This window comes from Muscardinus avellanarius, assembly GCF_963383645.1.
Source record: "Muscardinus avellanarius genome assembly, chromosome: X".
NCBI classification, from domain to species: domain Eukaryota; kingdom Metazoa; phylum Chordata; class Mammalia; order Rodentia; family Gliridae; genus Muscardinus; species Muscardinus avellanarius.
The window spans coordinates 9,331,670-9,403,758 of NC_137792.1; the positions used below are offsets into that span (position 1 = coordinate 9,331,670).

Below are 72,089 nucleotides of genomic sequence, written 5' to 3' on the forward strand. Positions count from 1 at the left end.
TATTCTACATTTTCTAGCGACAGTCAGAATATGGTAAATCTCAATAATATTAACTTGGGTTCCATTCAGAAATTAATCAGGGCCTTGGAATTTGGATAATGCTATCATGCTACAAAATATCATTTTTTATTTCTGATTCTCAATGTCTCAACATTACTCACAACATATAGAAGGTAAAAGTCATTAAGCAACTTGAAAATTGAAAACTTGGAGGAACTCTCTAGTGAGTGTCTTTGCTCACTGTCACTGATTTTGGTAGTGGGTATTTTCTAAAGTTTTTTTTGCCTCTCATTGATAAACACTGGAGCATCCCTAAGATCAGTGAAGGAGCTGGAATGAATGAATGATCAATGAGCAGCTTGGTCATCTTTGGAACTGACTCAGAATCCTGTTTCAGCGTATTTCTTCAAGAAGTCCTTAGGCCTGGAGCTAGGCATGATGATGCCTGCCTGTAGTCCTAGTACTTGAGAGGCTGAGACAGGAGGGTCACAGCCAGCTTCAGCAACTTAATGAGGTCTTCTGCAATTTAGTGAGATCCTATTTCAAAATAAAAAATAAAATAGGACTGGGAGTGTAGCTCAGAAGTAGAATATCCCTGAGTTCAATCCTCAGTAACACACACACACACACACACACACACACACACACACACTCACTCACATTCCTTAGGCTGAAGTACCACACGTTGATATGAACCTAAAAATCATAGATTACTTCCATAAGCTATTTCTGGATAATCCATGATGTTTGAGGGCGCAGAGTATTCTGTAGACACCTTCAGCAATCAGGATCCATGCCTAAAAATAATATTCTTCTTGGAAAAATGAGAAACAGTGAGGAAGAAAAAAGCTCTTGTCTATTGTTCATTTTGGATTTCATTTCTGACACTCTTCTAAGGTAAAAGATGCTAAGAATAAAAGAGCAAAAATCTAGAGGCAACAAGGCCTGGGAAAAGGCAATGAATTAGGTCAGGCCTCAAGGTACCCATGAGTGGGTATTAGTTACTGACAATCAGGCACCCTGGACAGCTCCAGTGGGGCCACAGAACCTCTGATATTTCTGAAGAATCTGTGGACAAGCTGCTAACCAGCAGAGTAATGATTTAGGGATGGGGGTAGTGGCAGATGAGAAATTGCTTAGTTTTTGCTTAACCAAGAAGAGAGTAAAAAGAAAGGAGAGGAGAGAGAGAAGTGTGAGAATTCTAGGGCTTTAACTAGAGTATAGACCTACCTTTGTAAGTTATAGCTTGTGGTGAACATTTATATACTGTGTGAAGCACCTTGCAAGCATTATCCTCTTGAATCCTCACAGGCCCCCTATCATAAGGAATTACTAATTTCCATTCAATAGGAACATGAATGAAGACTTGGGTTAAGGAAAGAGTCCAAATCCAATGAACAAATAGAGATACCCATATTATAGCTCATGTATTTATCCTGATGCTCAATTCATTGAAGTAATGGTTTTGAGAGGCCGAGACAGAAGGATTGTGTTGAATGGCCAGCCTCGGCTACTTAAGCGAGGCCCTTTGCAACTAGTGAGACCCTGTTTCAAAATAAAGAATAAAAAATAGGGCTGGGGGTATAGCTCAGAGGTAGAATGCCCCTGGGTTCCATCCCCGGTATCACATAAAAAAGAAAGTGGCAAAAATGATACTATGTCAATTCTAAGTCTAGACCTTAGGAATTCCATTCATTCTGTCTTCTGTCTTCTGCCTAGCCATCAAGTAAACAAGCCCAAGATAAACCCTAGAAGGGTGATAGACCAGTGGATGAGAAATGAGACAATCAGGCTGAGGCCAGCCCATAGCCTTCCTGGACTCTGACTATAGATACACAAGTGGAGCTGGCTGATACCTAAAGAACTTCTCAGGTGATCCCAAGTAAAGTTGCCAATGCATGAAATCATGAACTAAATAAGTGGCTATTTGCTGTGAAGATTTCTTAGACAACTCAGAATGGATCCACCAAATGATCTAGCTATACCACTCCGGTTTCAAAATTATAACATGGCCGGGCGTGGTGGCGCACACTTGTAATCCCAACATTTGGGAAGCTGAGACAGGAGGATCATGGTTCGAGGACAGCCTCAGCTACTTAGGCCCTTTGCAACTCAGTGAGACCCTGTTTCAAATTAATGAATAAAATAAACAAGGCTCGGGGTATAAATTGAAGGTAGAATGTCCCTGGATTCCATTCCCAGTACTGACAAAAAAAAAAAAAAAAAAAAATATATATATATATATATATATATATATATATATATATATATATTTAGGGCTGGGGGTGTAGTTTGGAGGTAAAATGCCCCCGGCTTCAGTTGCGAGTAACACACACACACACACACACACACACACACACACATAATTAATGTATGTTCATGATTTCACCTACCCACATTTCAGTTGATGCCAAGCAGGATAGTAAATCACCTGCTAGCAAACCTGCCAAGAGATTCAAGCACAAAGTACCTAATTCTGTTTAGACACATATGTGTACACATGCACTGGTCTCAATAATAAGTAGGAGAAATAAGGAAAAAGAACTGTATAGAATCACTCCAATAATTATCCCTGACTAGACCAACACGGTGGGAGCACAGCAGCCATCACCTCTCGGCGTGTGCTCACAACCAATTTTGTGGTTCGGGATTCGTTATTTTTCAGATGCTCAGCAAGGTTGATAACTAGTCTGTCACGCTCAGTAAAATAACTGGGGTTTAACCTCGCACCGTATTTTCCAATGCAACCCCTGCCTCTTTCCATGGGGTATGATAAATGTTCCAAAGAACTAGTATGATTGTTGAGAAAGAGAATAATATGGTTTTCTAAAAATAGATGAAAATAGTAGAGTCCTTTCACTTTAAGGTTTGTTGACATCAATACATAGAAGATATTGTCCAGACAGCTCTGCCTCTCCTGAGAAAGTTAGGAGGAAATGGATTGAAGGCTTGCAGCAAGAGCTCATGCTTGGCCCTAAGGGATACTGCTTAGCAGATGGAAACACCGAAGCAGACGACTGAAGGGTCTTGTGTAATCTGTGTCTCTGGGGGGGTTTCATAAGATTGGTCTTTGGCAAGGAGGCCTTTATGTGTCCCTAGCTAAAGTGGACAACATGGATGGCCAGGGATTCAGTCAAATACTACTCTCAGCCAGGCGTGGTAGCACATGTCTGTAATTCCGGTACTTTAGAGGCTGAAAAAGGAGGATTGCAGGTTTGAGGCCAGCCTCAGCAACTGGGAAAGACAATAAGTGAGACTTTGTTTCAAATAACATAGGGATGGGGTATAGTTTGGAGGTAGGATAACCCTGAGTTCAATCCCCAGTAAACACACACACACACACACACACACACACACACACACACCCCAAATGCTACTCTGGGAATGAGCTCTGACTGCAGCCCAGCTGTGGCCTTTTCCTTAGACCCCACAACACACCATTTCCTCTGTAAGAGCCTCCAATTCATTAGGTACTGAAGCCAGAATCACCCCATTGCATCTCTAATGGACTGATGGACTGATAGGGAGAGGATCTTTTTACCTAATCTTCCCAGGACTCCATCACTCTTGGCCTTTTATCTGGTCAATTATAAATGCTTAGATCAAGGTGGAGGGTATATGGATGTTCATTATCCTAATCCTTCAACTTTTCTTCATGTATGACCATTTTTATAATAAAAATAATGGGGAGCTATAGGGACTGACAGTAGATTGTGTGGGACCTTATCACCATGTGGACACTTTGACTTCTGGCCTAGGAGAAATAACTAGGCATAGAAATTTTTGAATAAGGGAATGATATGGACCAATTTTTCATTTGAACAGGATACATCACCGGTTTCTTTGTCTAAGCATCTCTTGATACCAGGAGGATGAGAAGAAAAATTTTCCAGAGCCTCTGAAATGAGCTCTGCATTACTCAAAAGAAAACCAGAAAGGGCAAATGGCTTCAATGAAGTAAATACTAAAGCAAAAACATAAGACTTATTTTTAAAATATCCAGTTGTGAATGTGAAGCGTGCTCACGTTTCTAAGATCCCGATTCCTGTCTACACCGCTGCCCATGTGTTCTGAGTTTAGTTTGCACCCCGAATCTTCCTGGCAACTGCCCTGAACATTATTCACTCAGAGGGTGTCAGACAGCTCCATTCTAGCTCTTGTCCTCCATAGATCACACACCTGGCATGGCAAAGATGATACGTTCCAGTGATTCTGGGAAGAGGGATTGATGATCGAATACTTTCAAATAAAAATAATCTAAGAATAGGACTATAATCATTTAAAGAGAAACAAAAAGAAGCAGCCACTGTGGATCCTCCAACTCAGACTATGAACATTTGAAAATGTATGATTTGGACCAAGATATTGAAATCCATTTGGCCTCCATTTCTTCTTTTGTTAAGTGGAACTAGTAACATTTGCCTTATCCTCCCAAAGCGTTGTCGTGTGAATTGAATGTAATAATTAATGAGGAGGAGTTAAAAAAAGGAGTGAATAAAAATGAGATCTGTGAACAAAACACTTCTGTTATTTATAAAAAGTGATACCGAAACTGCTCAACTTGAATCTACAAAGTGAAGCAAAAGTATTTACTTAGGAAAGCTATTTTACTATATGGATACATATTCATATCCACAATGGTTACATCTTAGTAGAAGATAACCTCAGCGTCTAGAAAGATAAGAAGATCTGTCAAAGAGACAGCAATAGGTATTTATTTGAATTCTCAATAAATGGAAAAAAGATCATTGTTGAAGGAACTTTAAATAACCTGGCAAGAGACCAGTAGATTAGTGGAAAGGGATTGGAGGAGAGTTGGTGGGGGAGGAGAGTTTTGGGAAGGAAAAAGCTTAAATAAACTGTACCTGTATGTGATGGTACCACTGCCAATGTCACTAACACGTATGGGGAAGGACGAGAGGGGAGCAAGGTGGCTGCAGAGGGAAAATCACCAAGAGCTGTGTGCATGTATGCTTGTGTCGTATTGAGCTTCACTGTGATGTGATGCACGAATAGATGTATAAGTTTAAAAACTTATGAAAAAGACCATTGAAACTCTAGGAAAAATGCCACAAACGCTGATCTCTAGCCCCTCCTAACACCTTCAGTCCCTCCCCCACGCACCCTGAAGAACTCTGCTATAATCTTCAAGGAGGTTTCACAACTGACATTTTGTTTGCTCATCTATTGGAATGTGCTTGTCAAAGCACTACTTTCTGCAATCATTGCACCACTAACATGAACCTTGGTATTCTCCCATTATAGCTGCACAGATGCTAATCTAGCAAGCAAATATAAGATGTGATGAGGATGTAATGTAAGTCTCAATCACCCTTGGAATGATAGCAAAGTGCTTAGCATTAGCAGACTTCTGCTACTTTGGAGCCCGCAGATTTGAGTTCTGACACTCACGTTTTCTTTAGCTCTTAGCAAGTTAGAATTTGACTCAGCCATAAAGAACAACACAATTATGTCACATGTCACATGCAGGAAAATGGATGGAACCAGAAAGTTTTATGCTAAGTGAGATCAGTCAATTGCAGGAGGTCAAGGGTCAAATGTTTACTGGCCTATGTGGAAGCCAGAGAGAAAATAGGAAACAAAGGGACGTTAATGGAGGAGAGAGACCAGTAGAACAGTGGGAGGGGTTGGAGAGGGAGGTGGGGAGGGGAAAAGGAAGAACTGATGAAAGACGCAGATTACGCTGTGCCCATGTGTGAAGGTCTCACTACCAACCTAGCCCTTATGTATAGGGAGGGATTAGGATTGTGGTGGGACCTGAAGGGAAACACACCAAGACCTGCGTGCATGTTTATTTGTGTGACTTTGAACCTCACTATGATGTGTAATTACAATGCACCCATAAAAGTCTATAAAATATAACTAAAATAATAGCGTTTACAAGAAGATGGAAGGAACTGGAGGACATTATGTTAAGTGAGATCAGTCAAGCACAGAAAGAGAAGGGACATATGTTTTCTCTAATATGCCCAAGCTAGGGAGTAGTGGGAATACCAGAGGGACTCCAGATGATGGAGGGGAAATCTCAGCAAAGCTTGAATGGAAGGATAGGAGAGGAGGAAAGCTGAGGTTGTTTGATGGAGGAGCTACATACGAATATGTGTAATAGCATTAATACATGTTTAACCTGGACACTCTCTATTGGGAGAGGAGAAGGGAAATGGAGGGGGAAGGGAATGAAGCACAATCTAAATGTACACCACTTATAAAAAATAAAAATTAAAAATAAAAAAAAACAAAAAAGAGCAAGTTAGATCATCTGGAATCAACCCAAATGGAAGAGAAAAGGCTTATCATATGAGTGAATTTTCTAAGGCTAGGTTATGGCCCTATCCTCCCAGGGACCTTGGGTCCTTCGGAACTGCAAGCAGTGAAAAGATAGGATGGTGACTCAGCCCCACATACCTGGCAGAAGAGTCACAGGTGCCCGTGGTCAATGCAACAGAGTCCAAGTCACTGGCATTGGAATTTGACCAGGTGCAGCATTTTAGCATATTGACTAATAATTTTGTAAAACGCTTTGTCACCCCCATTAGATAAAATTTTTAAACTGGATTATTGGGAGCCAATTTATTCAATAAATATTAACCTGTTCAACAATAGTTAGACAGTAAAAACAAAATAGTAGTCATTTTAATATGTGATCATCATTACCTGATCAGGTAGAAGTTAATACTGGAACAATCCCCCCCACACACACACACACACACACTCTTTCCCTCTCTGCAGTTTTTTATTTACTACTAGCAGAGATCTCTAGTGCTTTGTTTAATTTCTTTGTGTTGAAAATTCAAATAGATACTTTCTCTGTATATTCTCCTACTATCTGCCTACCAGATCAATGTGTGGTTGTGTCTTTCCTGTTGGTGGGTTATCTTACTGCTGAGATTCAACATCATACATACAAATATATATTCATATGGTAAACTATTTCCTTTAAATGAGCCTCGTATTCCTTTCTATAGCCTAAGTTGAGTAGTCTCAATATTTATTTTCATAAACAAAATTTCTCTTTACAACACACATTCTGCTTATTAATTTTGCTGATTTTCATGATTTCATTCTAGCAATAACGCTCTGGGCATACAGAGCAAGTATTAGTTCGTTTGTAAAGACAATCTGCTTACACCAAATTGGGGACAAGCTTTTTCATTGCTTTCTTTGCTAGATGTTAGAATTATTGAGATAGTACAGGTAGTGTTGTATGGATATCACAGATTATTTTCTTCCCGTTGGCATCCAGGACAGCATCCTATCACCAAACACACGAATATTTTTGCATTTAATAATACAATGGTCTTGCCAGCGTGGGTCACATGCCTGTAATCCCAGTACTTGGGATGATAAGACAGAAGGATCACAGGTTGGAGGTCAAGCCTCAGCAACATAGACTTTATTTTTAAGAGAATTTGGGATTTTGAAGTTTCAGATCAGCATTTATGGGTGTGTATTCTTCAGACCCCTGTGTGGATTAACCAGTCATTTAATATGCACTGTTTGTTGTCCACTCTTTCTCTCTTACTCCAAAATGTCTCTGGATAGCAACAAGCTGTTGGTGGCCAGAAAATAGAACATAAATCTACGTACTTTTTTTCTATCAATTTTATTATGTGCAAGATGCAATTCTTTTTTTTTTTCTTTCACTGTTGGGAGCTCACCTACACTTTACACAATGTCTTTCCAGTTTCATGAAATGGTTTTTGCTAATGACTTGGAGGGAGAAATCAGCTATATTTCCACTTGTTTTACAATCTTTTGTTTCCGGTACATATCACCTTGCAATGTGTCCCATCGTGGCACATTACATGATCACGAAATTAAAAATGAGAAGTGTGGTTGATGATTGACTGTTCTCTAATTACCCTGAGTGTTTATCAAAGGCAGTAGGCAGGAGATAGAAGCTCCATTTTGCAGTAATATTGACTGTCAAGGTTACAGCACATCTCTACTAGCATAAAAAACTTCCCCACCACGGATGTTTAGTGGAGCACACCTTTACCAGAAGAAAACATCTCCTCCCCACTGAAGTAAACAGTGAAGAAAATGATCTAGTGATCACAGCGGACTCATCCCATGCCTTCAAAGTAAGAAACATACCTAGTATTGGTGTTTCTCGAGGATTTATTTTCATAATTGAAAACTTTTATATCTTTTTCTCAATACCTCTCCTATGAAACTTTAATACCGTAGGTCTACTGTTTATCTGTTAAAAGGCCACAAACCATTGTAATATCTCAAATTTTGTCTCTCCACCAAGAACAATTTAAGCCCCGTTGAGAATGCATGCCCTGGATTCTGCTTGCTAGTGCATGCTGAATACATCCAGATGTTTCACCCATTAAAGACTTCTATATGCAAAGCCACAATACTCCCCTGAGGTATGCAACTCAGGAGGATGTAAGATAGAAAATGGTTCTTCGGTAAGATATATCTTGCTGACCAAACTATCAAATTTCATTCCTATCCTAAAAATAATGAGGCCCTAATAATATTAAAGTTCATACATTTCCCAAGACGAAAATCTTGCATCCAGCTGGGTGCTGTGGTGCACACCTGTAATCTCAGTGCTTAAGAGATTTTGTACAAGAGAATCACAGGTCTGAGGTCAACCTCAGCAAATTAGTGAGACCTTGTTTAAAAATAAAAAAAATGAAAAAGGCTGAGGGTGGAGCTTGGAGGTAGAATGCCCCTGGGTTCAATCCCTGGTACCAAGAAACAAAACAAAAAAACAAAAAACAAAAAACAAAACAGGAAGGAGGGAGGGAGAAAGGAAGAAAGGGAAGGAGGGAAGGGAAAAAAATTAAATATCTTGCACCCTTACCTTCAAATTCCCCCACTTAAAAGCTTTGCTCCCAGAAGGGATACAACTATGAGCTATGACAGCTACCACCTGATTCATCTGTTCACTGGCACACGTTTATCAAGTCCTGACTATGTATACTTTCAGCTTCACGATGAAAGAGACACATTTGGGTTTTGTTCACCACTATGGAATAAAGGAAAGAAAGAATCAAGAAAGAAAGAGAAGGTAAGAGGGAAATATGGCACTATGCTAGGCGACTTTAACACTGATTTTAAGAATAGTATATTAAGTATGATAATACAGACATGCAAACAATTACTGGGATTACAGGCAGGTGTCACCATGCCTTGCAACTGTATACTTCAAAAAGCAAGAATAAAGGATCTGGAATGTTTATACCATAACATGGTCAACCTGGACACTCATTGTTGGAAAGGGGGGAAGGGGAAGTGGGGGGAGAGGATACCAAGCACAGTCTGAATGTATGCCATTTTTAATATGATCCACATAAAAATAAAAAATTAAAAATAAATAAATAAAAAGGACATTTTATCAAAAAAGATATGATAAATGTTTAAGGAGATAGCTATGTTTCTCCAAACATTACACAGTGTATACATATATTAAAACACCCATAAATATGTGCAATTTTTATGTTTTATTTACCATTTGAAAAGTAAATTTAAATTAAAAATCAAGTCCCAAAACTACAAGGTATATTCAAAGATACACATAAAACTCATTTCTAAGGCTATATAGATCAGATTAAACATAACTATAAAGATTAGACTCACTCTGTTTCATACTGTCAAAACAAATCTCAGATTAAAATCAGTCAAGTAATCAAAAAGAGGTGATTAGATTTCATTAAATTAGTATTTTATTAAATTAGCATAGATTGGATTTTTACAAATTGCTGAAATAGTCAACAAATAGAACTGCCCTATTCAAGACTGATATTCAGAAAATATACAGGCAATTGTTGATATAACAAGATTAAAAAATCCACCCTGTAAATCACCAGTCCCATATTTATCCATTCCATTTATAATAATTATGTTTTACTTTTGCTTACTTAGTCATATACAGAGTGATATGAACAATATCCAAAGAGGATATATTATCAATGATTGCTATATCATATATAGGTATTCTCCACCGGAAAAAATATTTTTCCTTAGGCCTTCAAAGAGTTAAAAATACATATAGTTTAGACTTTATTTCTAGAAATAATTAAATCAATAACAAAAAATACCCCATAACTACACGTATACTCTGTGTTGTCAAAAAAAAAAAACACGTTTAGGATATGTTGAATGGTCAACTACTTATGATTTGGGTGGTCTTTGAAAGTACAATCAATTACCTAACACTTTCAGACATGCAAAATTTCTTACAAAAGAAGAATGGGGAAATAAAATACATAATCTGCCATTGCCAATTTAGGATGCTTTGCAGTCCTGCGGAAACAAGTATTAAATTTCCCAAAGAAGCAGAACAGCAGCCCCTCAGAGAGGGGTGAGCCGCTCGTCTTCTGGCAGAAAAGCATCATTAGTGTGCCCTCCCTTCGAGTCCAAGGGATCACAGGGGATGCCGTTTTCAATTGTGACTGTATTTTCACACTTGTCTTCTGCATCATCTACTTCAGATGGTCCTTTGTTCTTCCTAAAAGCATATGAAAAAGAGTTATTGGGATCTTAAAGGAGAAAACATAGCTGGGTACAGTCTTCTGTTATAAACATGGAGGACAGAAAGGGGCATAAGAATGAGCCAGGCATGGTGAGGCATGTCTGTAATCCTAGTGATTGAGAGACTGAAACAGGAGGATCACAGGTTTGAAGACAGTCTCAGCAATTAGCAAAGCCCTGTTTCAAAAGAAAAAATAAAAAGAACTGGGAGTGTAGCTCAGTGATAGAGGACTCCTGTGTTCAGTATTCAGTATCACCAAAAAATATATAGAAAGAAAGAAAAGAAACCTGAGAAAGAGAAAATGATCAATGATGTATATTTCAAATAAATTTTGAAGGCTGTAAAGAGCTGGTAAGATGAAAGGGCATATTCAAGATAAGAATTCTACATGAATTTTATATATATATATATGTTATATATTAAATAAATATTATATATTAAATATATTATATATGTAGTTTTGAATGAGTTGTTTTATTACAACACTAAAATACATAAACATGTATATGATACAGACTTACACATATATATGAATAAATATGTGTGTATACATATGCACATATAAATTCACACAGACAAACTGCATGAATAGATGTGAGGAAAATTTATGGTATGTTGACAAGTTAAAAAAATAGTTTTAAGCCGGGTGTGGTGGCACATGCTTGTAATCCCAGTACTTGGGAGGCTGAGACAGAAGGATCAAACAAGTTCAAAGCCAGCCTCAGCTATTTAGTGAGGCTCTCAGCAACTTAGACTCTGTTTTCAAATAAAATATAAAATAAGTCTAGGAGTGTAACCTGGAGGTATAAATTCCCTGGGTTCCATTCCCAGTAACACACACAAAAAAATAGCTTTACTCTTAATATGGTGGCACATGCCTGTAATCCCAGTATTTGGGAGGCTGAGACAAGCAGATGGAAAGTTTGAGGACAGCCTCAGCAACTTAGCAAGACTCTCAGAAACCTAGCCAGAACCTGCTTCAAAACAAAAAATAAAAAAAGGCCTGGGGTTGTAGTTTGGAGGTAGATTGCCCTCTGGGTTCAATCCCCAGCACCACACACATACACACACACACACACACACACACAAATAGCTTTAGGGGAACTTAATAAAAACTGACCTTAAAAAGCAATAAATTTCTCTCTTAGGATTTGAGAAATAAATGGACTGCAAATGGTTTTTCAAAGTGAGATATCAGAGCCGGGCGTGGTGGTGCATGCTTGTAATCCCCACGCTTGGGAGGTGGAGACAGGAGGATCACGCAGGTTTGAAGCCAGCCCTGGCTTAAGATACCCTGTTTCCAAATAAAAAGTACAAAAAATAGGTCTGGGAGTGTAGCCTGGAGGTAGAAGGGCTTCCAGAAACCCCAGTACCACCAAAAAAAAAAAAAAAGTGAGATATCAGAAAGCAAATTCACATTACTTTGTAGAAAGTAAGTAATTGCTATAAATTGAAAGTACCACTGATTGGCTCTATCATTACAAAATACTTTTATTGATTTGTAAGTCAGTTTTTTTGAACTCAAAGCATTTTAATTACCTTACAATTCACAGCTTCAATTCCAAATCATTCCAAAAAATTCTACCTGACAGGATAAATTTTTGATTTCTCATACTCTGGCCTTCTGTAGACCCCGCTACCCCAACCTAAGTAGTAATCAGATCCTAAATGTTTCCTTGCAATATGAAAAGCTGCAGCCTTGAAATCAGAAGTTTTTCCGTGTGTGAGTGTGTGTGTGTGTGTGTGTGTGTGTGTGTGTGTGTGTGTGTGTGTGAAAGATGAAGAAGCAGCCAATTATGCTTGATATTATGGGATAAAGAAGAGAGATTGGTGCCTCTAAACTACAGAGGGACAGGGGGCTTCCCTGAGGCTTATTACAGCTTGAACATTGGGACACCAATCTAAGGTGGCACAATGAAGGCATAGTGTTAGGCCTCAGACTTGCCAAGGCTTTTCCTATACCAGAAATCTGTGGACCTCCAGAGAGGCAGATCTGAAGGGCTCTCCTGGCTAGGTTGTTGGGCACTGCTGCGTTGATCAGGGTGGAGTCTGTGAGACCTTAGGACCTGGATCAGTCTCTTACAGGTTAGAGCAGATGCCCCGATGATGATCAAGATGGAATTTCCTGTTAGTCCTACATGAGAGGCAATTTTCATGTGTTTTAAAGAATATAGTGGAGAAACCTGGTGTGGTGACACGCACCTCTAATCCCAGCTACTTGGGGGTCTGATACAGGGGGATTGCAGGTTTGAGGACTGATGCCTGAGCAACTTAGTGAGACTCTGTCTCAAAATAAAATTACAAAGACTGGGGATGTAGCTCAGTGGTAATGTACCTGTCTAGCATGCACTAAGCCCTGGGTTCTATCCTCATTATCTCAAAAGAAAAAAAAGAAAAAGAGCTGGGCATGGTGGCACATGCTTGTAATTCCAGTATTTGGGAGGCTGAGACAGGAGGAATGAGGTTCAAAGACAGCCTCACCTACTTAGTGAGGCCCTTTACAACTCAGTGAGACCCTGTTTCAAAATAAAGAATAAAAAACAGGGCTGGGAGTGTCGCTTGGAGATAAAATCTGGGTTCCATCCCCAGTGCTGCAAGAACAACAACAACAACAAAAGAATATAGTGGAGGAAAGAAAAATCTCTTTTTTGTGTGTGGTACTGAGGATTGAACCCAGAGGAATTCTAACTCTGAGCTACACCCCTTACTCTATTTTATTTTTTATTTTTAAACAAAGTTTCACTGAGTTGCAGAGGGCCTCACTAAGTTGCTGAGGCTATCCTGGAACCTGTGATCCTTATGTCTCAGGATCCCAAGTACTGGGATTACAAGCATGCATGACCATGCCTAGCCAATAAAGCTCTTACTTACAGAAGAATGCCTTAAGTATAGAAAGGATGATAGACATAGAAAGTCATCACTGAAATAATCATTGATTCTAATGGATACTAACCCATCGAGTAAGAAATGATTGAGAAATAGGATAACCACATGATCTCAAAATATTACCTCTATACGCAGTGTACTGATTTCAAAAAGATACTTAAAAATTTTGTCATGGGGGAAATCTGATGAATTCCACCAGCAATCTAACAAACTAACAAGTACCTACAGATATCATAAACAGAGATCTCATATATAGTTTTTTTCTGATATTCTTGGACCGCTCCCTCGATATTTTACCTGAATTTCATAAGAAGCTAACCAGAAAATCAAAGTCAATCAGTAAGTCAAACATGAGAAGGAGGGAAGGGGGAAAGTAATGGGGTGAGAACTGGATAAGGGCTAATTGAGTGATGTGTGCATGTATGCTTCTACCATCTTGTACTCCATTAAGATATGTGACTACCATGCACCAATAAAAAATATACAAAATCCAAACCTAAAGACATTTTTTTGGAAAATAACTGACTTGAATTCAGCCCAGAATAGGCACTCAATTCAGTGGATAGATGGAAAAATGAACATAGATCCATGGTTGTCTGGCTAGGTAACAAATTAATGGATGGATGGCCATATGGGTAGAGAGAGGATGGATGGACGTTCAGACAGATGGATGCATAGATGCATGTAAAAAATAATAAGCAAAAATTACCAAAATATTAGACCAATGTAGATATTCAATGGGGTCCACTACAAGAAACAGTAAAAGGAAGTAAGGGAGCCAGGGAAAAAGAGAGAGGAAGGGATGGAGAATATTTTGTGGTGCTGGAGATTGAATCCAGGAGCCTTCTACCTCTGAGCTACACTTCTAGCTCGTTTTTTTTCTTCTTCTTTTATTTTTTTATTTATTTTATTTTTTTATTTTTAATTTATTTTTATTGGTGCATTGTAATCATACATCACATTGGAATACAAGACTTGAGAGGATATACAAGCACACATCATCCAATTAGCCCTCATCCAGCCCCCATCCCATTCCCTCCCCCTCCCTCGATCCCATGCTTGTTTGGTGATTAACTTTGATACATATGTTTATGTACCTCCTGCTTTTTAAAGAGGCTCCATCCTCCCCTATTCCATACCCTCTGATTGGTCACCTTAATTGCTTCACTATAGGGCCCTTTCTATAGCTCGACCACTTCCTGTTGCCTGTTTCCTCCTAGTTATTGCTGATTAGGGGAAGCATTTGGTTTTAATTTTCTGTGATATTTTTTTTATTTTGAAACAGAGTCTTACTAGGTTGCTGAGAGTCAAAGTGCTAAAGCTGCCTTCAAACCTGTGATAGTTTTGTCTTCGCCTCCCATGCACTAGAATACAAACGTGTACCACCATGTATGCAGTATCATATTTTTAATGGACTGAGGAAAAATACTTTTCCTACCTTAGGAATTAAGAGTTAGTGTGAAGTTTGCCAGGCTTGATTGTTGGTTAATTAAATTATCTGAAATAGGTGAACTTCATGAGGGAAAGGAAATACATAAACATGTCATCACCTGAAAGTGTTTTGGCACTGTATACACCACCATCAAATGTTACAAGTGACACCATAGGCAATCTTTAAATTGAAATCATTGGGTTTTAAACATTAATTCATAAAACCTTTCGTCCAGTGTGGGGTGGAAATTGAGGGTTGTGGTCACAGAGACTTGGGAACAGATAGGCTGCTGTGTTGTTTTCCCATACTCAGGCTGAAGACAATTCACTGAACATTCCAAATATCAGCAGTCACTGATCAGCACAGGTTGGGACACTAGAATTCAATGTGAAGAGAGGGTCCTCCAGCCAAGTTAAGTCACCCACTGAAGCACTAGAACACTTTAGCCCTCTTAACTCTGGACAGGCCTAGAACCCCTTTCCATGTACTCCAGAAAGCAAAAACAATTGGTATCCTATAACTGTCAATCATTTTGCTTCCATTTATGGTGTCCAGCATTCATCAATGACTATGTTTGGATGCCTACTATGTGGCAGAGACACATGAAAGGACTCCATGAAAGGAAAAAGCTTCAAATTAACTCATCCTCCCTCTCATTGTTATTGTTATTATTATTATTATTATTATTACTACTACTATCATTATTATTGGAACTGGTGATTGAACCCAGGGACATTCTACCTCCAAGCTATACCGCCAGCTCCATTTTATTTTTACTTTGAAACAAGGTCTCGCTAAGTTGCTGAGGTTAGCCTCAAACCAGTGATCCCTTTGTCTCAGCCTCCAAAGGACTGGGATTACAGGTGTGCATCACCACATCTGGCTCCCTTTCCCCATTTTAAACACTTTAGAAAAGAGTTGTGTTTACAGGAGTGAAACATTAGTAAGAAATATATACTTACAAATGATCATGAAAAATGTCCAGCTCACAGCAGTCTCCCCAAATCACTTCATTGAAGTTAGCATGAATAATTCTTCATAACAATACATTTTAACTAGTCAAATCTTGCCCTGAACTTTATGTAAGTATGAAACCCATGTTACACATATTTTAGTGGATGGAGCATTGTGGAGTAGGTGGTGATGCAATGTTGGTCTCAGATATGATGGATTGGCACTATTTGCCAGTTTCTTAAGTGAAAGATGTTTTATGGAGTTAAGGAGAAAAATGGTAGAGAGCTGAGCACCTGTAAATCAATGTAAGGAATCTCACCTCCCCTTCCCGCAAAGGAAAAAGAGTCCATCAGGTATCACAGTGAATAAGGAAGAACTAAAAAGAAAGATGCACATAGGTGATGACTAGTTCCTCTTCTTTAGAAGAGGGATCATTTCCCAACAAAAAGATTCTGAGGGGCATCTCTGTGGAGATTTTTCGAACTGGGCTACGTCAGTAGCAAATTAGGTACTTTATTTTTGGTGACCTTAGATCTAGTTGTTTAGAATCTTGGCATCACTGGGCTTCAAAAACTGCACTGCCAGTAACTTGCTGGCTGGTAGGCATGATAAGCAGTTCAAAGGTTATCTAACAGTAATATAGCACTTGGTCACATTTCATAGTGTGCAGTGTAATAAACTGATTCACTGCCTGTGCATTGCTCTTACTAAGAATAATAAAACTTAACTGTCTTTCTGGATGATTCTGAGTTGATGTTCTGCTAAAAACATGACTTTCCTGAAAAATAAAACTGAGTGTTAATGACTTCCGCCGTTCCTGCCATGTCAGTTGGTTCCGGAAGAGGATGTAGAAATGGTGACTAAACTACCTCCAGGAGCCTTCAGAGTGGATGTCGCTCATGAATCCTGAGAAGAGGGGCAAGCAAAGAGACAAAAGAAGTCTGGTGCTCCTTGACATTAGAGGGTTTGGAGGAAAAAGGCTTGCACTATTCTGAGATGACGTAGTGATAACTGAAAGCAAAAAGAATATTTCTGTCTCCCTTCAAATAAACTAGGGCCCAAAGCCAAGGCCCAAGAATAGCTTCAAAAACATTAAAGGATAGACAAACGTGAATTTTGAAGAGAATAGAATTTAATAACTGGGGAACTGGGACTGTCTTTGCAACCAGTCTGGATGATTCTTGGTGGGGGGATTGGTGTTACTGAAATGGTTTGCATGGGCAGTAGAGCACAGTGAGACTAAAAGGCCTCAAAATCAAACCCACTGGTTTTAAATCCCACTACCACAATTTTCTAACCATGTGACTGTAGGCAAGTTGGTTGACATCTGCCATGTAATAGCAATAATAGTGATGCTAATAAGTACCTATTACATTGCAGAAGTCTCACTTGGTGCTTTGGCTGCATCGTCTCAATTAAATTTTGCTGCAATATGATGCAGATTGTATTATTATCTCTGTTTTGCAGATGAAGAAGCTGAGTTTCACACATGTAAGCAGATTGTCTTTCAGAATGGAATAAGACTAGTGAAAGGAGATGACTTAGAACTCTATTTTGGTCTCCCTCGGGCTCTATTCAAAACATACTTACAAACTGAGCATGGTGGCACACATCTATAATCCCAGTACTTGAGAGGCCAAGGCAGGAAGATAGCAGATTCTAGGCCAGTTTCAACAACTTAGCGAGACTGTGTTTCAAAATAAAAATAAAATAGGGCTGGGCATGTAGCTCAGAGGTAGAATGTCCCTGGGTTAAATCCCCAGTATTGCAAAAAAGAAATACATACATATATACATATTGTTTTCCTGTTAGTTGTGTACATTTAAATAGAGCAAAGGAAAACAATTATTTTATTAGCGCTTCTAATTTTTAATACAATTTATCCATTTGATTAAAACTTTGTAAGAATGTGGAATTTCAATAAACGATAGCACTGATCAAGCCATTAGTGTGTGTGAAAAACAAGCTTTGCTGAAATCCAAATGGTCTTCTACTTAATACTAATTTTATTGGAAAAGAACTATAACTAGAAAGTAACCAAACAAATTTACTAATAACTCTGCTTAGCTGTGAACATTAGCTAGGGTTCTATGTCCTAAGTCCTTGACCTTTGTTACCAACTATAAGGTTTTAATTTCATTGTAGGCAAGAAGCATCCAAGATATCTATGCTTGTCTCTTCTGTGATATATACTATAGCTCCTATCAAAGAATGTATAGTCAATAAAGAAATAAGATATTTTACCACTCTGGGCTTTGGTTTCTGGAGGGTTGCATTTTAGATATTTGGCAAGGCGCCTTCCTAAGACTCAGGTGCAGCCTTGGATCTAACTAAAGTCTAACATTTATAATAATCAACTCACTTAAATATTTTGTGGTACTGTGGATTGAACCCAGGAGCATTCTACTTCTGAGTTATACCCCCATCTCTATTTTATTAATTTTGAAACAAGGTCTCACTAAGTTACCCCATGCTGGCCTCAAACCTACAATCTGCCTGTCTCAGCTTCCCAAGAACTGAGATTACAAGTGTGTGCCACCACACCCGGCCTATAGTAGTACATTTATATGTTGATTCATAAATCAATCTTACTATGTGCATATAAATCTGAAAGTGTGCTATGACTCTCGTATATAACACAAAGTGCCATGTTATGTAAAATCATCGCTTTGTAACTACTTTTTATAGTTATATTAGTAACTTACAGTGATATAGCCCTTTCTAGTAATAAAGAATCTGTGTGCCACCCAGCACAGTGGCCCACTCCTGCAATCCCAGTACTTGGGAGGCTGAGACAGGAAGAATGCAAGTTTGAAGTCTCTGTTTCAAAATAAAAAAAACAAACAAAAAAAAAAACTAGCAGTGTGGCTTAAAGGCAGAATGATCGTGGGTTCAATCCCTAGTACACACAGAGAGAAAGAATTGTTGTGTCTTCTTTGATTTTGTCTTTTTTATCATTATAAAAGTCTGAGAAACTACTAGTATCATTGATGATATGTGACCTGCTCAAAGTCACTCAGCTAACAAATGTCACTGCCTGACTGAAACTCAAAACCAAAAGTCGTGGTCAAATTCTCTTTCTATTAAAACATACATGGTCACCATTATAACAATCATCATTATCATCATCACCACCACTATTACTATTATCATAAAGCTTCCCAGATAACTAGAATACCCACTTCTGGCTGGAGTTAAGAGCTCTTATAGAAATCACTGTGAAGCATATGCAGTTAATTCTGGTTGCCTTCCCACCTGTCCAGCTCCCTAGTCATTACCCGAGACTTAAAAAACCCCTCATCTTTCCAATTCCTTTTCAACAAATCTCTCCTTTCCACAAACTGCTAGTCACGTCCCCGAATTATTTGACAAAGAGGTGACAATTGTGATGGTGTACTGGAGCTGGCTGGTGCATTAGCAAAAATGTGCTAAGGAAGCCAGGAATGGTGGTGTCTGGGAGGCTGAGAGGAGGATGGCTGGTCCGAGGCCAGCCTCAGTAACTTAGCAAGATCCTCAGAAAATTGGAGAGACCCTGTTTCAAAAGGTTTTGAAAAATTTAAAAAGGGCTGGGGTGTGGCTTGGAAATAGACCGTCCCTGGGTTCAATCACAAGAAGGAGGAGGAGGAGGAGGAGGAGGAGGAAGAAGAAGAAGAAAAACAAACAGAATTATTCAAGCTTTGATTAAGATATTTCCTCCTTAATAAATATAAATATGAATATGCCTTAGATGACTGGCACATTTTTCCATAGAAGCAGAATAGTTACTTAGATAGCCCTGTGGCCCCTCCAGGTCTTCTGATTTTAAGATTCTGGACCATACTAACTCTGTTCATTATTATCAAACATATGAATTGGATTATTAAACATTTTTAACTGTCTTCTTCAAGACTAAGGGCAGTAATACAACTAGTATATATTTCATGATTAGAAAGGGCTTTCTCCACAATTATCGGGACTATCTTTACTTCCAACTTTACCCTCTCCTCATCTTTGAAGCAATAGTTTTCCCAACAGAAACCTACCCCAGATTGTATCGGGCTTAAAACACAACAAGCAATTTATCTCCAGGAGGTTGTCAAAATTGCCCTGACTGTATTTGCTAATTGTCGATGCGCTCCAGGTTTACACAAGAGATTTATCCATCTGTTTTCCTAGTTTGGATGTTAAATGAATTTATGAAAGCTTAAGTTTGTAACAACAGCCTCACTTCTCCTAGACAACAGATTATCATGCTACACACCCAATTATATATTACTGTAGAATCTGCTCAGAAAGGAGACAGCTGATCCCATCACAAACTGACTGAAAGACCAGTGACTGGCAAGAAAGAAAATAGTAGCAGCTAACACTGACTGAGCACTCGCCGTGTGTCAGGTACCACTCTAAGCATTATGCTATATTAATGCTTTTAGCTTCTCAAGTTAATTATTTCCAGCACACCTTGCTGTTGCTCTACAAAAGTTATCTATGCACAGACAGTAAAGATAATCAAGTTGACTCCAACACCACAAATCATATTCTGCCAAACTCAATTTTCCTGATTCATCGTGCTTCCTGATATCCATACAGCTAATGGGTTATATAAATACTTTGAATCTAAGCAGTCTATCTCCAGAATTCATTCTTCTAACTTCTGCTTTATACCAGTGACAAAATTGAGAACCAAGGAAGGGAAGTGAATTCACTAAGGTTTGGAATCATGGCAACTCAGAATTGATAACAAAACTTAAAAATGCTAACCGTGGCTATTTAACTATTATAAGAAAACATTTCTTAATATTTTAAAAACAAATCCAGGTGTGGTGGTATATGCCTATAATCCCAGTACTTCGGAGGCTGAGATAGGAGGATCGCAGGTTCAAGCACAGCCTTGGCAACTTAGCAAGACTCTCAGTAACCTGGTGAAAACCCTGTTCTAAAACAAAAAATAAAAAGAACTGAGAGCTTAGCTTGAAAGTAGAACCCCCTGAGTTCAATCCCCAGTACCACACACAACCCCCCCAAAAAATACCTTATTCCAAGTCTTTTTGTATTACATGTCATGTCAATGTTATCTCAGAATCAAGCAAGTACAACTTGATCCTAATATTTGCATTTAATTTGAGGCATACATGTATATTGTATTATTTCATAATATTGCACTTACCATTTGCAAAAATACTGTACTGTCTAGGATGTGTAATTCTTACTTTCTATTAGTAACTAGGATAAAATAGATGCAAAGTAGTAAACATCAGGAGAATCATTTAGTTGAACATATATTTCGCCAAACATACCCGACATGTTCCATGTGTACCAACCCTTTAAAAGCCATGTTCCTGTCATTTGGGAATGTATATTCCTGTGATTCCCACTGGCCAGAATTCCTCTTTCTCAGCATCAGAAAGGGAGGTGTAGAAACGTTAAAGTATTTAGTGAAGAATTAAGGGATTCCCCATCTTACCCTTTGGATTAGAAGTACCTATACACCAAATTATTTTCTCATTGTGTCATTCTAAGAAATTCTGAATGCTCTCTTTCTTACCACCTCAGTAGTCCTCCCACTTGCCTGAAATTCCTTCTTGAGGCAATACCAAAAATGCTGACATCAAAGTCTGCAAGTTCCCCAGGATCCAAGTAAATGATTTCAAGAAGTAAGACCCTACGCATCACCTGTTAAATTGGAGGCTCTCAGCTCATCAGGTGCTGTGTGTGTGTATGTCCCTACTACTCTGAACTACACTGTGGTGTGAGACTACGAATGCACCAATAAAAGTACAAATAAAAAATAGATTGGAAACTCTCAAACTAGATGAGATGGGACATTGTGGCTATTCACTGAGATGTATCCTCTTCAGAGACTCTAATTTAGTGAGTCTGCGATAGGGCCATAGAACATGCGTTTTAAACAAGTGTTCCAGGTGATCCTGATGCAGGGAGTTGATCAAAGGCCACAACACAGCTTTGTATATGAGAGGCACCAGGGGAATGAGTATCCAGCAATAAAATGGAAGAATAAAATAGCACACAGCATCTCAGAAAAGAGGGTGGCCTGTAGGCCTTGGGTCACGAAAAGACAAGCCAAGGCAGGGGAGCACAAAAGAACTCTGGAACTGTCTGGCATTTGGATATGAATGAATATCAAAGATTAACTTTGCCTACTAGAAAATTCTGCTTAACTCCAGGTGCCCAGCTTACAAAATCACAGCACAGATACTAAAAATCAAACATGGTAAAACTGTAAATTAGTATGACCACTATAAAGATCAGTTTGGAGGTTCCTCAAAAAAAAAAAAAAGGAACTAGGAATGGAATCACCACATGATCCAGCCATAGCACTCCTTGGTATCTTTCCAAAGGAATTATGATCAGAATACTAGAGTGATACAATTCATACCCATGTTTATAGCAGCACAATTTACAATAGCCACCTTATGGAACCACCCAGCTGCCCATCCATAGACGAAAGAGTAAAGAAAATTTGACATATACACACAATGGAATACTACTCAGCCATAAAGAAGAACAAAATTGTGTCCTTTCCAGGGAAATGGACAGAACTAGAGAATATTATGTTGAAATCAATCTCTGAGAGTTAAGCATTGTTAGATTCTCTCTCATAATGTGGAAGCTAGAGAGAAAATAGAAAACACCAGGGATTTTAATGTGGAGAGAGACTTATGTTGAGAGAGTTAAGGAAGGAAAGAGGGGGGAGAGAAGAAAGAAACAGTTGAAATAATAGTGTGTTCATATATAAAGGGATCATTCCAATCTCACTAACATGTATGGGGAAGGGAGCAGGGTGGGATAGAGAGGGAAACACACCAAGAGCTGTGTTCATGTGAGTTTTTATCATATTGAACCTCACTATGATGTAAAACTGCAATGTATTACTATAATAATATAAAATAAAGCCTGAATGTAAAATATTCATATACTATAGAGAGAAAGATATTAATGGAAGGAACCCCACTAGACAAGGAATATTGAACTCATGAAAAATAAAAAAGAGCAAAGAATAAGTGATATTTTGAAAATCACATTTTTTTTTCAAGTTTAAGGCATTGCCTTCAGCCAAAGGAAAATTCTCTCCTTATTTTCTAAATCATGAGAAAATAAGCAAATGCTCCCCATTTAATCATTCCCATTAAGTATCTTACCTTTTACGTTGCCGGATCCCTGATAAAATTAGGAGAGCGATTGCAACTATGACAACGCAAAATATCACTCCAAATATAATAATCCAGATGGGCACATGTGGGTCCATGGGTGGTGCAAGAGTGGATGGGATTTTTAAAAATTCCAGAGTCTGATCATTCAAAAAGAAGGCATTGTTGATCCGGTTCCTATTCATTCTAAAATACAATGATAATACAAATAAAGAATATAAGACAAAAATCCATTAGAAACAAGGTACAGACTGATCTCTCCATGATTACAAATATCTTTATAAACAAAAATCCCTTAGTCAAAGAGTTTAGGTTGACTAGGAAATTTGCTGAAACCAATCATTGTGCCCACCCTTCCCTCCTTGCCTGCCTGCTTTCCTCCCTTCCTCCCTTCCTTCCTTCCTTCCTTTCTTCCTTCCTTCCTTCCTTCCTTCCTTCTTTCCCTCCCTTCTTCTCTTCCTTTATGTACCAGAGATTGAACCCAGGGGAATTCTACTTCTGAGCCTCAACTCCCAGCCTGCCTGCCTCCCTATCTATGTATAATATATAGAGTGTTCATATATATATAGATATATAGATATATAGATATAGATATAGATATATAGACTGAGAGTCTAAGTTGCTGAGGCTGGCCGTGAAACCTGTGATCCTCCTAACTGGAAACCCTGAATTTTAAACCAATCTTCCCAACATGTTTTATTTCTAAGAGATCGCATCTAGGTTAAAATAGCAAAACTCTATTTAAGGTGGCTTACATAAATACCAACGACTGCCCGGAAGAAAATTATGTGCAACAAGTGAGCAAGAAACAAGAGAAGAAAAGAAAACCTGGAGCAGAAAACAGGAAGCAAGACTGGCTTCAGATCTATCAACTTGATTGGTTTTTTTCCCCTAAATTAACTCAACAAAAATTCTCTAAAAACTTACTAATGATCAGATATTGTGTTAGGTGCTGGAGATTAAACAAAATGAAATAGCAGTGCTAAAGAGCTCACAACCTAGAGGGGTGGCAGATTAGTACACCCCCACCTCCAGTGAAGTGCAAAATAGTGTGAAAAAGGCAAATATGGGTGTGTCTGGAGCATAGAGGAGGGCCAAGTATATTATAGTGAGAAGTCAGTGCTGCTTTTCTGCAGAGCAATTTGTAAGCTCGGCATTGAGGGACAAATAGGAGTTTGTTTTCTACCAAAGTACACAGTGAGCACAGGAATGGAGCCATGGTAAAGTATGAGTTGTTCAGAAAAACCACAGGTGGTTTCATCTGGATAAAGTCAATGTGGGTCCAGGAGTCCAAAAGTCTAGGAAAATCTAAAGGTAACATGTCACTTTTCCTGGGGGAAAAAAATCTACATTTGGGGTGGCTGTAGCAGTTAGGGAAGGGTTGGCAGCAAAGACTGATTTCACTGAAAACGAATAAGTGGATTTCGAACTGGAATTTGCAAATTAGGTGAGGTGATTCCTTGGAGACATGTTACGGCCTTTACTGAAATCACACTACACAAGTGAACTTTGTCTACCTTTATGGAAGCCCCGGAAGAATAGAAACATAACGCAAAGCTCTTGCGCCTTAAAATTTCCTACTAGCTGCTCAAAAAAGATAAAAAGAAACAGGTAAAATTAATTTTAATGATGTCTTCTTTGTTCAATATATCAAAAAAAATAGTTTCAACACATAATATTCTGCCGGTTCACAGTTTGCTTTATATTGTCTTTGAAATTTGACATGTATTTTATACAAAAAGTGTATCTCCTCATTTTGGACTAAGCACAGTTCAACTGCTTGGTGGGTGCATGTGGATGGCAGCTATGCTACTGGAAAGTTCAGATCTACAGCTTGATAGTAATGGCCTGAGAAACTCCACGGACCACCATAAGCCCATCAGGGAAGAACTCCTTTAGGAAATAAAAGTCTATGATAAAGGCTGGGGAGTGTAGCTCAGTGGTACATCACTACTTAGTATATGTGAGGCCCTGAGTGTTATCCCCAGCACCACAAAAATAAATTTATACTGAGGCATGAGTGTTCATGGACATGGAAGAATCCCAGCCAGATAACATAGAGCAAGGGATAATTTAAATACTGCTTTTGATAAAACCAAGCCGTGTTTTCTCTTTCTCATGATCTAATACTGTTAATATGGGACCCCAAAACTTTCCACAAAATAAGGAGCAATACTTTTAAGATATAACCCAGGAGCTGGGCGTGGTGGTACACACTTCTAACCCCAGTACTTGGGAGGCTGAGACAGGTGGATCCGGGTTGGTGGCCAGCCTCGGCTACTTAGTGAGGCTCTCTTCAACTCAGTGAGACCATGTTTCAAAATAAAGAATAAAAAATAGGGCTGGGGGTGTAGCTCAGATGTAGAATGTCCCTGGGTTTAATCCCCAGTATAGAAAAAAAAGATATAACCCAGGTTGGGGCATGTTAGTGAAAACCTATAACCCCAGTACTTGGGAGGCTGAGACAGGAAGATCACAGGTTGGTGGCCAGCCTCAGCAATTTAGTGAGACCCTGCTTCAAAATAAAAAATAAAATAAGGCTGGGGGTATAGCTCAGAGATAGGATGCCCCTGAGTTCAATCCCCAGTACCAAAGAGAAAGAGAGAGAGACAGAGACAGAGAGACAGAGAGAAAGAAATAACCCAGAGAAAAATGAAAAGTCACTCTGCACACTGATTCTATTTACCTAGTTGGTTAATCCTTTGCTCCTGTCTCACTCCAGGCTGGGACTGTACGCTGTCACCACTCAGGCTGATTGCAAATCCTAGCTCACGTACAGATGAACTCTCCTGTACTACAGAAATTCCCAATTGACCTGTCATCATAGGTATCTTTCAGCCAAGACTAGAGTTGAATTGAGCCAACCTCTCACAAGAGAATAACACACACCTTAGAACTGGTTGCTCATTTCCTGGCATCATTCCATAGGTTTTTAATCATGTCAGATATGGTAAAAATCCTCACTTTTTTTTCTTTCTAGCATGATAGCTTAAGCAAATTAACTCATCTTTTTTATCCTATTGCCTCATTTATATTCCTGGGATAACAAAGTCATGGGCAGTGGCACTTGCCTGTAATCCCAGTACTTTGGAGGCTGAGAGAGGAGGATCACAGATTCCAGGCCTCAACAATTTAGCAAGACCCTCAGCAACTAACCGAGACCCTGATTCAAAATAAAAATAAACAAACAAATAAATAAAAAGGATCAGGGGTATACAGCTCAGAGGTAGAATGCCACTAAGTTCAATCCCCATACTCAAACACAAATAAATAAATAAACCTGGGATAATGAGCCTGTACTCAAAATATATTGATGGTAATATTAAATGCCACAGATGCCTAAGACATGCCTTGTGAACCAGAAAGTGCTATGTAAATTAGGTAGCACTAGTATTATTTTGCCCAACCACAAAGATTATTCAACCCTGAAATTCCTATTCCCTGACCTCCAGGTACCAGCTCCTTTATTTCCCCACTCTATTCTTCCTTATTTTTGTTGTTCCTTTTCTTTTCCTCCAACCTTGATGTACCCTGCTCACTCCTAACATAAATTCTATTTTTTATTTTTTTAATTTTTAATTGGTGCATTGTAATCGATTACTACATCACATTGGAATACAAGACTTGAGAGGATATACAAGCACACATCATCCAATTAGCCCTCATCCAGCCCCCATCCCATTCCTCCCCCTCCCTTGATCCCATGCTTGTTTGGTGATTAACTTTGATACATCTGTTTATGTACCTCCTGCGTTTTAAAGAGGCTCCATCCTCCCCTATTCCATACCCTCTGATTGGTCACCTTAGTTGCTTTACTATAAGGCCCTTTCTATAGCTCGACCTCTTCCTGTTGCCTCTTTCCTCCTAATTTTTGCTGATTAGGGGAAGCATCTGGTTTTTATTGTCTGTGATATTTCTCTGTGCAATGCCGCGCTAACATAAATTCTCATGCTGCTGGCTGTGCCTGCCTCCTAGATAGTTTCTCCTACTAGGGCCTTGGAAACAGACACGTTTTTGAGAACACAGTCATCTACTTTGCTGCCCCCCCCACCTTCACCCAAAGTACTCACATTCCTCCTCACATCAACTGAAGATTGGTTTAACTACAGTGCCTTCATTTTCCTTGACGTCTTCCCAGAACACAAGGGTTGAATAAAATCTCTTTTTTCACATGAAATATATTTCTAACCATTCCACCCTAAGTGGAGAGACTTAACAGTATTCTAAGTGACAAAAGTACAGAAACAATTTAGTTCAAACTCCCTTGGGAGGGCAGATGAAACCATTTCCCATTGGAATAGATCTTCAGCGCCTTTGTTTCAGCAAAAGAAATAGATAATTGTCTCCAAAGACCTTTGGGATTTGATTATATGGTCATATCTTAAATATTAATATTTTACAGATATCAAATTAGTTCTTTCACAGGCATTTCTCCTTGGTAAGGAGAATAATATGCATTTTAGCAATTTGTAAATCATTTGTGGGGATGGTTGCTTTGTTTTGGTCTTTCTTTTGGAGGAAATAGTTTATTTCCTGAATTCATTCTTCCAACTTACCTTTGCCCAGCATTAAACACAGGTAGTATTTGAAGTCCTGACATGTACAAAGTGCACATTAATTAGAAAAAATTGCACATTTCTTCTTCCTGAATGAAGACAATTCCGCTGACATTCTATACGTATATGAAATGACCAATGCCAATCTCAATCTCATATATGGGTAAGCAAAGGGAATGAGGAGGGAGTTGTGGGAAGGGGCTCACCAAGTGTTGTGTGCATGTATCTCTCTATCACTCTGAACTATATTATGATGTGAAACCACAATGCACCAATAAAAGTATATAAAAAGAGAAAGTAAGAAATTCGTTTCACTTTTGGAAAGGCTGTCATGATCCCCAGGAGAAGAGGGGAGCAACTGTTAGGAAAAATTACAAAAGACTTAAAATAGGCAGAAAAGATGGCTGGCCTTTTCACCAAGTATCCTGCCTAGTGCTCCTTTTTGGGCAATTTTCACATTTCATGTCTTAGAGAAATTTTGCACATTTATTAGATCTACAAAATTAATACGATATAAATGACTTGTGTCTATGAGATATCAAATAAATTGTGTCTGATGGAACATGATTGATTATTGCCTGGTAAGACTGGTGCATCTTTTCATAAATGCATTTATTCCATTATTCTTCATTCATATATATATATATATAGATAGATAGATAGATAGATATAGATATATATATGAATATATATATGTGGTTCCTTGAAGTCTCCTTTGAAACAATTTTAACACTCTACTGGCTCTCTCATTGATTAATGAGATAGTAAAATCTTTGATAGTATTCATTTTAATATGTATGAGTCATAATTTTACCTTTATTTTTAAACATTATCATTTATTTATTTAATTACTTTTTTATTTTTGCAGTACTGGAAATTAAACCCAAGGGCATTCTACCTCTGAGCTATGCCTCCCAGCCCTATTTTTTATTCCTTATTTTGAAATAGGATCTCACTAAGTTTCAGAGGGCCTCACTAAATTGCTGAGGCTGGCCGTGAACCTGCAAGCCTCCTGTCTCAGTCTCCTATGCACTGGGATTAGAAGCATGTACCATCATGCCTGGCTCTAAACATTATATTTTAAAGGTAAAGTTTGAGCACACTGATAATCCCAGTACTTGGGAGGCTAAGGCAGGAGGATTCCAAGTATACAGCCAGCTTCAGTAACTTAGCCAGACCCTGTTTAAAACTAGAAAAAAATAAAATAGGGCCAGGCTGTAGCTCAGAGGTAGAATGTCCCTAGTTTCAAACCCCAGTACCACAAAAAAGGTAAAGATTGTACATTGGCTGAAAAAAATTAAGTTTTTAAGATACTCAAGGATTGAAAATACTTTTTGATTTTAAATAAAATTCAAAGGTATGCCTTGTTCCTTAAAAGATCTTATATTATCAATTCATGCAATCTTGGCAGCTCTGAGAGAGGGGTACCATAGTTAATCACATTTTATGGATGATGAGAGGAAGGTCAAAAGATGGTTAAGTAACTTGTCTGTATTCAAATAGTTAGCAAAGCAAATAGCCAAAATTAAAAACCTACACATTCTGGCTGCAGAATCTATGTTAAGAAACATTAAACAGTAGTTCCATAGTAGAGTTCTTGCCAAAAGAAGACAAAAGTCAATATTCTCAGCTAGTTAAACCAGGGTATTTCAACCACAGCATGATTTACATTCAGGATCAAATAATTCTTTGTGTGGAGTGCTCTCCTGTGCAGAGTAGGATGTTTAGCAACTGCCCAGATTCTGCCAACTTGATGTTGGTGGCACTGCCACTTCAGCTGTGACAAGAAAAACATCTCCAGACATTGTCAAGTGTCTCTTTGAAGGCAAAATTGTTTCTGGATAAGGACCACTGATCTACACTAATTTCTCATAGAGACAAGATGGAAGTTTTGACATATTAATCAATAAATCATATGTGAAATGAAATGAGAATGCTTCGATGTCTATGAAAATGGGGGAGTTAATGAGCAAGTTGATTGATCAGTAGAAAGCATACTTGGGGATGATTACCTTATGGCCGACTGCACTTCAACAGCAGGAAGAGTATGGGTTTTTGAAGGGTCTGTGACCACAAACCAGAATGACACCCTTTGGGTTACATTGCAAACTAGAACATGGGAAACTCTGCAGACAATGGAAAGAAAAATTACATTATAGATAAACAAATGAATGGGTAAAGACAATATGGCATTTACAAACAATGGAAGTTTACTCAGCCATAAAGTAGAACATTCGCTGGAAAATAGATGAAACTAGAGGATATTCTGCTGAGGTAAGTCATATTCAGCAAGTCAAGGGTCCTATGTTTTCTCTTATATGTGGAAGCTAGAAAAAAAATAGGAAATAAATGGGACTTTAGATAAATGAGGAGAGGGACCAGTAGGCAGTGGAAGGGAGACAGGTGTGGTGGCACATGCCTCTAATCCCAGTACTTGGAAGGCTGAGACAGAAGGATCAAAGGTTTGAGGATAGCCTCAGCCACTTGGTGAGGTCCTATTTCAAAATAAAAGTAAAAGAGGGCTGGGGGTATAGTTCAGAGATAGAACATCCTTTGGTTCAATCCTCAGTAACACACACACACACACACACACACACACACACACACGAATAATAGAGGGAGTTTGGAAGAGATAAGTAGGAAGGGGGGAACTGAAGACTGAGGAAGAAAACCATTAAACCATTCAAACAATATGTCTACATATAAGGGCATCTTTACCAATCCTGCTAACATGTATGGGGAAGGATGAGGTTAAGGCAGGGTGGGATGTGGGAGATAATACATCAAGTGACGTGTAGGTTTGTATCACTTTGAATTCATTGATATGTATAATTACAATGGACCAAAAATGTACATAGAAATATCATCTTATGTAGTATTAAACTGTTCACTCGGATGCAGTTGCCATTTTATGACACATCTTAGCTATGTTTGAAAAGTCTTTTCTACCATTTGGACCACTATCTTGATAAGAAAACAGTTTATAGGAAGTTATCATGTTTCAAAAATCATACCCTTGGGGATCATTCTTTAATAAGGAATCTGTCTCAAAAATACAAAATAAAATAGGCAGTCGAGAGCATTAGGGACCTCATTTTCCATCATCTCGTGGCTGACAACCTCAGCTTCCTCAAATTTTTTTTCACCCAGTTTCCTAAACTTCTTTTTAATCGTGTGTGTGTGTGTGTGTGTGTGTGTGTGTGTGTGTGTGTAACTAGGGATTGAACCCAGGACCCAGGGCCATTCTACCTCTAAGCTATACTCCCAGACTATTTTATTCTTTATTTTGAAACAGGGTCTCACTTAGTTCCTCCTCCTCCTTCCCCTTCCCCCATCCTCCCTCTCTCTAAGATCCTGACCAACTTGGTGTGGTAGTGAGGTATGCCCAGTTGGGTCCTTTGAGCAACTTTTGACTAGAAGCTTAAAAATTAAAATAAAAAATAAGGCTTCTTTACCACCCCCACCCCTGCTCAGATATTAATAAGCAGACAAAGATAAAACACAGCTGCTACTAGATTGTACTTCTCCAGCTTCCTCAAAATTTGGACCCTTTCCGAACTGCAGAAGCCCTTGGTGTTTCCTCATCAAGTTAACTGGTATCCAGTCCAGTCAACCTTCCACCTCTCAGATCCAATCAGAATCTATTGCTTACTTTTGATTCAATACTTGCACTGTCTGCCTCTACTATCCTTCCAAATTCCAGCACTGAGACCATTTCAACAGGTGCCGTCTGCATTCACTTTCAAGGAAAATGTTAACAAAAACATCAGCATTAATATTGCCTAGAGCAGACCTCCAAACTTAAGTGCTATAATCACCAGAGTCTCTGAACACTGTTTTGAAACTACATGCTTTTCAGCTGGAAATTAGAAATGCTGCTCATTCTATTCTAATAATTAATAGTGAAAAGAGACAGACAGCATTAGTGATCAGAAAAGTGGCCATCTCTCTAGGTGGATGTACGAAGCCTGAAAATTATAGTAGACTCCACCAAAAATCATCAATGTCAGTGCTAAATCATAAGTCCTGGATGGTTTTCACCATTTCCTTAAGAGCTTAATTGCAAAAAGTAGCATTAACATCTATTCCACAAGAATGAGATACATCAAACCCTTTGCCAAAAAGAGTAAACTAGTTATCTGGTTTTTCCTTAAAAGAGCATTCAGGTGTGTTCTGTTCATTTTGACAATGCTGAAAGAGAGCGCCCTCTGTCAATGGCCATCTGCAGAAATTCATAAATATTTTCCCTTTCTATGTCAGGTAGGAAAAGTGGAGGCAGGTGTGAGACCCCCCCCAAGCTAAGTGTCTGAGAGCAGTGCTTAGAAAGAGAGGCCTTCAGAGAGAATGCCTCCACCCCCTGCCACTCCCTGCCTGCCACTGCGCAGGGTGATGCCAGGGCATGGGCCTGACCCATTGCCAACAGTCACCCCAATTTCTATGCACTTTGTCTCTGGTCTCCTGCCTTGAGATTCATCAGAAACCAGAGCCTCACTCGAAGGCACCGATCCTCCATCCACCATCACTCTGCCGGTCAAGGCGTCTCTCTGAGCAGTTACCTGCAGAGGTACCTGGGCATGCTCAGAGCAGCACTGCTGCCCTCTGCCATGGAACACAGGTCTCCCAGGCCCAGACCTGGTCCAGGCCTTAACCCCTGGCTCTGCCAAGCGACCTGCAGCTGCCTACAGCAGCACTGGGCTGCCACCCAAACCCTGCATGCCAGAGGACAGAGAGCGATCAACTCTAGTGGATCCCCATGGCCTGTGCTCCTGGCTGGTCCTCAGGCCCGACCTTATCTATGCTTGGCAACATTACCCAATGAACAGGATGCAGGATGCCTGGTACCCACGTTGGTCCTGCAACCTGGTCAAAGTGCAAGCCTATCCCCCTTGAGCGCCCAGGGAGCTTTTACAGGTTCCCCCGGTCACAGCCGGTCTTGAACTCTTGTGGCAAGGGCATGATGCTAAAGGCCCTGGCTCAGAACAACAAAGGTTTTGAGGTCCTAGAACCCAAGAGAAAGAGGCAGAACCCAGAATCTAGGCCCTCTGCCTTCAAGCCAGTGACCAGAAATAGAGTGGTCCCACCTTTTGTGCCTAGGCCTGAGCCTCTGAGCTACAGTTTCTGGGTACCCCGGTCTATAAGGAGAAGATTGAGCTGGGACATGACCCCCAGCCATCCCTCGACCTTTCAGGTCTACAGCAGGACCTGCAACAGGCACCATGCCAGTCCAAGACACCATCTCATAGTCTCTACTGGACAATTGAGAGCAGATGAGCCACTGCAGGGAGATCTCCAGCATTCTTCCCCTCCCCCAGGGGCTGTACTGGGAGCACCCACTCCCCCCTGAACATGCTAGCCTAGGCTCTCAAGAACCAGTGCCCCACCACCCTTCCTGAGACTCCGAGCCCTAGATTTTATATCCTACTGACTCCTGCACTATCCCTAGGACCCCCTGCACCACCAGGTCACCCCTCCTACACCTAGCTGATACATCTACCACCCCCAGACTACCTCTTCTGACACTAAGAAGCCCACAATGAAGAGATTGTTCATCTCAAGACCCTGGACTTCCCCCACTTGCCTACTCAGACCTTCTCCCTGGGACCAGACTTACCAGGAAGGTGGGCCAACATGCCCAGACTATGTAAAGGCTTGTTGTTTATTTTATATAACAATTAATAATAATAAGCAGTTTTATTTTATTATTTTATAATAAGTGGTCCTTTCTTTCAGACAGAATGTAAAGGCTTGTTGTTTATTTTATATAACAATTAATAATAATAAGCAGTTTTATTTTATTATTTTATAATAAATGGTCCTTTCTTTCTTTCAGACAGAATGTCATGCTTTCTCAAACTTGGCACTGCTGTCATTTAGATCAATCTCAGTGGTTGAGGGCTGTCCTTTACATACCAGGCTTTATATGCAGCATCCACCTTGTGACTATCAACAGTGTCACTGCAAAATAATCACTGGGGAAGAGGTCTAAAAAAAAAAAATCACACTAGCCGGGCGTGGTGGCGCACGCTTGTAATCCCAGCATTCGGGAGGCTGAGACTGGAGGATCGTAGTTCGTGGACAGCTTCAGCTACTTAGTGAGGCCCTCCACAACTCAGTGAGACTCTGTTTCAAAATAAAGAATAAAAATAGGGCAGGGTGTATAGGTTGGAGGTAGAATGTCCCAGGGTTCCATCCCCAGCCCCACAAAAAACAAAACAAAACAAAACAAAACAAAACAAAACTCTGAGCATCACTGACCTCTACTGGCTAGACGCAGTCAGGTATAGTCTCCCAAAATGGGTGTTTTTCTAATATGTATCAAAGACAGAGAGATTAACAAGATGTGGTGCATGCTTGGCAAAAAATATTTCTACTTTTGGGAAGCGATGGGTGAAAAAGAAATATTTCCGCAGGTTGTTTTGTTGTTTTGTAGAGTGCTTTGGATTTTAATTCCTATTATCTTAATTTGCCAGTAATCAGGAAATGCAAAATTATTAAAATTGAGCTACTTCATGCCAGTAATCCCAATATTTGGGAAGCTTGGGTTTGCACCCAGCCTCAGTAACTTAGACCCTCCAAAACTTAGTGAGACCCTGTTTCAAAACAAAAATAGAATAGGACTGGAAGTGTAGCTAAGTATTAGAATGCCCTTGGGTTCAATCCCTAGTACTATACCAAAAATTTAATTTTTTTAAAACTAATAAAGCCAGGCATGGTGGCACACACTTGTAATCCCAGAATTCGGGAGGCTGAGAGCAGAGGATTGCAGTTCGTGGACAGCCTCATCTACTTAGTGAGGCCCTCCACAACTTAGTGAGACCCTGTTTCAAAAATAAAGAATAAAAAATGGGTCTGGGGATTTAGCTCGGAGGTAGAATGCCCCTGGGTTCTATCTCCAGTACCGCAAAAAAAAGTAGTAAAAAGGGGTAGGGGTATAGCTCAGAGGCAGATTGTCCCTGTGTTCAATACCCAGTAACTCCCCCACCAATAAGGTATTTCAGACTTCAAATTTTCAAAAAAATTTTTGGTAGTACTGGGGGTGGAACCCAGAGGTTATCTACCTGTGGGCTAGACTCCTAGACCTATTTTATATTTTATTTCGAAACAGGGTCTCACTAAGTTGCTGAGAGCCTCACTAAGTAGCTGAGGCTGGCTTCGAACCTGTGTAATCCTACTGTCTCAGCCTCCCAAGCGCTGGGATTACAAGCATGTGCCACCGTACCCGGCCAAATTTGCTAAAATTTTAAGTTAAATAATACCAAGTTCTGGTTAAAGATGCATGGAATTGAAATCTCAAGCAGTGCTATGGGAGACAATGGGTCCAGCCACTCTGGAGTAGCATTTGATAACATTTTCTAGAACAGAGAGTGCAGCTACCAGAAACTCTCTTGTGCACTCAGACACTGCTGACAATGTTCTCTGTAGCACTCTTTGTCATAGCAAAGAATTGAAACAACCTAAGTGTCCATTAATAGGGGTCTGGATAAAGTTAGTACAGTGAGTGCTATCACAAGAATATTAGTCCACAGGTTACAGGAAAGAAATACCCTAGGGATCCTCAAGCGCAGTATAGTCAAGCCTGATAATTCTCTACTGTGAGGATACCTTGTGGACTGTGGGATGTTTAGCAGCAACAACTCTACTAAGTAGGTATCATTAGTACTACCTCCATTACAAAAATCAAAAATGTTTCCAGGCATTGCCAAATATTCCCTGAAGGACAAAATCACGTTGTAATAGAAACCACTGACCTAGAACTACCTTTTTAATAAAATAATAAATCTCAAAATACATCATCAAATAAAAAGAAAGGATATGGTATATGTGTAACACATCACGTTCACATAACTTAAATAAACAGCAAGTCGCATTTCTGGAATGACAAAGAAATCAAGTGTGTGGTCATTTGGATACCGTGGGTTGTGCTTCCCACCTAAAGCCACTTTACATATTGTTCAAACAAGAGTTCCACGAAATTTCCATCAGAGAAGAATACAGTTTTAAACAAAACAAAGTCCTTTTTCCCATGGAGCTTGCCTTCTAAGGGAGTTGAGACAGAAAATAAATGAGAAATAAATATATACACTTGGGAGGAAGGCAAGTGTTATAGACAATAATAAAGTACTGGAGGAAAATAAAATGAAAATATTTTGTCTACTTAATAAAAATCTAAGTCTGGCACAATGATGCTGCCTGTAATCCTGTATTTAGGAGGCTGAGACAGTGGGGATCGCAGGTTTGAAGTCAGCACATGATAACTGAGTGACACCCTGTTTCAAAATAAAAATAAAATAAAATAGGGCCAGGGATATAGGTCAGAGGTAGAACCCCTCTGGATTCAGTTCCCAGTTCCATATGTACAAGGGATTTAAGTTGTTGTTGAAAATATTAAACCTTATTTGCTCCTCTCTAGGATATCCTTTTTCATCTATGGTTCCTCTTATGACCCATTTCTCCCTAGATTTTGCATATTAGGGAAAGCATCAGATTTCTTATTTTTTGTGAGTGACTAATCTCACCTCCAGTTCTATCCATTTCCCTGTAAATGATGTAATTGTGTTTATTTTTAATGGCTGAGTAAAATTCCATTGTGTACATATCCCACAGTTTTGTGGGTGGGAGAGGAGAAGAAGGAAACTCTCTAAATCACAAGATGTACTTAAACATATCGGTCAACCACTAAGCCAAGCATGGGAAGGAGGGATGGGGAGGGAATGGGGTGGGGATTGGGTAGGGGCTTACTGGGTAATGTGTGCATTAATTTGTGTATGTCTACACAAATTTTTCACCCCATTATGATGTATGAACACAATGCACCAATAAAAAATTTTAAAAAAGAAAATATTAAACCTTACATTTTCTTCTTTTAGTTTTTATATTTTTATTGGTGCATCGTAATTACTCATCATAGTGATATTCAAAGAGATACATTCATACATGTACATACTACTTGGTGCATTTCCTCCTCACAGTCCTCTCCTCCCTCCCCATATATGTCAATGACATTGACAGTGATACCAACAGTAGTATAAGAAGGTATCAAAAGTCTCTTCTCAATTGGGACAATAACTGTTAGATTCAAAAAGTTCCTACACTAAAATTGAAAATTAAGCTTTAATTTCAAAATTGACTTCCTGCCAATTGTTAGACTTCAGGCAAGTCATTTCACTGTACACGAGTTATGAGTTAGGGCTTGAGCTCTTAGTGTGCCAGTGGGGGTACATTGTTGCAACTCTGATTGTGAAATTCCTTGTTCTGAGTCTTACACCATGCTGATTATTTCTTATCTTCTCTAAATATCACAGTACTCTCCAGTCATAGATATAATTCCAAAACACATCCCATTTCCATATGCTCCACAAGTGGGAACAGTACCATACCCAAGTAAGAAACATTCCTAAATCACTTTCAAAGTTTCAATGTCATGAACAATAAAGGAAGATAGAAACTGTCAAGAATGAATCAGGATCTTCCCTTGCAGCACCAGGCTCCAGAGAGGAGGGGGACTCAGAACGGAGCTCAGAACCAGAGAGGAGATATGCCAGCCTCACGGCCAAGGATACAGCAGCAGCGCCATACAGCCGGCGGCAGCAGCAAGCTCACCAGATGGCTCCAGACCAGCGCACTCAACAGCCCACCAGGCTGTTGAGGAGGGGCGGACAGCGAGCCGAGGTGAGCGGCTGTGGAACAGCCAGGCGGTATTCGGCAGATTTTCTGGTGCAGAGAGCGTCTAAAGCTTGCAGGGGCCGGGCTCAGCACACCTGCAGGGACTCAGAGCGGAGCTCAAAACCAGAGAAGAAATAGGCCAGCCTCACGGCCAAGGGCGTGGCAGTGGTGCCATATTGCCAACAGCAGCAGTAGCAGCTAATTCAGAATCCACCACAGTTCCATCAGTGCACTCAACAACAGTGAGTCAAATTGCGGCCCCTAGAGGAAAAATCCCAGTACTGCACTCCCAGGGACTGACCCAGTGGGGGGGGTCACGGTGGCAGAGATATCAAACCATAGTCACAACTCCCCACAGGAGAACACCCAACGTGGTACCCCCCATGGTCTAAAGCAGCCTCGATTGACTCCCTGGGTCTGAGAATTTGCAATACAACCCAGTAAAGGAGTAGTGGTGACTGAGATACCACAGACTCGAGATCCAGAGCACCTTAAGTGAAGTCATAGTGACCCAAGGGAAGAACCCAGAGAAGGCACAAACTTCCAAAATCATGGGAAAGAGGAATAACAATGGAGCAATGAATGCCCACAACCCCACAACATCAGAACCCGATAAAACAGAAATTCAGAGATTTCTAGAAGATCAAATCAGGAAAATAACTGTAGAAATAATAGAGGTGCTTCGAAAAGAACTCAGAGAGAGCCAAAAAGAGATAAAGGATGCAATTAATGAAGTAAAGGCCTCAATTCAAAGCACAAACAACCGATTAGAACACATGGAGAACAGAATCTCGCTCTTAGAAAATGATCATTCTAAAAATGAACGCATAGTTTCTAATCTAGAAAAAAATATCCAACAGCAGGAATCTGATATTGAAGAAATATGGGCCCATTTTAAGAGAGCTAACCTAAGAATAATTGGAATAGAGGAGGGAAAAGAAAGTGAAACCAAAGGGATCAACAATCTCTTCAAGGAAGTAATAGCAGAAAATTTTCCAAACATAGAGCAAGAGGTTGATACATAGGTCCAGGAAACTTATAGAACTCCCTTTAGACAGGATCGGAGAAGAGGATCCCCATGCCACATAATTTTCAAAATGACCAATGTGGAAGCCAAGCAGAGAATCTTAAAGGCAACAAAAACAAAGGGCCAAGTGACATTCAGAGGCAAGCCAATTAGAATCACTCCAGACTTCCCAAACCAAGTCATGAGAGCCAGAAGGGCTTGGAGTAACATATTCCAAACTCTGAAAGAAAACAACTTCCAGCCAAAAATTTCCTACCCAGCAAAACTTTCTATCAAATTAGATGGAGAAATAAGAAGCTTCCATGACAAACAGAAACTGAAGGAATTTTTGTCTTCAAAACCAGCACTAGAGAAAATACTCAAAGAGATTAACTACAAAGAAGAAATAGGTAACAGACACCAGAACCAGAGAAACAAGATTTTCCATCCATCAGACAACTAAGATTGGTTATCTGTGGAGATTCATTATTTATGTTAGTCTTTTACCTATCTCTAAATTGTATTGTTTGCTTTTATTGTTGCTAATTTTTAGGAATTCTATTTTGAATATTAATATACCTTCAGATAGAGCATTTGGAAATATTTTATCCCATTCTATCAGTAACTTTTAACTCTGTTTACATTGTCTTTGGATATACAATATTTTTTTTATTTTTAGGGAGTTTGTTTACCCTTCCGTTGCCTGTGCCATTGAAATCATATCCAAGAAATCACTGCCAATTTCAATGTTTTGAGGTTTTATTAACCAGATTTCTTCTAAAAGTTTATAGTCTTAAGAGTTATATTTAGGTCTTTTATCTATTTTGAGTTAATATTTGTATATGGTGTTAGGTAAGGGTCAATTTTATTCTTTTTCATGTAATTATTATTTTTCAACAATATTTAGTTAAAAGATTATTATTTCCTTCACCAAATGTTCGTGGAAACCTTGTCAAAAATAACTTGACAATATATGGAAGAATTTATCTCTAGGCTTTTATTTAACTCCAATGGTTTATATATCTGCCTTTATAACAGTACTACACTGTTTCAATTATTGTAGCTTTATAAGGTTTGAAATCAGAAAATATACATCTTCTAGCTTTGTTCTTTTTTGAGATTGCTTTGGGTATCTAGAGTCCATATTCCATATTAGGACAGATTTTTTCTGAAAAATAAATAAATAAATGTATGATAGTTTCACCTAAAAAAAGAAAAATATATTCTCTGGTAAGAAAGAAAGCAAAAGGAAATATTGAAATGTTATCTTTAAGTCATCAAAAGCTTGGTATCAGACAAATGAAACTGTTATTTGAGATTATTATTGTTAATTTTGGATAAATTGCTATAATACTAGATGTCAACCACTAAGTTAAGCATGGGAAGAAGGGATGGGGAGGGACTGGGGTGGGGATCAGGTAGGGGCCTACTGGGCGATGTGTGCATGTATGTCTACAAAAGTATTTTTATCCCATTATGATGTATGAATACAGTGCACCAATAAAAAAATTTAAAAAGAATGAATCAGACTAAGAAGAATCAGATTCCAGAATAAAAAAGGACAATATTGGGGAATTAAATTGACCAAATTATTTTATGTGCATGTACAAATATCTAACAATGAACCCCACTGTTATGTATCATTATAATACACCAATAAAAATAAATAAAAAGGACATTAGTAGAAAGACTGGAGAAATACTAAAAGTACCAATAGTTTAAGTAATAATATTGAACCACTGTTATTTTTTTGCTTTGATAAGTCTACCATAGTTATTTAAGACAATAACATTAGAAAAACAAGGAGAGGGTCTAGAGCAAGGTTTCTCAGCCTCAGCACTGTTAACATTTTGATCTGCATAATTCTTGGTTCTTAATGGCATTCTAGGGTTTTTATGATGTATATCAGCATCCCTAATCTCTACATATTAGATGCCAGGAGCATATTCAAGTGTGAAAACCAAACATGCCTCCAGACATGTTTAAATATACTTGGGAGCAGTGAGGGGGACAAATTCTCCCCAAATTGAGAACACAGGACCTCTCTGTATTATCTTTTGGGGGGTACTGGAGATTGAATTCAGGTGCATTCAACCTCCAAGCTATACCCCCAGCCCTTTCTATTTTTTATTTTGAAATATGGTATCAATAACTTGTTGAGGATGTCCTCAAACCTGTGATCCTGATCCTCCTATCTAAGCCTCAAAAGTACTTGGAGTATAGGTGTGTGCCACCAGGCCCAGCTTCTCTGTGTTATATTTATGACACTTTAGTAAATCTAAAAGTTTTACAAATTAAACACACACACACATATATGCACATGCATGAACACACACAAATATGGGAGCAAAGTAGTTATTTGAAAGTTTCCAGGGTACTACAAAATTGTCTACAAAAAACTAGGAAATTTAAGAAACAATTTTTACTAGCTTCATTAATTAAAAGATAACAGATACATACTTTGAAAGTAACATAAAGCTGTATTCAAATGCAAGATATTAGCACCCGTTAGCCTAAGGATGGTCTTAATAATTATCCAAAATTTTAAAAAGTAGTTGTTAACTGTTCAAGTGTGTAAAATATTTATCAGAAGGCCTCCCATTGTCCTAGTGTCTTAAGTACCACATTTATCCTTTTCCCAAGGATATTAGGAAGAAAGGTTGCTATGGTTTGTCCACCTGAAACTCATGTTGAAGTTGAACCCCTATTATGAGTATTAAAATGGTGGAAATCTAATCTCACTATGGTATTTAGAGGTAATACCTATGAGAGGTTGTGAGGATTATGGAAATTATCAAATGGAACTCCTGTGACTGAATAATGGTCCCTTTAAAAGGGAAGGGAAAGAGGGGCCAGATGTAGCTCAGAGGCAAAGGGCCTGCTTTGTAGGTGTGGTGCTCTGGGTTCAATCCCTGGTTCCAAAAAGACAAAAAAAACCTCTTTAAAAGGAAGGGAGAGAAACCAGAGACAGTACAGTATACACACACAAGCACACTCCCCAGGTCTTGATATATAAAGTCCTATATGACCTTTTGATACTGCCAGGAAGAAGGCCATCACCAAATGTGGGCCCCCAACCTTAGGCTTCCATAACCATGATCCAAAATAAACCTCTTTTCTTTATAAAGCAGTATGTCTTGAGTATTTAATTATAGTGACACAAAACAGACTATTATAAAGGTGAACAGTTTCAGCCTTTTGGAGTCTTTTTAACAAAAGAATACTAAGTATCTTCTTACATGACAATTTTGTCAAAGATGTGAGTCCTCTAAGATCTTTTTAAAATTTTTTATTTGTGCATTATATTCATACATCATATTGGGGTAAAAAGCTTGTGTGTACATACATGTACACATCACTGATTTAACCCCTACCCAATTCCCACCCCATTCCCTCCCCGTCCCTCCCTCCCTTGCTCGGCTTAGTGGTTGACTTCGATATGTTTAAGTACATTGTGTGTTTTAGAGATTTTCCTCTTCCCCCCTCCTCTAAGATCTTCAACAAAAAAGTAACCCACTGTTTCAAAAATGTCACCCATAAATTCAAATAAATTTAGAGAGATGTATTTGCATTTTGTTTAAATATAGGCAGTTAAAGAACTAAAAAGCTCACTTCTTAAAGTAGCAAGGTTGTGGGAAAGGGACCAGGGGAAAGTACATCCCTGTTCTGAAGACAGACTCAAAGCAACGGTTGTACATGGAAATGGAGACAAACTTGGTGGGCTAGGGTTTCTTACTTGCTTGAATTATGCTCTGAGAAATGGAAATATCATGTAATTTGTCTACCTGCAATACAACAGACTTCTCTGGGTCTAGGACATAAGACAAAGCCCAAGTCCATCCTGTGCTGTGAGCTCCTATACTCCAGAAGGGTATCCCATGTGGGTTCTTGGTGATTATAAAATGAATGGATAGAAGAAATAAGGTTAGCATCTCTTTGTTTCTGACATATATCCCTGTAAAATTCTATGAATAACTAGTTTGAGCAGGAGTTGCAACAAGAAATAAGGGAGGGAAGAAAGGTGAGAGATTACTTCCTGAAACTTCCCCTAGCCAGACTGAAATATTCACATAACATCGTAACACAAAAACTACAATGACAGAAGAATCATTTTTGGCACTGGGAGGTTGAACTCAGAGGTACTCTGCCTCCGAGCTGTACCCCAAGCCAATTCTCTTTTTCTTTAAATTTGAAACAGGGTCTAAATAAGTTGCTAAGGCTGCCCTTGAATCTGCAACCCTCCTGTTTCAGATTCCCAAGTACTGGGATTATAGGCGTGCTCCATTGTGCTCAGCTGAGAAGAATCTTGAATGCACTATGGATGAGGGTAGCCAAAACAAAGTGTCAACATGAATAAGAAATGATACTTCAAAGGAAGTAACATGAAGAATAATTAAAGAATAGCCGAGCATGGTGGCACACACCTATAATCCCAGTATTTGGGAGGCTGAGACAGGAGGATCACAGGATTAAGGACAGCCTCAGCAACATAGTGAGACTCTTACCAATGTAGAGACACTTTGTTTTCAAACAAAAAATACTACTCTATGGTCTTGTAAATGTGATTATACTGAATGTCCCCCAAGATTTGTATAAAATAGGAAACTAATCCACCAACAAGTGCTTAGTATGTTAACCATGTCTTTTAAAAGTGTGTTTTTGGAGCTCAGGATGTAGCTAAGTGGTAGAAAATATGCTTAACATGCACAGGGCTCTAGGTCCAATCTCCACCACACAAAAAATGTGCTTTAAAGTAATATACAAACTAAAATGATATTAGCATAACTAAATACAAACCTTATATTTTCAAGATTTTAAATATGGAAGGCTCTGATAAAATTGAGTTCACTTTAATAATCATTTTGACCAGGGGTTTTAACCAGTAAATTATATAAACACATACCAATGTGGCTTCTTTGAGTAAGTCACTAAAAAGAAGTAAAAATGTTCCTTCCTTTTCCTTAGTGTGGGTATGATGCTAAATCTCTAAGAATTTCTTCCATTGCCATTTCTCATCAACAGGGCCAGACAAAGCCAAAGGTATCCAAGGAGTGGTAAGAATCAGACTCTTGTTTCTGGAGATCAAAAGGACTAAATGGCAGGGGGGCTGCTGTTTTACAAGCACAAGACTGTTAATCCCCTTACCTTACTGTGGATAAAAGAGCATGTTGTTCCTTTTTAAATCACAAGACTTATCCTTGAATAATTAATCACAGGAGAAAATCCATTACATGCCCTAGACCATTTAACTCAAAAAGAGAAAGCCATGCCTGAGTTACACTTGCAACTGTCTTGCTAAAAGTGATAAATTATCAAAATGTCAAAATTTGGGTACACTTAGGTAGATAAATTTCTCAGCGTACCTGGGAAACAGATTGTAAAATTTAAACTTACATCATAACTTCCTTAGAAACTACTAAGAACATTAAATTTCTATGAAACTCTTTTAGCAAATCCAGCTTAAGTAATTTTGTAAATAGTTTAAAAAGCCCTGGTTGCCATCTTTAATGCAACTCCTAAGAAAAATTCAATCTAATCTACTGAAATGAGAGCTTTTTCTTAAATTCATTTTCCATTAATCTTCCATTCTGCTTCTAAGAAAATCATTTGTCAAAATTTATAAATTTTTTTTTAAAAAATCGCCTGTTTTCTGTCACATTTCGTCTATCTATCTCTAACACCGTGGCCAGTTTCATGGGCATGGGCACTGGGTACGATGGGTCCTAATGTAACTAAATTTCATGCCCAAGCCAGGTGTGGTGGCGCACGCTTATAATCCTAACATTTGGGAGGCTAAGACAGGAGGATTGCAGTTTGTGGACAGCCTCAGCTACTTAGTGAGGCTCCTTGCAACTCAGTGAGACCTTGTTTCAAAATAAAGAATAAAATAACAGGTCTGGGGTATAGCTCAGAGGTAGAATGCCCCTGGGTTCCATCCCCAGGACTGCAAAAAAATTAATAAAAAATAAAAATAAATTTTATGCCCAGCACAGAACAGGCTTTTAATTCAGTCTTCTTAATTTTGTAGATCTGACCTTCAAGATCATGTAGAATTCAGCCCAGCATCTCAAACACATCTCGCTCATCACCCATGTCTCTGACAGCAATATTGCCTAAGCCTTTACAAAAAATGTTTACTTACCCCCTGGACTAGTTTTGTACTTTTTGATATTTACAACAGTCAACAAACGCTTCTATATATCCAGAGTGCCCAATTTCAAGCAAAACTCCTTTCAAATAAACTAGGTCAGATACCCATAAACTTCTACAGTACCTCAGGTTCTGAATGAAAACATTCCACAGGCAAATTCTTCAAGATTAATCTGAAATCTTACCTATTTACTTATTTTTCCTAAGAATGTAAACATTTAATTTAACATAGCCATGTTCCAATCGCAATGAGAGGGCTTCGAGTAACAGTGCCATGAATCCAGCATGTATAAAATCTGCTTACAAGAAAGGCTAGCAGAAAACAAAAAGAGACTACTCGGGTTAGCATCGCAAAAGAACCAGTGCCTTATTTTTTCTTTTCAATTTTTTGTCATGCAATTACACTACTTTTACTGAAAAGGTTATAAGCAGTTGTGAAAATAACACTACAGTTTAATGGCATAAAATTATATGCTCTTTCTAAAAAAATCTATAAAACAGGAATAAAATTTACTTGGGGTAAAATTTTGTTTTGCTACCTTTCTTTAATTTTTGAATCATATGAATGTATTTTTAAAAATATACACTGAAAATATACATGAATGTGCCCGCACAAGTACATATATCATGTGCCTATCATGTTTCTTCAAATTCCACTATTCTGTTTTATGCTTTATATTTACAGTCTGTGCATCAGATTTTGTGAGTTTTGGGGAAAACAATTCATAAAAAAATCTTCTTCCTCTGGCTCTGAATCACTATAAAATTCAGACTAATGAGTAAAGCAGATCGGAGACCAAAACAAAAGGCTAGGTCGGGAGGAGATGACTTTAATCAACAGGCAGTTTCTTCCCAATTTTAAAAAATCCCCAGATGAGATCAATTTACCCATCCTGTTTCAGATAGAGCTGAACAGAGGCAGGTATCACTATACATTGGAGTAATATGCATGATATTTAATATTCCATATGATGTACCAACCAACCAAACTAAATGCTCCTCAACTGTAAACAGCAAGTGCAGCCTTACAGATGTGGGTGCTACTCCATGCCTGCAGGACCTGGTTCTGGACTTACCTAAGAAGTAACACTGGAAATGTCTAGTGGGAGACAGGATGGCAAGCTAGCCCCTTGGGAGAAAAAAAAACCCACATCCAGGTTCTCCTACAAGATTACCAACCAGAGAACTCATTTGACTTATCAAAGGGAGACATGAGGAAAGAAGTAGAGAGATACCAGGAGTGTCATCCTAATTCTAGACGGAGAATAAGGGAAATGCCATAAACAGAGAAGATCCCACCAGAACAATAGTTAAGAATGTAGAATTATTACAAGTTGTACCAAGTGCTTTAAAGAACATTACCAAAGTGCCGTGGCAGATACCAATAATGGGAAGAACCTACATACATTTAGGTCATTTTCAAAATGAGAATAGAGTTCTTTCATATCTATATTCTGCAAGAAAATTTATATGTATACAACAGAAATATAGAAAGCTTAAGAAATAAAACTGCAATTTGGGAAGTTGTTTATCTACATATTGCCCATTGACCAAAGGGCATTACTAAAATATGCTATCAACTGTAAGCTGATCTACATTACAAAAGTTTTTCTTAATGTTCAGTAAAGATGTAGGTCCCTTAAAAACTAAGTAACAAATTATTTTCGAGATCAAGGTTTGAAATATTACAGTGTCTCAAATAATACAGCAAATAATCAGTTAAGGTGTTGTACAGTTTGCTTACTCTGTTGCTTCTCTGTTGGGAACTTTTCTCATGGAGAAAGCCACCATCGCTCTGAAGAGATATTCTTCATTTGTATCCCAGATGTACTGCAAGAAAAGGAAAATAGAGGCATGGAGTAAAAGTGGCCCCTTCGTTGATATGCACACGCACATTTGCATATTCTTTCTCTCCCTTCATTCTCCTCCTATTTTTCTCATATACTGAAACCTGGACACCATGATAAATCATGTATCACAACATGCACAGTAGAATTTCTTAGATATTCTATAATTCCAAGTTGGGTGTGTTTCCTGTTGAATACTCTTCCTTAGAATTGGCATTGGGGAGGATATGATATATCATGCGAACACTGTCAGGGTTTAGGGTTCACTCTGCGATGGAAAAACATACTTTACTCTTACTGCTGGTCTCTTCTTATGATGACGGAAAGGATAGTAAGTTAAATAGATTAACTTAACAATAAATCACATATCACGCAGCCTTTCAGAATAAGGACGTACTGCCATACATACTCTTTTTAAAGGAAATATTGCCATAACATATTCTTTAAACTTCCTTCAAATAATTTTACTTTACAGTTCTATCTTACATAACTGTAATACGATGCCATCAAGAAATAATGCTATCTTTTTTTCTTCGTGTGCAAGTATTGAACGTTGCAATTTAATGTCAACTTTAGATACTATCTGAAGAGTTTCTTCAATATTTTTAATTGAACTTTTCATTTTATATTATACTATGGTCATGTAAAAATAATTACTGGCTGGTTTGGTGTGGTGGCGCACGCCTGTAATCCTAGCGCTTGGGAGGCTGAGACAGGAGGATCGAGGCCAGTGAAGACCTTCAGCAACTTAGTGACACCCTTTAAATTAAAAAAAAATAATTACTGGCTCATGAAGTGGCTCCTAGTTTTTAATAATGTATTCCATTTTACTCAGAATAAGGGAAACTATATAGTCCAATATAATAAAGGAAAAAAAACATAAATAAAAAAGTAGTCCAGTTAAAAATAGCACTTAAATTCTTTTCAGACAGGGAAGGCTTGTTATCAGAATGGGGAGATGGAGAATACACCTGTTTGAGTATAGATAAAAATGATAAATCTCAGTTTAGAAGATAAAAGTACAGAGATGCTAAGCAGACCTTTCCAGAACATGAGTTTATATTGCTTTTCAGACCCTAAAGATGATTTGACCTGATCTCCTGTTCTTTTATTGATTCCTCTTAAAAACAATAGCGTAAGTCAGTGCAATAGGAGTCCAGTTTGTGTCACAGAGAAAAGCCCCAAGTTATATAGAACAGAGCAAGACTGACCAAATGTACATTGAGTTGGGTATTCTTCCAATGGAACCTACTTATCTTGAGTAAGGACTGAAAGTTTCTGCATTTGGAGTTAGCATATATCTATTAAAGCATTCAGAATATTTCAAAGAGAGAACCTCCATGCATAAAGAGAACCAAGCACCTGGAGTAATAAGAAAACGTACAATTTGCTGGGTGCAGTAGCACATGCCTATAATCCCAGTACTTGGGAGACTGAGACAGAAGATTACAGGTGTGAGGGCAGCCTCAGCAAGAGGTTGTTTCAAAGTTTGTTAAAAAAATAATTGAATAGGGCTAGATGTATGTATCTCACAGGTAGAATGGCCCTGGATTCAATCTCCAGCACCAAAAACAAAACAAAAAGAAAACATATGATTTAACAGAGAATAAGGAAAGAGTTACTAAAGGTAAACATATTCATATTTAATGGCCCAGAATCCTATTCTTGGGCAAATACTCCCCCCAAAAAGAAAGCATGTGGGAAAGATATATACAAGAATTTCTGTAGCAACTTAAGTACCTGTTGTACATATACTTGACACATAATAGGTGCTTAAAAAGTAAGCAAATTTAACACATCTTTATAGCCCACATATGGCTTCACAAATCACATGGTACAAACTAGTTGCGTTTATTTATCCATCAGTTTAAATTCCTTGGTTCCTCATTTCAGTAACTCTTGTGCCAAGGCCCTAAATGTCCCAGCTCACCAGGCTTTATGCAAACATCTAAGAACACTCAAATCATGGTCAACCCTGTATTTTAGGTGAGTAATAAAACATAAATGGGAGATTACAAAACAGAGTTTATTGGTTTAATTCATCTATTCCCAAATTGCCTGGGAATCTCATATCTCTCCATAATGTTTCTCTCTCTCTCTCTCTCTCTCTCTCTCTCTCTCTCTCTCTCTCTCTCTCTCTCTCTCCTTCCCTCCCTCCCTCCCTCTTTCTTGCTCTTTCTTTCTCTCTCTCCCCTCCCTCCCTCCCTTTCCCTTTTGTCACATGACTGTTTTAAACCTCATAAAGGCCCTCTAACTCAAATTCTTTTGCTTTATAATTTATAGGTATGTCTCAACTTATCCATTAAAACTCCCCCATCCTTCAGACACCAAGATGTAAACCTTTCTCCATATACATTCATCCTGTACATCTCCCCTGAGGTGCAGGCGATACTGTTTCTCTCTTCTCAACGGCTACTCTTCCACTTCTATTAGATATACCTCCCCTGTGACCTAAGGATCTAACTGATAGTGGTTTCCCCTCTCTTTTCTGGGTATTTGAATATACCTGGAACCTGTCCACTGACTTTTAACCATGCTCAAGTTTTTTTATTCCCATTAAGACAACAGCAAAAATAAATTACTCAATATTCCTTTGATCCATCTCCTGTCTCTCTTCTACCCTTCAAGCCAAAATATTCAAAGGAGCTGTACACACTTCTGTTTCTACTTGCTTATCACCCATTTATTTTTAATTCCCTCCAATATCTTCCTTCCATCTCTACCACCTCACAGAGGCAGCCCTCTTGAGAGTCCACACTGCTTGAAACAATGAGCATCTGTCAGACTTCATCTTCCCTGACCACAGCATTAATACTCTGTAACACAACCTGAATGTTGAAACAAAACTCCCTAACAGTCACATATTCCCTAGTCTGGTCCCTTTCTCTATAAGCTCACCATGTGCCATGATCCTTTTGACTGCCCCAAATAGTCACCTCAGCCTTTCTTTTAATCATGTGTGTATGTGTGTGTATGTATGTGTGTGTGCATGTACACGCATACTTATGATTTAACTCAGGGACATTATATCTCCAAGGATACAACCAGTCCTGTTTGTTTGTTTGTTTAGTACTGGGGATTGAACCCAGTACTACCTCTTAGCTATACCTTTTTTTGTTATGAAACAAGGTCTTGTAAAGTTGCTGAGGCATCAAGCCATCAAGCCCAGCTCTTCCTCCTCTTCTCATACTTTCCAAGCTTCTTCCTGTGATAAGCCTTTAAACATGCTGTTCTCTCTGAATTTTCTTTTTGATGCCCTGGTTCATTTCTACTCATCATGATTTAGACATTGCAAAAGTGCCTGGTACTGAGGCTCCTGGTGATACCAAAGCCCCACATACTTGTCCTTTCTGTAATTTTCTTTTCTTTTTTTTTTTTTTGGTACTGAGAATTATACTGAAGGCATTCTACCTCAGAGTTATACCCCAGCCATTTTTTTTAGAAAATAGGGTCTTACAAGGTTGCTGAAGGCCTCATAAAGTTGCTATGGCTGGTATTAAACCTGAGCTCCTCCTGTGTCAGCCTCCCAAGTACTGGGATTACTGGGATTATAGGTGTGTGACACTATACTCGGCTACCTTTATATAATATTGACAGACTGTACACTCACATTTGATTTACTACATACTTAGTGGACAACTGATTCTTCCACTGTTGGAAGCTCAGAAGAACAGAGACAAGTCTGATTTTAGCTATCTATGCATTCCCAGCACCCATCATGTTACCTGTTCTGAGAATCCTGGGTTGAAAAACTATATACTATTAGAAAGTATGAATTCTGCAGTCAAACTGCCCCAGGTTCAAATCTTCTCTCTGCCACTTGCTGGTGTGAGATCTTGAAGGGGCCACTTAATTTTTCCCCCTTAGTTTCTCACCCATCCAATGGGAATGTTACCTTCCTCAAAGAGTTGTTGTAAAGACTAAATGAGTTGATATGAGTAGAGTTCTTAGAAGGGTCCCTGCAGGAAAGTATGGCAAGTTCTCATTAAATCCTGGCTGTTAAAACAATTATTACTAATCAAGGAAATAACAAGATAATATGTGGGTAGATTGGCCTGCAAATAGAATGCCTCTAGCACATTTTTTTCTTTTTTGCTTTCTAGTCTGAAGCATCTTTATATTACCTACTAGAGAAACATGTTTGCAAATCACACTAGGAAAAAAACTAGAATTAGGAAACATTGTCTTATTCCTTTTAGTGATCTTCATAGTTTCTATCTTCAGAGGCCCTGTGAGTACTTTTAACTTCTATTTTATATTTAACATTTTAACTTTGATTTCATATTTCATACTGTCACTTTGATAATTTGAGAGAATTGAAACTTTGCACCAGAATTGGAAACCTTATGCCACGAAGGGCTTTATGTGTGTAGTACCAACCCTGCTTTTTGGTGAGTAGAAAATAGGCTGAGAAATCCTGAGTGGTTCAAGTTTCCTAAAGTGGTGTCATACAAAACTTCTCATATTTTCAAGCATATTCTAAAGATTAACACTTTAGGAAAACATATTCTAATCACAATATCTATTTTATTATAGTCCTACTTTTACTTTAATAAAAGATGAGACTTCAAGTCTGATCTTTTATTAAAGATCTTTTATTAATCTTGGATCTAATGAATACAAGATTGAGATTACCATGCAGCAACCACCATTATTTGAAAAAGCACAGTGTTCTTAGTAAACAAAACTTAAAATGAACATGCAGGTGCTCCACTTACTGCTTTATCTCCCAGAGCTGTTCTGATACTAAGTCTCACTTTAAAGGCATTTTCTGCATCTGCCAGAAAGAAAAAAAAGAAAGTGGTATATGATGACAAAATCTGCCAAAATGAAGCCTGAGAAGTCCTAATAGTTAATGCATTTAAAATCAACAGAACTACAATTAAACTGTTTAAAAATACTCCTGAAAATTGGCCGGAAAACATGTCAGATGGTTTAAAATTTTCTTTCAAACTCATGAAATGGTCACAAGCTCAACTTCCAAGCCACAATGTATCTGTACATTTCAAAAACATAGAGTTCTTTTAGTCAATTATTCGTCAATCATTTAGAAAACCATTCATCTATTACTGAGTTTCAAAGCTACAGACCTGGTTGGCAGAGCTCAGCATGAATAGCAGTCACCAGGAAAAAGAGGAGCCACAGCATTCTTCCAGAATGCAAACACAAGGCAAACTGAGGGAAAAAATCCACCCTCCACTTAAAGCTGTCTTAGCCACTCTGTGACCGGATTAGCATATCAGAGAAATGAGCCAGCCACCATCTAAAAGGTTTAATAATTAACATCCATCCAGTTGAGTTAATACGTCCATAGAAGCAGACCATCTCCTGTTAGCTATTTATGAAAATCTGTTTGAAAAACAGATTAGTTGTTTTTTTCCAAACTCTCTCTCAGAAGAATGCTTCCTCTGCCAACAAAATCTGAATCCTCCCCCAATCCTTTCTGAACTCCTGTGGTTAAATGAACAGTGAAGAGAACTGAGTCTTTTCTTTAGGTTTTCTAGAACATAAAATTTCCACTCTTTCAAGTCTAAAGTATCTCGTCCATAGGTAGGGTCTCTTCTTTTGGAAGGCAAGGTATCACTCCTCTCTATCTCTGTTGAACAAAGGATGCACTTCCCACAGTATCAACTGACTCTCACCTTGGCAGGTAAACATCCCAGGATAGCTTCTGTTTCACACAAAGGAGCTGGTTTTATTTATCCTTAAGGTCTGAGAGTTGTTTAAAATCAAAGTTAATAACATGAAGCAGTGCTGCCAAATAGAATATTTTGGGGTTTTTTTCTTTTGCAGTGCTGAGAATTGAACCCAGGATCTTGTGCATGCTAGGCATGTGCTCTACCACCGAGCCCCATCCCCATCTCTCAATGGAACATTCTGTGGTGATGGAAACATTCTGAGTCTATGCTAGCCAATATGGCAGCCACTGGACATGGGTCATTGTTGAGCATTCGCAGTGGGGCTAGTGCTGCTGAGAGACTGAATTTCCCACTGAGTGCAGTTTAACAGAAGTGGTCATGTGAGCTGGGTGTGGTGACACACTTGTAATCCCAGTACTTGGGAGGCTAAGACAAGAGGACCACAGGTTTACAGCCAGCCTCAGCTACTTAGTGAGGCCCTCTGCAACTGTCTTAAAATAAAGAATAAAAATAAGGCTGGGAGCTGGGCGTGGTGGCGCACACTTCTAATCCCCATGCTTGGGAGGCTGAGACAGGAGGATTGCACAGGTTCGAAGCCAGCCTCAGCTGCTTAGTGAGGCTCTCAGCAACTTAGTGAGACCCTGTTTCCAAATAAAGTATAAAATAGGTCTGAGAGTATATCCCGGAGGTAGAAAGCCTCTGGGTTCCACCCCCAGTACCACAAAAAAATAATAATAATAAGGCTGGGAGTGCACCTTCGACGTAGAATGCCCCTGGGTACCATCCCCAGTACCACAAAAATAAAGTGGTTATGTGTGACTAGTGACCACATTGGTTGGTGCAGCTATACACCAGATACTGAGAGCTGAACAAGGCTCACTGTATCCTATCTCTAATATTCAAGGTACACCACACAGGAGAGAGCTGAGGGTCTGGCATTAAAATCAATTGGCATCAATGGCAAGAGTGGAATGGGTGTCCTTTCACCTGCTGGGCTGACTTCTACGGGAACCTACCTCCACTGCACTAGGCCACATTATTGTGTCTCTGGCTCCCCTAGGTCAAAATTGCAATAACAAGACCTCAGAGATGTTCTGAGGACGAAGCTAATGAATGTAAAAGACTCTTACCTGGTAGAAACCCCACGGATATCAAGAGAAGTCCCCAGGGTCTTTGTCAGGGCTTTGTTCTGTCCCATGCTGCCTCTTCATGAATTAGATCCCCAAACTCCACCTCTTTCCTCAAAAATAATGAAGGAAACAGTAGAATGCAAGTCCCTATATTAAATAGAAAATTTGGAATCTTGTTTTTATGTGTGTGTGCGTGTGAGTGTGTGTGTGTGTGTGTGTGTGTGTGTGTGTGTGTTACTGGGGATTAAACCCAGAGACATTCTATCTCTAAGCTATACCCCCCAGACCATTTTTTATTTTTTGTTCTGAAATAGGGTCTCAATAAATTGCTGAGGCTGGTCTTGAACCTGCAATCCTATCTCAACCTCCAAAATACTGGGATTACAGGCATGTGACACTGCATCTGGTTGAATTTTTTATTCCTAAAGCAAACATGAGGAGGGCACTTCTGCAGCATATCAATTCCCCCTCCCAGTGAGGGTGGAATGCCAGTAGAGGTGACCTATTTTCTGTTTGTCCAACCCACTTGAGGATGCTTCTTTTCATCTTCACCTTGGCTGCAAGGACAAAGCCAGGAAAAGCGCCACCACAAGGGATGTTGCCCAAAGGCAGCCCAGACAGTCTAGCAATTCCACTGTGAGTTGCAGTGGAAATTTCCCAGAAGGAAGATCTCACTTAACCACCCTGGAAAAAAAAATTGGAGCTAGATGAAGTTATCTGGGAAAGGAAAAGTCAAACATACAGAGACAGAGATTGTAACAAAGCATCTTGTATCAGGGAACAAAACCATGTTAGGAACATAAAAGCCTGAGTTAACTTTCCTGTAGTCTTGCATTTCATAAAAGGGGCAAAATTATCCACTTCTTCTTAATGATCTGTTACTAGGATTAAAGGCAATAAAATACTTAGTGTAAGCCACTCATTTGAAAGGGGGAAATATCTTTTCAGTTTTAATTTTCTGATGTTTTTTTTGTTTAAAAAACAAAAAGCAACCTAAGTTGTGCACAAAAAATACACAAAAGGAAAAGAGAAAATTAAAAACTATACACAATACCTTTAGCCTGGATGACTAATGTTAATATATTTCAGTAGTTGCAACAAGTTGAGTGTGATGGTGCAGGCCTGTAATCCCAGCAACTCGCAAGGCTGAGACAGTAGGATCTGAACTTTGAGGCCAGTCTTGGCATCTTAAGAAAAACCTGTCTCAAAAAGTAAGGACGGGGAGGTAGCTTAGTGGCAAAGTGCCTTTGCAAGTGCAACCCCCTGGCTTCTATCCCCAATACCCCCCCAAAAAAATCCAGAAAAAGCTTAAAAACTAAACAAAAATAAAAAAATAAAGAACTGGGAATATAGCTCAGTAGTAGAGTATTCAGGTATACAATCTCCAGTATGGAAAAAATGTGAAATAATACAGTCATCTTAGCATTGGATCTTATATGTTCTTGTGTGGTATTGTTTTGTCTCATTGTAGTGACAATATAGCATATGTAGTGAGAATATAGAATATAGCATATGTAGTGAGAATATAGAATATAGTATATGTAGTGAGAATATAACACAGGCATACAACACAGATCCTTGTCTTCTTCCTTTTTCTAATGGGAATGCTGCTATACCACGGAATCTAATAATTAATTTAAAAATGACATGTCAAGTTGCAGATGTAGTTCAAAGGTAGAAGGCTTGCCTAGTATGTATGAGGCTCTGAGTTCAATCCCCAGTACTGCAAGAAAAAAAAGATGTGTTATACGGTAAAAGTATTCTTTTTATTTCTAATTACAAAAAGTTATTCTATCAGTAACTGATATTGTATTTTAACAGCCTTCTCATTATCTATATTTATGATCACAATATTTTTACCATCTGGCACATTATATTAATAAATCTCTTCATATTGATTCAAGCTTTAAACTGGGCTTTTAAATTTTTTTCTAGCATGCTGCTAGAATCAGTTGCTGGTTTTACTAGGATTTTCAAAAGTTTATTTCCTTAGAGGAATATTATACAGATTCATGTTAAAATGTTGATTCTTTTTTTTTTTTGGTGGTACTAGGGGTGGAACCCAGAGGCTTTCTACCTCTGGGCTATACTCCCAGACTTATTTTATATTTTATTTGGAAACAGGGTCTCACTAAGTTGCTGGAAGCCTCACTGAGTAGCTAAGCCTGGCTTTGAACCCGTGTGATCCTCCTGTCTCAGCCTCCCAAGCACGGAGATTACAAGCATGGGCCACCATGCCCTTGCCTGAAGTGTTGATTCTTGAAGTGTTCCTCCTATCTAGCCCTTTCACTATTGCCTTGAAATGATAAAGAAATATTTCATGTTTATCATAGAGGAAGCAGTCTTAAGAAAAGTTTTAATTCCTACATCATCGTTTCTTTTAGATTTTGCACTTTTTCTGAGTCCATTTTGGCTGTTCACAATTTCAAAAATATTTATTTTGTTCAGATAATTTTTTAATTTTTTATTGGTGCACTATATTCATACATCATAGTGGGATACAAACTTTTGTAGACATACATGCACACATCGCCCAGTCAGCCCCCACCCGATCCCCACCCCATTCTCTCCCCATCCCTCCCTCCCATGCTTGGCTTAGTGGTTGACATCTAGTATTATAGCAATTTATCCAAACTTAATAATGATAATCTCACATAGCAGTTTCATTTGTCTGATGCCAAGCTTTTGATGACTTAAAGATAACATTTCAATATTTCTTTTTACTTTCTTTCTTACCAGAGAATATTTTTTCTATTTTTTTTGGTGAAATTATCATATATTTATATATTTATTTTTCAGAAAAAAAAATCTATCCTAATATGGAATACGGACTCTAGATACCCACAACGATCTTGAAAAAGAACAAAGCTAGAAGATATATATTTTCTGATTTCAAACCATATAAAGCTACAATAATTGAAACAGTGTAGTACTGTTCTAAAGGCAGATATATAAACCATTGGAGTTAAATACAAGCCTAGAGCTAAACTCTTCCCTATATTGTCAAGTTATTTTTGACAAGGTTTCCACGAACATTTGTTGAAGGAAATAATAATCTTTTAACTAAATATTGTTGAAAAATAATAATTACATGGAAAAGAATAAAATTGGACCCTTACCTAATCCCATATACAAATATTAACTCAAAATAGAAAAAGACCTAAATATAAATCTTAAGACTATAAACTTTTAGAAGAAAATCTGGGTCATAAAACCTCACAACATTGAAATTGGCAGTGATTTCTTGGATATGATTTCAATGGCACAGGCAACAGAAGAGTATACAAACTCCCTAAAAAATAAAAAAAAATTGTATATCCAAAGACAATGTAAACAGAGTTAAAAGTTACTGATAGAATGGGATAAAATATTTCCAAATGCTATATCTGAAGGTATATTAATATTCCAACTAGAAATCCTAAAAATTAACAATAAAGGCAAACAATACAATTTAGAGATAGGTAAAAGACTAACATAAATAATGAATCTCCACAGATAACCAATCTTAGTTGTCTGTTGGATGGAAACTCTTGTTTCTCTGGTTCTGGTGTGTGTTACCTATTTCTTCTTTGTAGTTAATCTCTTTGAGTATTTTCTCTAGTGCTGGTTTTGAAGACATAAATTCCTTCAGTTTCTCTTTGTCATGGAAGCTTCTAATTTCTCCATCTAATTTGATAGAAAGTTTTGCTGGGTAGGAAAGTTTTGGCTGGAAGTTGTTTTCTTTCAGAGTTTGGAATATGTTACTCCAAGCCCTTCTGGCTCTCATGACTTGGTTTGGGAAGTCTGGAGTGATTCTAATTGGTTTGCCTCTGAATGTCACTTGGCCCTTTGTTTTTGTTGCCTTTAAGATTCTCTGCTTGGCTTCCACATTGGTCATTTTGACAATTATGTGGCATGGGGATCCTCTTCTCCGATCCTGTCTAAAGGGAGTTCTATAAGTTTCCTGGACCTGTGTATCGACCTCTTGCTCTATGTTTGGAAAATTTTCTGCTATTACTTCCTTGAAGAGATTGTTGATCCCTTTGGTTTCACTTTCTTTTTCCTCCTCTATTCCAATTATTCTTAGGTTAGCTCTCTTAAAATGGGCCCATATTTCTTCAATATCAGATTCCTGCTGTTGGATATTTTTTCCTAGATTAGAAACTATGCGTTCATTTTTGGAATGATCATCTTCTAAGAGCGAGATTCTGTTCTCCATGTGGTCTGATCGGTTGTTTGTGCTTTGAATTGAGGCCTTTACTTCATTAATTGCATCCTTTATCTCTTTTTGGCTCTCTCTGAGTTCTTTTCGAAGCACCTCTATTATTTCTACAGTTATTTTCCTGATTTGATCTTCTAGAAATCTCTGATTTTCTGTTTTATCAGGTTCTGATGTTGCGGGGTTGTGGGCATTCATTGCTCTAGTATTATTCCTCTTTCCCATGATTTTGGAAGTTTGTGCCTTCTCTAGGTTCTTCCCTTGGGTCACTATGACTTCACTTAAGGTGTTCTGGATCTCGAGTCTGTAGTATCTCAGACCCCACTACTTCTTTACTGGGTTGTATCACAGAGTCTCCGACCCAGAGAGTCGATAGAGGCTGCTTTAGACTGTGGGGGGTGCCAGGTTGCACGTTCTCCTATGGTGTGATATCTCTGCCACCGCCACTCCCCCCTGGGTCAAGTCCCAGGGAGTACAGTACTGGGATTTCTCCTCTGTGGCCTGCAATTTGACTCACTGTTCTTGAGTACGCAGATGTAGCCGTACGGGACTTGGTGAATTCGCTGCTGCTGCCGCCGGTGGCAATGTGGCGCCGCTGCTATGCCCTCGGCCGTGAGGCTGGCTTATTTCTTCTTGGTTTTGATTTCCACTCTGAATCCCTGCAGCGTGTGCTGAGCTCAGCCACTGGGAGCTTTAGATGTTCCTTCGCCAAGAAATCCCGCCTGGCTGTTCCGCAGCGGCTCACCTCGGCTTGCTGTAGCCATCAGGTGAAGTCGCCACTGCCTCCGGCAGTATGGCGCTGCTGCCGCGTCCTCGGGCGTGAGGCCAATGTATCTCCTCTGTGGCTCTGAGCTCTGTTCTCAGTCCGCTTTCTCTCTGGAGCCTGGTGATTTTTTTTGTTTCTCTGGTGATGGTGTTTTCTGGCTATGAAAGGCGCTGATTTTGTGGTAATGGAGATTGGTTGTTAGCGGGGCTCTCAAGCCCCGCTTTTCTCGGTCGCCATCTTCCCGGAAGTCCCCCTTTTTCTTGTTCAGATATTCAACTATTCTCATGACCTTTCTAAAATATTCCCATAAAATATCTATATTTGTTGCTACATTCTCTTGATATTTTCTTTTATTTTTTTTTATTTTTTTGGTGATACTGGGGTTCCTGGAAACCCTTCTACCTCCATGCTACACTCCCAGACCTATTATTGTTATACTTCTTGTATTTGGAAAGAGGGTCTCTTAAGCCAGCATGGCTGGCTTCGAACCTGCATGGTCCTCCTGTTTCCATCTCCCAAGTGCCGGGATTACAAGTGTGCACCACCACGCCTGGCTCCCTTGATATTTTCTAATGCATATATTATTTTTTCTCCTTTTCCATAATACTTACCAGAGGTTTACCTATTTATTTATATACTTATTTATTTGTTTGTTTATTTATTTATTGTGGAACTGGTTATGGAACCCAGGAGCTTTCTACCTCCAAGCTATACCTTCAGCACTATTTTATTCTTTATTTTGAAAGAGGAAGTCACTAAGTTGTGGAGGGCCTCACAAGTTGCTGAGGCTGGCCATATCCATGTGATCCTCCTGTCTCAGCCTCCCAGCTAATGGGATTACAAACATGCACCACCACGCCCGACTAGGTTTATCCTACATTTTAATCAAAGAACAAATTCATGGATCTAGGTTTCAATTCTCTTCTTTATGTTTTGTGCTTTATTAGTCTTATATACATATATATTTATTAAGTCCTTATTCCTATGGTCATTGTATTTGTTTTCTTATTTTTAATAACTCTTCAATTGGCTAGTGGGATCACTGATATTTTTAGTCTTTTCTCAGTTAATAATTACAGTGTGTATGGTTAGGAATTTTCCCTGGAGTATTGTTTCCGACCATATGAGATATGACATGCAGATGTAAAATTACCTCCTTATTTTCTAAATAGTTTACAATTACACTTTTAATTTTTCTATATCCTAGTAATTGACTAGAGTATTTCCTGTAGCAAAAAAAAAAAGAAACTAAAAATGGGTCAATTCATAATATAGGCTTTTATAGGCTCTGCCATGTGAAGAAAGAGACAAAAGCTCAAATGACAAATATGAGACACTGCCAATAACTTGACTTCAAATAGGAAGAGGCCATGGATTACTTGTCACATGGAAGGTCCTAAAAACGAATTCATTGTGAAGTAGATTGGTGGCGGTCTCAATAAAATAGATGACAACTAGATACCAGAATTCTTGCTTCTCAAATTACTCTCTTAATTTTCATATACTTTTTAAACATATGGACAAATTTAATGACTATTTTGATGTACAATGTTTTATTGTGGTCCTGGAAACTGAACCCAGGGCCTCATGTATGCTAGGCAAGCTTTCTACCTCTATCTATCCCCAACCCTTTTTATTTTGAGATAGGGTCTCACTAAGTTGCCCAGGATGGCCCCAAACTTGACACCCTGCCTCAGCCTCCCAAGAAATTGGGATTACAGTTGTGCACCTGGTTTGATGTATACATTTTAAGTAGTAAATTTCTGGAGATTTGTATCTGTGTAACTTGTTTCCTAAATTGTTCTTTTCAGAAATTTCACCTGAGAACCTAACAACTTATTAGTAACCATGGCAATGATGCCAAATAAAGCAGTTTAATTCTGAATATGTTTCTATTTGCTTCCAAATGTTCTAGAAAATAGAAATTAAAAGTTTACATTATTGTTGCCACAAGCAACACAAAGGGCACCCAGTCTCCTGAGACAGGAAAAATAAATAGATTTCTCTATGTTTTTTATATTCCACAACACTACCAAAAAGAAAAGCAGTTTCTGGCACATAATTATTGATCTATTTACTGTTCTGGGGTAAATACATTATAAGATCACATGAAATAAAAACATGTGTGTTGTTCCTTTGACTCAGACAAGATGTTTTTTAGCATCAACCAAAATTGTAAAAGCATGTGCGTATATGTAAACTCCAATTACCTACAATAAAATAAGAGGTAGGGAGGGCTGCTGTCTCTTAAATTTGATTATTCTGTTTCATTGTCACAAGCAGGAATGATTTTATCGCCCATAAATTGCCAGTTAGCAGTGAGACACTGCATGGGGTGGCAAGATATTTTTCTCTATTTTGCAAAAAACATTCAATTTTAAAGGTGGTTTTCAATCGAGTGGTTTGTCCTCTGGAGGACACTGGTAATATCTGAAGGCATTTTTTATTTGCGGGTGTGAGGATGGAACCCAGGGGCATTTGACCTCCGAGCTACACCCCCTTCCCTGTTTTTTATTCTTTATTTTGAAACCGGGTCTCACTGAGTTGCAGAGGGCCTCATTAAGCAGCTGAGGCGGTCCGGGAACCGCGATCCTCCGGTCTCAGCCTCCCGAATGCTGGGATTACAAGCGTGCGCCACCACGCCCGGCTGAAGGCATTTTTTATGATAACAAATGACATAGAAGACAAATGTGACTGGCATTCGATGGGTGGAGGACAGGGATGCTGCTAAATAGCCTATGGACTTCAGAAACATTCTTTAAGCCTCTACCTGGTAACTCTTTTCCTTAGAGTTAACAGAAATAGTCTGCATGAGGAACAACAGGAGATAAAAGGATACTGTGTGTGTGTGTGTGTGTGTGTGTGTGTGTGTGTGTACATAAAATTAAGCATATTATAAGATTACAACATCATTTGTTGTAAATTCTGTAATTACTATTTCTTTTTTGCGGTACTGGGGATAGAACCCAGGGGCATTCTGCCTTTGAGGTGTAATTCCAGCCCTATTTTTCTTTCTTTATTTTGAAACAGGGTCTCCCTGAGTTGCAAAGGGCCTCACTAAGTAGCTGAAGCTGTCCACGAATCACGATCCTCCTGTCTCAGCCTCCTGAATGCTGGGATGACGAGCGTGCACCACCACGCCTGGCTTGTAATTACTATTAAAATGAGCTCAATTACCTCTTTACTAAAATGGCTAATGAGAAAGAAGAATTTCCTGGTTATTGGAGCCCTAAGCACATGTGGACTGTCAGTTCAGTAGCCCATGATGAGCAATGCCAGCACATTGGAAACCCACTGTCAAGGAATGCCACTCCTACCTTCCATTGCCTTCTTTTTCCATAGTAAAATCTTGATTAGCACTCCACTGTCAACATAACAGAGTCTAAACTCTGTGTCCTCTAAGATCAGAACCAACTTGGCTCTACAGATGCATCTATGCTCACATTCCCTCCCCTTCCCTCCTCTTCTGAGCTATTCTACCACCTGGTCCCTGCATACTGACTATGACTATGTCTTGCGAGTATATTTGTTTCCATAGGATTGAGTTCCTCAACTTGAGTCCTGTGAGCTTTCATTTACCTTTACACATCTTAGTCATTATTCCAAGCCTATCTCTTTAGCGTCACCTTTGAGATACTTTGTGTGTGTGTGTGTGTGGGGGGGTGTTGGGGATGGAACCCAGGGGCATTTGACCTCCAAGATACACCCCCTGCCCTATTTTTTATTCTTTATTTTGAAACAGGGTCTCACTGAGTTGCAAAGGGCCTCACTAAGTATCTGAGGCTGTCCGTGAACCAAGATTCTCCGGCCTCAGCCTCCTGAATGCTGGGATTACAAGCGTGCGCCACCACGCCCGGCTGAGATACTTATCTTTTGGGTTTGTTGCACAGTTTTATAACTGACTTGTCTAACCCACTAACTTTTTATTTCCTCTTCCTCCTGTGCTGCCGCAGAATTTTGCTCACATTTGTACATGCATCTACTGCCAATGTAATTTACTTTTGTGTCCTACACAATTTTAAGTTTCTAGACAGCAGAGATTATATTTGGCTCATCATTGCATTTCCCATAGCACATGAATATTTCAAAATACTGAACTGTCAAATTTGAACCATAGGGTGGAATTCTAATAATCTTGAGACAATGGAAATGAAGTATACAGTGCCACGAAGTACACTGCAACTTTATTTTTTTTACATTCCTATCTCCAGTATCCTTGAGAAACAAGAAAACTCAAGCTTTGGAATTTTTTGTCTCCACTCCTCTACTTTATGCCCTTTTTAAGACAAGAAAATCATATGAAGCTAGGTTATTCGAAAAGCTCATCAAATTTTATAAGTTAATCAATAGCCGTAACTGTTATGAACTTTGTCTTATTATTCACAAGTTAACATTTTTGTTCTCCAGGGAAAGTTAATCACTACTGCTTGAAAATAAAAATTAATTCAGACACCCTAGGTGAAAGTAATTCTGCCAACTTTATATACCTACGGTAGAAAATTTAAGAGACTGTTTCTTAAACGTATAGATAAATGTCTATGCAGCCTATCTTGGGCATGGAGACTAACACTTTTAATGAGATCACATGAAATAACAATTTGTTTGTGAGAATTCACTAACATTACTTCCTACATGTTTCTGTTTCCACTGTTGCTAAGATATATTAAACAAAAAGTATGGTAGTCCATTGTTTGTACTCGGCTCCTAGAGTCTGCCCACCAGCCCACACCAACAAAAATGAAGTCAATCAAGCTAAATGCCACACAATCAGACTGAAACTTTAGAGAAGCAGATAGACCCCAATCCAGGCCAAATTTTTTCTGAAAGCAGGAAGTCCCAATCTACTTGAGTCAATATTCATAATAAGGAAATCCCTTTTCTTTTAACCCTTACAAAAAAGTAACCTAAAGGAACTTGGCATTAACCAATCAGTATTTTTTGTATTGTTCTGTTTCCTTGTTTCTATCTTACAAAACCCACTGTTCTTCTATTGTCCAGTGGGAACATTTGCACTCTTTTGTAGAATGGAGGCTGTCCTGGTTCATGAATCATAAATAAAGGTCAATGGGACCTATAACTGAATTGGTTTTAATTTTGTCTCCGTACAGTTCTAAGAGTTTTCTCATGATTTTGGCAAGATATGTTTTTTTTTTCTAGACTAAATTAATGCAGTCATGCTCCATGGAATAGTATTATCCATAGTTAGTGATTGATTTTATTGCCAGTTGGAGGTCACTAAGTCACATTTAGTTCTGTGTATAGATACTTCCTTTGCCGACCTCTACAGAGGTAAGGGGAGGCTGTCAAGCTATGTAACTTTTAGGCTGTATGCTCTTATTTTCATAACAGAATCGTGTGTATCTGTGTTACTGAGGATGAACCCAGGACATTCTACCTCTGAGCTAGAGCTACATTCCCAGTCCATTTTTTTTTTTTTTTTTTTTTTTTTTGCGGTACTGGGTCTCATTGAGTTGCAAAGGGCCTCACTAAGTAGCTGAGGCTTTCTGTGAACCACGATTCTCCTGTCTCAGCCTTCCAAATGCTGGGATTACAAGCATATGCCACCATGCCTGGCTTCACTGGCCTTTTTAGCCAGAAAAGGTCCTATTTTATTTTATTTTACTTTTTGAAGCAAGGTCTCACCAAGTTGTGGAGGACCTTACTAAAGTGATTTCTGAGGCTGGCCCTGAACCTGTGATTCTCATGTCTCAGCCTCCCAAGTACTGGGATTACAAACATCTGCCATCATATCCAGCTATAACAGAATCTTTAACGGTTTTCATTCTGATATAAAAGACACATGAATTAATATCTCAAAGTTTTTACTCCAGGGCTTTAGCCAGCAATAATGACTTTGAGTCCCCTACTGTCTGAATTTGACTTAAAGCTTTGTAATGAGAAATGTTTTGTGAACTGCATAAAAGATTTGAACACGAAATCCCTATTACTACAAATCAAGCTAGGTGTGGTGGCACACGGTTGTAATCCCAGCATTTGGGAGCCTGAGACAGGAGGATCACGGTTCGCAGACAACCTTGGCTACTTAGTGATGCCCTTTCCAACTCAGTGAGACCCTGTTTCAAAATAAAGTATTAAAAAATAGGGCTGGGGGTGTAGCTCAGAGATAGAATGCCACTGGGTTTCATCTCCAGTACCATGAATAAACCTATTACTACAAATCAGAGATGCCAGATGCATTTTTGTTTGCATAAACTTATCCATCTTACACCCATAACAGACATTATTAATCTATTATAGAATGTTTTTCTTCTGAGCATGAACTTAGCCACAAAATTTCCAAATTCAGTTATTCAGCTGGCTAATATGAATGGACAGGAGTTGACATGTAAGTTGAAACTTATTTAACATGGAAAGATGATCTAAATAGATGATCTAAATGGAAAAATGATCTAAATGAATTAAACCACTGAGTGTCTGCGTACTCAGTTGAACTAGAAAGTTTGGATGGTTCAAAAAATTGATTTAACACCCTGGAAAATGATTTAACACACTGTGCTTGTAAATGTGACATATTTTACATTGAGGAAATCTATGAGTAACTTCATATGATCCATATTTCCCACTTAACTCAGCATCAGCATTATGAGGAATTGGAACTTTCCTTACGACTAAAAACACTTGGCAAGTCCAAGTGTAACTCAGTGGTAGAGAATTTGCCTAATGTGCACAAGGTCCTGAGTGTCATCCCCAGCACTGCAAAAACAAAAATCAAACTTAAGAAAAATTGTGCTTCTCAAAAACCAAATGCAGGCCGGGCGTGGTGGCGCACGCTTGTAATCCCCGCGCTTGGGAGGCGGAGACAAGAGGATCACATAGATTCAAAGCCAGCCGCGCTGGCTTAAGAGACCCTGTTTCCAAATTTAAAAAATACAAAATAGTTCTGGGAGTGTAGCCCCGAGGTAGAAGGGCTTCCAGGAACGCCAGTGCCACCAAAAACAAAACAAAACAAAACAACAAAAACAAATGCAATCCTGAATGGTTTTTTATGAACCCTGTAAAAGCTTAAAATAATTGTTATCTCTTTTCTATAGCCATTTGGAAGCTTAAGAGTCCAATCGTTTGCCCATCTTCAGCTGTTCCAGATTCAATGGTATGCAAATGGCTGCCTTATTTACTCTTCTTCAGTGAAGTTCCCTCTGCTTTTTTCCACTATTCTTTACTACAACATTGTTGTTATGGTTTGGATTTAGAATGTTCCCCAAGACATCATGGGCTAAACAAATCAACTCTGTTTGGAGGTGGGGCAGGGCTGAAGGAGATGAGCCTGGTAGATGTGTGTAGTACACCTCGACAGCCCATCTGCGCATGTGCTCTCTGACTCTCGCTCATTGCTCCCAACTAGCGTGCACTGAGAACGCCTCGAGCCGTGGCTCCTGCTTGGAAGCCCAGATAACATAGTCTATATACAAATGACCTCTAAAATCTCCAGATACGAGAGCAAATATACCCTTCTTCCTGTAAGTTTTTCTTATCAGGTGTTTGGATCACAGTAGTGAGAAAGCTCACTGGAACGGTTGTCTGGTTTTTTTTTTTGTTTTGTTTTGTTTTGTTTTGTTTTTTGTAAGCTGCTTCAAACCATTTTGGAAGAAAGTGCTGTAGAACTAATGCTATAAAAATCAAAGATGTAACTTCTACAGGGTGTACTAGGTCCTATATCCTGTGACTGTACCTTTTCAGGCAAAAATGACTGACACTTGAAACATCTTTACATGATTGAGATAGAATTCCCAGGGCCAAGGTAAACTTAAATTTTTCAATTGTTCTTTATTCTCTGTTCCTTTTATCTTAGCATCGTTTCCCTGCTGTCTTGAAGAAACAGGGAGAGAAGTCATATTTTATATGGGATCATAAAAGCTCTACTGCTGGCATATGTAAAATTATATGTAGCAGTTCTTAATGCTACAGAGAGAAAAATTGTAGCCCTCTGCATAAATGAAAAGGGCCTATCCTCATATCACTCCTGCTAATTCGATTAACAAACCAGCACTTACCAAGCCCTTTTCCACCTATCAACTCCTTGCTAAGTTATCTTGAACTTTCCCCTCCTTTGTTGCCCCATCCAAACCCAAGTCAAGGAACTCACTTTAAATAAATGAATGCTGATTGGCAAGTGTCCTTCCTTCACCACTGCCTGTTCAGAGATTTCTGGACAGAAAAAAAAAAGTTAGTAATAACCTCAATTTTTTATTGTGGGCCCCAAATTGCAAAATTGTTCTAAGCATGGTGTTATCTCAACATGCCCCAGAGCGCTTGAAATGACCAAGTGCCTAGGAAAAGTCCTGGCGAACACACATCAGAAAGCAGAGGAGTGTGCCTACTCCACACACCTACCTAGCACTTAAAATGTGTGCTGAGGGGCCAGAAGGTACAAAGTTCCAGTTGGTCGCCCGGGTCGGGTTAAAGGACATGAAACACAGCTGGAGGGAACACCATGCCACCTCTGGTCCACCAGTTCTGTTTCCTACCTGGTTTCTATTCATCAATTGGTGGTGTTTAGGGCTGGAAAAACATGAAGAAAGTCGGTTTTTAGAGGAGGATCAGGGATGAGCAGGCTCATTTCATCCTGTATTTGCAGCTGGCATCTAGCGCTGGCACCAGTTTTCTAAGGAGGCCTGCGTTCCCTCTTCGAGGGGGACCTAGTCCTGGTGGGAGAGACCTGGCTACGAGTGGAACCAAAAGTGGGTGTCCTGAGAACCTGGGGAGCGGGACTTGAAGGTAAATTGCGCAAGCCCAGGACGAGTGTGAGCAATATAAATCCCACCGTGGAGGCCTGTAGCCTGGGAGAAGCCTTGAGATTAACCCGGACAGAGGGATGTAAAATGCAGCAGAAAAAGGACAGGAGGCGAAACATAGCGGGGACTGGCTGGAGAGGAAGGCAGGGGAGTGGGCATCCGGGAAATAGCCTGCCACTGAGGAGCTGAGAAGGCACAGTCCAGAAGAAGGGGCGTGGCCTAGGCGAAGCGCCCGGAGGAGACCCGAATAAGGATTCAGCCCCTTGTGAGAAGGGCGAGAGACAAGGTGATCTGACCAGGTAATCACAGGGATGTGAAACGTTCTAAGCTCAGGGATGTGGGCTGGCGTAGTTTGGGGGCGTGGCCATGGATGTGGGTGGGGCGCAGAGTAGTTTGAGGATGGGTTGGTGACGTGCAGGAAGGCGGGACAAGACGTAGGTGGAGCACGGACACGTGCCTTGGACTTGGGGGAGACGCCCGGACGTGTGGGCGTGACCTTCTGCTCTCGCGCGCGAGTGAGGTGGGGGCTCAGGCGCAGAGGAGCTTGGGCGGCGCGGGACTTCCGTGTTTGTGGGGTAAGGATGCCCGGAAGGACGGGGGTGTGACCTGAATAAGCGAAGTGACGTTCCTCGGCGTGGGGGCGTGGCTATACTCAAGGGGCGTGGTCGAAGTGGCCGGGCGGGCGCAACTTTTAAACCCAAGAGCGGTAAAAATGTCACGGTAAAAATGTCCCGGCTTGGGGCCGGGATGTAGCTCAGTGGTAAAGCGCCTGCTTTGCAGGTGTGGCGCTCTGGGTTCCATCCTCAGTTCCAAAAAGACAAAAAAAAAAAAAAAAAAAAAAAAACCTGTAAAAAATAAGCTAAAAAAAAATGGCCCAGCTCTGTAAGGGCGTGTGAAAATGTGGAGTGTGAGCCCAAGGGAGTGTGATCTGAAAGAGAAGACAAGGACTACCCCATACCCTCACCCCCGCACATGACCACGGGGCCGCTTTGAAGAATAGGGTTGGTCCGGTGGCGTCGGGGAATAGTCCCTTTCCCACTGTACCCTCTTTCTCCACTGTAAGTCACCAGACACCCCCCCCCCCAATGATCCAGACACTTTGGGGGGTAGGAATTGCAATTCCAGAAAACAACATGCCCCAAGTTGGGACCCCCTCATATATGCATTATTGGTCTCCCCTCAGATGTGCCATAAGCAATGGACATTCTCACAGACTCCCCCAGGGTAGGCAATCAATAGCATTTTTTACTTGTGCACAAATCAGCCGTCTCTACGCCTCATTTCCTTCTACTGTCCTTTCTCTTTTGTGTCCTACCCCAGAGCTGGGGAATAGCCTCCAAAGTGCAAATAATATTCGTGGCTTGGATTGCCTCTGACATTCAGGGTTAAATGTACTGCTCTGGGCAGGCGAGGTGGCACAGCTTGTAATCCCAGCATTCGGGAAGCTGAGACAGGAGGATCAAGGCTTGTGGACAGCCTCAGCTACTTAGTGAGGCCCTTTGCAACTCAGTGAAACCCTCTTTAAAAATAAAAAATAGGGCCGGAGGTGTAGTTCAGAGGTAGAATGCCCTGGGTTCCATCCCTAGTAGGGCCCCCATGAAAATGTACTGCGCTGAGGTTTTTGGAAAAACCTTACTGTTAATATTCATGTAATAATTCTTTCATTTATTTTTGCTGGGCTGGAAAAGCTTAAAAATACGCAGACCACAAAGATGTGTACACCTTAATTTGAATAGAATTTGTTGACAGCCACTGTATACTACATTGCTTTCTGCTTTTTTTTAATCGCCAGTCTATCTCCACTCTACGAATTTCTTTCCAACCCCTCCCTCCACTCTACTATTTTAAAAGACTTAGCCTGGATGTGAAGCAATCTGGCTGCAACATCTGTCACCCCATTGATCTCCAGGGTTGATTTGGCTGATCTGGCTGGCTAGGTGGGTATCCCCTTCCTCACCGCTCCAGGTGCCTCCCTCTGGAAACCACACACTCAGTGGAAGAGAACCACCTTCCCTGAATAGAGAAGGCCCGGTCTTCCAAGGGTATACTAGTAGCTGTGCTCCCTTGCTAGAACCTCCAAACAAGCTTTCAGGGTCCATTTGTAGGAGAACGTAAGGTAGTCAAGCTTTCGAGACTCCAGACACATCTAAATGAGGTGCTACATGTGGTAATCTGCCTTTCTTTAAAAAAAGAAAATAAAAATAAAAGGCTTAGCTTGGCATAGTGGAACACACCTGTAATCCCAGTACTTGCGATGCTGAGAGAGGAGAATGGCAGTTTCCAGGACAGCCTCACCAGCCTAGCAAAATCCTATTTTAAAACAAAAACAAAAAAAGGGGACTGGAAGTATAACTTGGAGGTATAGAATGCCTCTGGACTTAATCTGCAGACACACACATAAAAGTCTTGCTGTTGTGTGAAGAATAGTCAGAAATCTCTGTGGAGAAAAGCAACCCTGTGCATCTCAGAGAAGTCACTTCGCAGCTTATATGGGAATCCATTTGAAACTTCACCCCACTCACTCTCTCTTCAGAGACCTTGTGAAGAATTGCACTGTTCTTCAGTATTTTGTAAATTAAAACTCTTGTAGGGTTTTCCTTCTTTTTCTCAGATGTTTCTAAATCAGTGCCTGGGCTGGAATTCAAAAGGCCCAAAGCAACGAGGGTACAATTTTTTTGTGCCAGTGTACACATGCTCCATTCTCCCTGCAACCAGTCAAAAGGCTGCATTGCTTACAGTTGGAATGCAATAAAGATTCAATGAATCATGAGTAAATAGGACTATCAGGGAAACAATGGGAATAGGAAAGTGTACTGTATTTCATTGACTCTGCTGGGACAGATAGTTTCAACACAAAAATTAGGTGTAAAAAAGGTATTTTGAAACCTTCAGCAACCTCAAATTGGGATCTTGCCCTCAGAGAAGTGGGTGAGAGGACAAAGCTACGTTTTCTTCACTGACAACAAAATCTCCAATTTAGATTTTGGGGATTACAAAAGGCTGGCCTCCTTTCAAAATCAGGAGGTGGCCCAGGCATGGTGGCCCACACTTGTAATCCCAGCATTTGGGAGGCTGAGACAGAAGGATTACGGTTCAAGGAAAGCCTCAGCTACTTAATGAGGCCCTTTGCAACTCAGTGAGATTCCGTGTTGTTTTTTTTTAATAAAGAATACAAAACATAGGGCTGGGGGTATAGCTCAGAGGTAGAAAGCCCCTGGGTTAAGTCCCCAGAACTGCAAAAGGAAAGTCTAAAGACATCTATAAATCTTCCTTGAGAAAGGAATCAAAATAACTTTGGTAGAGAACCTCTGGGATGCTAGAGTATACATTTGATTTTGGAAAAAATGAGTTTAATGAATTGGCTAAGTATATCTTCTAAATCGTTATATGTTATTCAGTATTCACAATGAATTAACATAATTTTCAAATATGGCCTTGCTTTCCAATTCAGGAGTTCTCAACTTTTTTTGGGGGGGGGTACTGGAGATTGAACTCATGGGCATTCTATGTTTGAACTATTGTTTTTCTAAAACAGTGTTTCAGTTAGTTGCTGAGGGTCAGGCTAAATTGCTGAAGCTTGACTCAAACCTGAGATTGTCCTGTCTCAGCCTCCAAAGTACTGGGGTTACCAGGTACCATGCTCCCCACCAACTCTCTTTGAAAATGCACATGAGAAAAACAATCATTCCCAATGCTAATCCAACTAAGCCTGACACTCTGAAACTGCTTCATGAGTACATTTTGATTGCATTTTTATTTCCTCCAACAATTGCTATAGTCTCATTGAAATGAACTGGCTCACAGCAAACTAAATTTCTGTTGCAATGTGTGACCACATCCTACTTAAGCTGGATTATTCTGAACTCTGGCACTTTGTGGACTAAGGCTTAGAATGGAAAAAAATTAGTCATATTCATTCAGTTACTAATGTTTGTTATGGCTATGGGTTTTTCCCTTTGGTTTTATGTTGCCTGTTTTATTTAAAGAAATTAAAAGTTCCAAAGTCGGTATGTTTATGTGTTTAGGATAATTTGCTGATTTTAGTGTTGATAAAACAAAAACAAAAAGAGAAAACAGTAGTGGCCTGAGAAGGTTAAGACTTCACTTGATTGATTTTCTGCATCATATGACATGTCCTTGTTTCCAAGTTGGTAGGAAAAATGGGGTACAGTCATTATGTATTTGGCTTTTGGCATATTACAATGCCCTGACCTGTTTTCACCTAGGTTACCCAGAGTTAGTTAGAGTGGCCTTGGCTGAAGGGCGGATGAGAGGGCAGTGGTAGCCTTGGGTACATTTTGGGGAGCAGTGAGTAAAAATAATAGTGAAATAGTAGTGAATAGTGAAATAATAGTGAATAGTGAAAGCACACAGGGATTGCTGAGTATTTCTTTTTCTGAAAACAGAGCAATAAGCCAAGAACTTTGGGAATCTATAAATCCAAGTGCTGTAGGATAGAAGAAATATGTAGGTAGAAAGGAGACAGACAGGAAGGAAAAAGTAAAATATAACTTTAATATAAGAACCTGGACCTAAAGTGCTTCAGCCTCTAGTCCACAAAGCAGTTCTCTTTCCTAGGCCTGTTTCTCCCCAAAATTCCTGGGAAACCTGTAGATCCTAGAGTTAACTATATTTCCGAGAAAACCTATAATTTAGGATATTCTAGCTTATCCGTCAATCAGATAATGAGGACCCCAGTCAACCTGAGATCATCCACCTTAAGGCTGACCAAACCACCTGCCCACCATAAACTGCCTCGAGACTATCAGACTGAGCTCTTCCTCACATACCTTCTCTAGCCCACCCCTCACAAAAGTCCCCTATAAGAAGAGAACCCTGAATTCTCCAATATGCCTTCTTCATCTTGAGGTGGCCTGCATTCTCTTGAATGTGCATTTCCTTCCCTTTCCCAAATAAACCTCTGTCCATGTCTCTGACTGGTACATAGTGAAATTCTTTCCCATCACATTAGCCAAGGACCCTGCAGATCCTGAGTTCCTGAGCTGAGGACTCACCCCAACACAAGGAGAATATTTCATCTTTATTGCCCCACTGATAATTTCCTGTTCTGCTGAATCCATCCTTCACCTGCTTGTATATAAAGACAGCATTGTTTTGGGCAGCTCAGTGGCTCGATGGAAGATTCAGGGTACACCAATGACCAAACCGGACTAAAGATTATTGGAGATTAAAAGAGATAACATGCAGCCAGGTGTGGTGGCACACACCTGTAATCCCAGCATTTGGAAGGCTGAGACAGGAGGATCGCGGTTCACTGACAGCCTCGGTTACTTAGTGAGGCCCTATGCAACTCAATGAGATCCTGTTTCAAAATAAAGAATAAAAAATAGGGCTAGAAGTGGAGCTCAGAGGTAGAATGCCCCTGGGTTCCATCCCCAGTACCGCAAAAAATAAAAAATAAAAATAATACTAAGCGCAATGGCACAG

The 72,089-nt window shown here is 39.3% G+C and overlaps 1 protein-coding gene across 2 annotated transcripts; it reads right to left on the minus strand.

Moving 5' to 3' along the window:
• Window positions 1–10,332: 10,332 nt before the first annotated feature.
• Window positions 10,333–51,303, minus strand: CLTRN (collectrin, amino acid transport regulator; the record flags this gene model as incomplete). 2 transcript variants are annotated; one of them, XM_080718564.1, is made up of 6 exons in its annotated part: window positions 10,333–10,489; window positions 22,925–23,119; window positions 29,502–29,615; window positions 46,053–46,138; window positions 50,874–50,932; window positions 51,246–51,303. In XM_080718564.1, 6 exons carry the CDS (start codon window positions 51,301–51,303, stop codon window positions 10,333–10,335), a joined length of 669 nt encoding a protein of 222 aa, XP_080574690.1. The 2 variants fall into 2 exon arrangements, with proteins under 2 accessions (XP_080574690.1, XP_080574691.1); XM_080718565.1 differs by lacking the exons at window positions 22,925–23,119; window positions 50,874–50,932; window positions 51,246–51,303 and having other exon boundaries at window positions 46,053–46,099.
• Between the last annotated feature and the right edge of the window lie 20,786 nt (window positions 51,304–72,089).